Raw genomic sequence first — 66,107 nt, 5'->3', positions numbered from 1 at the left:
CCGTTAAGCCAAGGTTACAATTTTGGAAACTTGTTTAAAGAGAAAGATTTTCCAAATTATAAAGGATTGGTATGTGGTGTTGAATTGAGGTAGGTTTTAGATTTTTATAATTGAATCTAAAGATTACCTCTCTCATTCTAATTCAAATGTCCATTAAGCCAAGGTTCCAATTTTGGAAACTTGTTTAGAGAGAAACATTTTCCAACAAATAAAGGATTGGTGTCTAGTGTTGAATTAAGGTAGGTTTTAGATTTTTATAATTAAATCTAAAGATTATCTCTCTTATTCTAATTCAAATATCCGTTAAGCCAAGGTTACAATTTTGGAAACTTGTTTAAAGAGAAAGCTTTTCCAAATTATAAAGGATTGGTATGTGGTGTTGAATTGAGGTAGGTTTTAGATTTTTATAATCTAAAGATTATCTCTCTTATTCTGATTCAATATCATTAAGCCAATGTTGCAATTTTGAAAGCTTGTTTAGAGAGAAACATTTTCCAAATTATAAAGAACTGGTGTTTGGTGTTGAATTGAGGTAGGTTTTAGATTTTTATAATTAAATCTAAAGATTATCTCTCTCATTCTGATTCAAATGTCGTTAAGCCAATGTTCCAATTTTGGAAACTTGTTTAGAGAGAAACATTCTCCAAATTATAAAGGATTGGTGTCTGGTGTTGAATTGAGGTAGGTTTTAGATTTTTATAATTAAATTTAAAGATTATCTCTCTCATTCTGATTCAAATATCCATTAAGCCAAAGTTACAATTTTGGAAACTTGTTTAGAGAGAAACATTTTCCAACTAATAAAGGATTGGTGTCTGGTGTTGAATTAACATAGGTTTTAGTTTTTTATAATTAAATCTAAAGGTTATCTCTCTCATTCTGAGTCAAATATCGTTAAGCCAAGATTACAATTTTAGAAACTTGTTTAGAGAGAAACATTTTTCAAATTATAAAGGATTGCTGTCTGGTATTGAATTCAGGTAGGTTTAGATTTTTATAATTAAATCTAACAATTATCTCTCTCATTCAAATATCCTGAAGCCAATGTTACAATTTTGGAGCCAGGTCATAGTTCCTTATCACATTTTTTTTGTCAAGCATGTGGGTGGCTAAATTGGGTCGCAGGCTCAGATTTTCCTGGTCAGCAAAAGCAAACCATTCAAGCTCTCGAGGTTTCCCATAGGACCAGCTTTGTCTGGTTAAGTTCCATTCTTACTTACTGAAACACTATACTTGTCAAAAGTCATACGCATGCTCTTCAAGGTAAGTAGTTGAAGCTCTAATCCGTACAGGACTAATCGCTTATTTCCATTAAAAAGAGGTAAAACAATTGACTTCCGCTTTGAACTGATCGGGTCTAACTTGAGTTCACTGAAGAAATATTTTATGGAGAATGTTAACCAGCACCAGGACTAATCGCTTATTTCCATTAAAAAGAGGTAAAACAATTGACTTCCGCTTTGAACTGATCGGGTCTAACTTGAGTTCACTGAAGAAATATTTTATGGAGAATGTTAACCAGCACCGCCTGGTGCTGGTTAAGAGCAGAAAAGACACAAAAAAACTTGTCAGAAAAGTCAAAAAATTTCTGAATAGCACCGGTAAAACTGAAAAAATGACATGAATTGCAAAAAAAAAAGACAAAAATTGTATAAGAAAAAAGTAAAAAAATTTTGTGGTTAACGGGCACCGTGCACAACCCATATTTTATTTTAAATCTATCGTACATATATCTTACATTTTGGATGTCATTACCAAAAATCTTATAGTTTACTTCGCATCTCTAGGTGTTTTAACGTGTTTGATATGATGGAAAACAAAAGTCAATGGAAAACATTTTCAGTGGTTAGGGTCTGTTTAAATACTACTTATTTTATTGAAATTAAAAATTTATTACTAAAAGTATTATAGATAAAGATAAAAGTTAGCTAAAATAGTACAATGAAACTAATGAATAATACCAAAAAGTACAGTGGGGCCTATAAATAATAGCAAAAATAAGCTGAAAAATAAAATATTTTTCATTTTTCATTAGTATCCCAACTGAGGCTTAATGGAAAACAAGCCTAATAGAGGGGGAAAAAAAAAGTTTTCTCCTCCATTAAACTTGTTTTCTATTCATCACTAAGGACACGTTTAGTACATTGTAATGATTATTACATGGGAATAGGAATAAGTATTACAAGGAATACATTAAGTTGGAATGTAATAAGTATTATTATTCATTAGTTTGGTGACCATTTAGAAATAGAATTCTGAATATGCATCCACAATTTAAAAGAGTATAAAAAAAATGAGTAATTAAATCATTTTTAAGTCAAATTTCCTAAAATACACTTATTTTAAGGGTGTTCAAAATAGAGCTAATAATTAACAATAAAAAAAATTTATTTTCTTTCCTCTTTAAGATGTGGCAACTAATGACTTTTTATGAAATTTCTTTTAAAAGTTATTACATAAGGTGAAGGAATAGATATTCAGTACTTTTGATAAGGAATAGTTATTCCTCATTTTGAAAAATAGCTATTCATTAGGAATAATTATTTATTGTAATAAAAACATAACCAAACAACCGAATAGTTATGCCATAGGAATATCTATTACATTACAATGTTTATTACAGTCTACCAAACGTGCCCTAAACAAACTCCTAAAAAAAAAAAAAACCTCTCCTAACAATATTCCTCTCTCTTTGCCCTATCTCTCTCTCCAATGAATGATCTTTAACCAGCACTGACTAATCATTTACTTTTCTCTAAATGATACTTTATGCTCATGTTAGTTTTCTACTAGTTAATTTTTTACAAAGATTTCAAATTTGGGGTTTGTTTTCCCTTTTGAGGTCCTGAATGACCGCAAAATAGAAAATATTTTCTTGTTTCGGATATGTGTTCATGAATGAAAGTTTTGTTCATATGGTTATTTAGAATTATAAAATAAATTAATGTTCATAATTTTCAAGGCAAGTCAAACAACCAAAAATGTTTTCCCTTGATTTTTTAAATCTAACTAACATTATCAATAATTAACATTTTTTATTATTAATCTTTTTTGTAGTTTAACTAATAAAATTTAGGAATGGGGAATTCAGAAACTATTGATACATAAAAAAAATTATAAAAAAAAAATGTATACAATTCAGAAAACTATACACTTCTAAATTCTATTTTTCAAAACTTTTATAGATAATTTGATTGTTTATATTGAAAGAGAAATTGCTGAGTATTTCAAGTTAGATTTATATAAAAGAATGTAACCTAAAGCTTTTTATTTCTATGTTTGGGAGTTTATAAAAGAATTAATGGTAACTGTAAGGACTCAATTTGAATTGAGTGTTGGGTTTTCAGCCCAACAAGCCCAAACAATACATTTATAGAGAGTGGGCTGACAGGCTTAGGTGCTGGCCGTTGATCACCATGCCCAAACTTATCTTTAAAAATGGCTAAGTATTTTCTTACAAATGAGAAAATGCTCCTCGGCCTGTGGCCGAGGAGGCCTTTGTTCTCCCCCCCTCCTTTTTTTCTTTACTAGCCCTTCTTTTATAGTTTTAATCTTCATATCTTTTGCTTCCATCTGTTGATTGTCTATTTGCCCTTTTCTCTGGTCGTCCATCCCATCAGAAGCTTTATCGATACTCAAGTGGCTCACTCTGACCAACGTTATCCTGCCAAAGGGTTACCTCTCCATTAATGCGGCCAGGGGGGTTAGTTGAGTGCATTAAATGCGAGAGTGACAGCTTACCTTGGGGTTAGCCACTCCCCGAAATCAATCTTGTCAGGCCGAGGACAAGGTGTCCTCGGCATGGATTCAAGAGAATAGGCTTCCCCCCTTTTTCCTTAGAAATAGCTTGCTCTCCTCGGCATGGGCCTTGGGCCTGCTATATGAAGGACTGAGGTTATCAGGCCCACGGACCCCACAATAGCCCCTCAAAACTCTGCTGCACGTTCCCTCGAATGGGGAGGAGGGTTTTGATACATGCGGATCCACTGGACGAATGGCCTCACTTTAGTTTATACTGATGCTGGCGGCCTCTTGACTGCCCGATGCGCGTTTTTAGCGTTTCGAGAATTGATGGGTGCCCACATTAAATTTTTGACTGCACTACGTTCCCCACTTTAAACGGCATGATCTCCTGCCTTTATGAGAAAGCGGTTTTATTTGGGAAAATTAAGGGAGAGTATAAATACTTGTTTGACTTGCCTGGTTTCATCATTTTCGCGATTATTATTATTGACGCATATAGTTTGAACTTGGTTCGACTGGCACATTAGCTGAAGAGTATCGTCATACCTCTGTAAGTTTCCCTTTTCTAGTGACCCCAAACTTCCTTGATTTCACTCTTCTTTTTCTATTTTTTAGAGCTTTTAGTTATCTTTGGGGAATGGGTAAGTTTAAGGAGTTGGTTGAGTCCGAGGAAATGATGAACAAATTCATTGTTGACTATGGAATACCCAGTAACGTGAACTTGAAATACTGCGAGGAAGGAGAGTGGTACCTTAAGAGGAGAGAGGGTGAGGTCGTAATTCCTAATAATTTAAATATCGTGCACTCACAATTTTCCACATCAGCACAATATTTAAATAAAAGTTATAATTTTATTTAAATAAAATTATTTTTATTTAGTCCAAACTTATATATATATATATATATATAACCGAAGCCTCTAAACCTCTCACAATTTTTTAAACAAAATTATTTTTGTTTAATTCAAACTTAACAATGAGTAAAACTTCATATCTCTAACAAGTCAAACTTAAATTCAAACTCAAACATTGATAATTTATTTCCAAATTTGCGAGGTTAATCATGAATACCATAAAAGCAAAGCAAACCCCAATTTTTTTTTTTAAAGCCAAGTAGGGGTATGAGCTCTTCTTATGTTATTTTTTTCTCCTCTATTTTGTTAAAAAAAAAAATTATTTTATGGTTTTTCATGGATTTTTTAAAAAGTAATTTTCTTACATGAACCACCAAACTCTCTTTAGCCGTTTTTTACAAGATAAAAAAACTTGCAATAATTGAAATTATTCTTTTGAATGTAACCCATTTTTCTCTTATATTTCTCTATTGTTTAGTCATATATATTTTGTTTTATTTCAATGATTTCTAAGCAATGAATCATCTGATTCTTTGATACTTTTTTGTCTTTCAGAAGTTTTAATATTTGAATTTTTGAGTTATTTTTTTGTTGTATCTGAAACTATTTGACAATTTTTTTGTAACTCATTGCACGTTTAAGCAACGACTTCTTCATCAAATTATAACACAAATTGAAGTCATACAAGAGTAAATCATGCACTAATGGTGTAGTTTCTTAAATATTTTATAAAAATATTTTAGTTTACCTCACAAATAGGTAGGTTCCCGTGCATAGCACAGGTTAGCAACTAGTTAGGTATAAAATGTAAATTGTCCATTTTTTTTTTTAATTATTATTGTGAAGCACTTTTTTTTTTTTAACGATTCATTTATTCTAGACTCTTTGGTTTTTATACTTAATAACTCACTTGGATGAATATTTATGATGTAATCCCACATTTGATTCTAAAATTAAGAAATAAAATTCTTTAAGAATAAATAATTTAAAACATATGGCGCAAAATTAGAGCTCTAATTTAGAATTTTAATTTGATTTTCTCTTAGTTTCACCTATTATTATATATATAGATAAACCACTAATCTCAAAACAATATACGACATGGTTAGGTTAATACATTAAAACTATTGTTTTGGAGTAATTATTAAGTACTCTCAGAGTACGAAAAATGATACTCTCTCCTCTCACATTTACTGTGAGGTCCACCATAAATGTGAAAGAATGGAGCACAATTTCACTATATTTCGAGAGTACCTAATAATTTTTCATTATTTTGTCTGTGCCAGCAAAGAAAAAATATTTTTCCTTTTTTATTTTGTAATAATTTTTTCCTTCTTTTTTCTTTTTATCCACTTTCTTCTCTTTTTATATTTTTCTTTTGCAAGAAATTTCTCATTTTTCCCAAAAATCAAACAACATTTTATGTGGAAATAAACACCTACAAAAATTTAAATCAAACCTTTAGATCCAATACACTCGGTGGAAACCCATCAATGAAATTAAACATCTTGAAAATTCAATTATACAATATACAACCCATCACCATTCACCAAACCAAACCTTGTTTCCACGTGAACATCTCGCCATAATCATGGAAAACCAACCAAAAATGTATCCAAATGCAAGGCGCAATACTTTCAAGACGTTGCAAAAAGGAAATTTCAATGCTTTTACGATTTACCTCGTTAGTTTGGGAGGATAGGGTTTTGAACCGGTGGGGGGCTCCTTATACTCATTGTCCTAGTCGGCTGATTCATCATCATCAATGGGCCCATTTCATCGAAATAGTTTGGAGCTCAGCGATGAGGGCTAAACCTCACGCAATCGCTCTCGTCAAACTCCAGCTCCACTCATACCTAGTTATTCTATGATTAGTGTGGCACTTAGTACACTCAAGCACTAGACTCAAGCAAAAAGAATGGTGGAACACAAATTTTCTCTTGACAATTTGTTATATTTCTCGTAAGAGTGGTATTAAAATTTTTCTAAAATGACTCATTAACAAATACTTTAAGAGTATCTATTAACTAAACCCATTATATATAGACCTAGCTAAGGCTTCATCCCAGCTTAATTATCATAGGTTTACAAGCAAAATTTTATTAGGTTAGCATTTGTTTTCCTTGAATGAAAACAAATTAAACAAACTAAAATAATGGTGAGTTTTTGGAATACTTTACTTGGATGTGATGATAACAGTATATTACACTAGAAAATTGAGTTTGCTCTTCCCTAGTATGACTTTTTCCATTATATTAAAGAAGTCAAATTGTAATATTACAAATATTACAAATTTTACTATATAAATCTTTTTAAATAAAGTGTTATCATTCACAAAAAGGTAATTTAGACAATCATTTATTATTTTGTTAAATTAACATTAATTAATCTATAATCATTTTATATAGAAGTAAAATTACGAATAAACTTGTAGTTGTACTCTAATTATGTAATATATTATAAACCCGGTTTAAAACACTATTAATATTTTCGTGTATGTTCTAATAAATATTATTGTTTACTCNGAGGAGAGAGGGTGAGGTCGTAATTCCAATAGTTGCTTTTGTAGAAGGAGGGATGAGAATCCCTATGAGGCCGGTGACCCTCAATTACCTCAGGCATTTCCGCCTGTCCCCACTCAGTGCGCTGTGAATGTGTTTAGGATACTAGGGTGTGTAGATACCCTGAATGAGAAAATGGGGCTGAGACTGACTCACCATGATGTGAATTGGTGTTATAATCTTCACCACCTGAAAGGTAAGACGTATTACATGAAGACAAGGGACGATAGGGTTCGTCTTATCCAGTGTCTTCCTGACTCCAATAAGGGGTTGAACCAAGATTTCCTCATAGTGTCTGGAGAATGGCACGACGGCTTTCATTGCCCAACCGTAGAGGGGAAGCCAGGTAGGGTGTCCGAAGTACAAGATAATTTAGGTTTCGGCGCCTTTGCGTTTTATACCTATATACTCAACTTGGTTGACTAATCATAATAATTTCACTTTTCTTTTCACAAATCCACACGCCTTTGCACGTCACTTCCACCTGGTCAACAAAGCGGTTGGAGACCGTTCTCAGGTCGGAACTTTTCTTGAACGAATCTGATAACCAAGTCAGAGCTGCTCATAAAATCCTCGGGTGTGACCCAGCTCAAACGTCATTCCCTGTTCCGCAGCACGTAATTAGAGCTCGCGATCCTCGGCTTACACAGATTACCGTGGTGGAGAGCGGTTTCTCTTTTACTGGGGGGTCTTACATACCTGAAGGTATCCCGCTATCAGGTCCCTCTTCGTCCCAGCAAGTAACGGTGGCCGAGAAAGGACCGCCTAAGAAAGCAAGGGAGGTGGTCGAATTGAGCTCCTTCGAGGACGAGTATAGTGTATTTGACTTAGCTGATCAGCCCGAGGATCCTCCCGGTGACCTAGGGGATCCTCACCTATCCGAAGCCGACCTTCAGTCTCTTAAGAGTTGGTCCACAGAGCCGAAGTTTAAAGAGGCAGCCCCAGACCAATCTTCTTTGATCAGGTCATCGCCCTATAAAAAAAAAAAAAAAAAAAAAAAACCTCAATTTCCAAACAAGAAAAGCTTCTTATTCCATTCTTGACAGCAAGTCTTCTTTTTTTTTTTCTTTTTTTTTCTTTTTTTTTTATGGGAAAGCTCAACGATAATTCATTCATAATTGTTTAAAGAGGTTACTTCATGCCAACATGCACTTTCAAGGAGGCCTGGGCATTCCTCAAGCCAGACTACACAGTCCTCCACGTTAGTAGCATGTTGCGCCAATACATGGGCAGGGACATTTCCCTGCCTTTTAGTATGAGAAAATTCAAAAGTGCGGAAGCCTTGAACAAGTTTGAGAAAGCCTGTTACAATGTTCTGAGCCGAAGGTTCTATTGCTGCCAGACCGTGGACTGCGTTGCAGACCGCAAGGGAGTCACCCTCAAAAGTCACGTCCCGAATCCCAACCTCCATGGCAAAGGAGACGCCTATCTCCAAAGCCTTTGCCTCTGCCTTAAGCGCCCCCAACGGAGTGTCCAGCTTTTTACTGAGAGCTGCTGTCACCTGTCCTGCCTCATCCCTGATAACCACTCCCAGTCCAACCTGCTTCCTATTTGCAAACACGACACCGTCGACATTTACCTTATGGCACCCCGACAGAGGAGGGACCCATTTAACATCAACTTGGTTCCATATTCCAATGGGCATTGAATTTACATTTGCTGCCTGGAAATCCTCCAATAGCCGCAATGAGCTCTTCACCACTGCCAGACCACTTTGGCGTTTACCGTCATGTATTATCTCATTCCGCTTTTTCCAAATTCCCCAGCAAATCATGATAGCCCGCTCTAAAATTCCAGGCCGAGCCTCCTCCCATAAATGAAGATGCCATACGACATCCATGAAGTCCCACGTGGATTGAATTTCAAAGGGAAAAGAGAGCTTGCAAGAGGACCAAACATCCTTTGCGTGGCCACAGAACCAAAGCAAGTGGCATGTGGATTCCACATGCTCCCTACATACATCATAGTAGCTATCCTTTGTGATATTTCTCCTTCGTAGATTTTCCTTTGTGGCAAGAATATTTCTACAAGCTTTCCAAACAAAGTATTTGACTTTATTCGGCACATTCATTTGCCAAAGTCTTCTCCAAATCTTTTTCTGTGGCGTAGAATTTGAGCATTCGGCTAACCTGCACTCTCCTTGGTCCTCTAAAGCAAACGATATGCACTTTTGACAGAAAACTTTCCATTTTTGTTTTCGGCCCATATTACCCTGTCTCCTACCCCGTTGGTACTCAAAGGGATGCTGAGAATTGCCTTTGTGTCCTGTGATAGAAAATATTGTCTAACAAGGTCTCCTTTCCATTCCTTACTGTCCTCATCAATGAGGTCGCAAACCCACATTATTTGCGATGGAGGTCTCTCGGGTGTCACCACCTTGTATGTACAAGGACTAGGAATCCATTTATCCTTCCAGATGTTGATCTGCCTCCTATCACCCACCTGTCATCTCATTCCACATCTCTCTAGGGATTGGGCAGCCATGATACTCCTCCAAGCATAGGATGGTTGACACCCCATACTGGCGTCTACAAACTCACTGTTCGGGAAATATTTGGCCTTGTATACTCTGTAGAAAAGGGAGGATGGGTTTGTTTGGAGTCTCTATCCCTGTTTTGCCAGAAGGGCAAGGTTGAAAAGTCTCAGTCCCAGAATCCCAACCCACCCTTTTCCTTTGGCAGGCACATTTTCTCCCAGCTCAACCATGCCAATTTCTTTTCATCCTTTACTTGACCCCACCAGAACTGCCTAACCATTCCAGTCAACTCCTCGCACAAAGCATTTGGCAATTTAAAGCAGCTCATCGTGTAAGATGGCACTGCCTGGGCTACCGCCTTTATCAATACTTCCTTTCCGGCACTTGACAGTAGCTTCTCCTTCCACCCCACCAGCTTGTTTGCCACCCTTTGTTTTAACTGTGCGAAAGTGTTCCGTTTAGATTTTCCCACTAATGAGGGCAAACCCAAGTAGGACTCGTGTGGCTTGATGATCTGTGCCCCAAACATTGCTTTGATTGTCTCCTTTGTAACATGGTCTGTGTTATGGCTGAAGAATAAAGAGGTCTTGTTTCTGTTAAGTTGTTGGCCAAAGGACTTCTCTTATTCTTGAAGGACACGTTGTATTTCTGCACTTTCCCTGACAGTGGCCCTCCCAAAAATCAGACTATCATCCGCAAAAAATAGGTGTGAGAGTTTTGGTCATCCCCTGACTAAGGCAGCAATCCCTTTGAGATTCTTGTTTTGGACAGCTTTGTGTAACAACCCAGACAAGCCTTCTACACAAATAAGAAATAGGTAGGGGGACAATGGATCCCTTTGCCTAAGCCCTCTTGTCAGAACAATGTGGCCGCGAGGGTGACCATTTATTCTCATTGCATAAGTCACCGAAGATACACATCTCATGACTAGGTTAATCCACCTCTCATGACTAGGTTAATCCACCTCTCATGAAAGCCCAACTTAGACATAATTTGTTGTAGGCAACCCCACTTCACACGGTCATAAGCTTTGCTCATATCAAGTTTTAGGGCCATCTCACCAAGTTTTCCTTTCTTCTTTCTGTTGATATGGTTCATTAGTTCATGAGCCACCAAAACATTGTCGGTGATGAGTCTCTCCGAAACGAAAGCGCTTTGGTTTTCACAAATAATGTCTTGCAGGACCCCTTTAAACCGATTTACCACTGCCTTGGATGCCATCTTGTATGCCACATTACATAGACTTATTGGCCTGTAGTCCGCCACCCTCTCTGGGTTCTTTGTCTTAGGGATAAGTACAATATGGGTTTCATGGAATTTAGGGGGAGCTACACCATGGTTAAGAAAATCCAAAACAATTTTTATAACAGTAGCATTCACATTAGGCCAAAAATGCTGATAGAATAGAGGGGGCATACCGTCCGGACCGGGCGCCTTCAACGGATGCATCTGTTTCAATGCTTTTTCTACCTCTGGAGCTCTGAATTCCTGTAGGAGAACTGAATTCATTCTGTCTGTCACCTTACACTGGGTGGCCTCCAGCAGTTCTGCACTGGCCTCCGACTGAGAAGAGGTGAATAGTTGATCAAAATACTCCACAAAGATTCTACCCACTGTTTCCTTATCCTCCTGCCAAACATCAACCAAATCCCTGATCCTTGAAATAGTGTTACGTTGTTGTCTGTTAGAAGCCTTAGTATGAAAAAATGAGGTATTACGATCCCCTGCTTTCAACCAGCTATTCCTTGATCTCTGCTACCACATTTCCTCTTCCATCAATAACATTCGATTCAACTCCATCTTTGTTTCATAGATCACATCCATGAATTTGAAATTATCTTTTCTCCCCTCTAGCCCTTGAAGCTTTTCCTGAAGGCTTGCTATTTTCCTGCCCACATTTCCAAAGGTGTTCTTGTTCCAGGAGGTCAGGGACCTTCGGCATTCTTCCATGCACTGAGAGAACGGGTGCTGCGCCCCCATATTTTGTGCACGTTCCCAAGCTTCAATCACCACTTACTTGCAACCCTCATCCCTCAGCCACATGGACTCAAACCTGAAAAGTTTCGGTCGTCGAGTACCTCGCTGTCTAACTCGAGGGGCCTTCAGGACCAACATACATTGATCCGACATGGATGTCACCTCGTGGAGTAGCCTCACATTTGGGAACAGAGCTGACCAATTTGTGGATACCAAAGCTCTGTCGAGTCTCTCTCTAATCCATCCTGGCTAACCTAGTCTTCGACACCAGGTAAAATCAAACCCTATATACCCTATATCTCTCAGGTTACACTGGTTGACCGCCTCACAAAAGTTCTTCATCTGCCACTCTGGTCATAGATTACCACCTTCCTTTTCTCTTGCATACATTATCTCATTGAAGTCACCCATACAAATCCATGGTAACTCGCTTCTCTTACTTAGCTCTTCCAATAATCTCCACAACTCCTCGCGTTTGTTGGTTTCCGGATGACTATAGAAATCGGTGAACCTCCATTGTCTGTTACTTTGTACTTCAGTAACAATCGCATCAATATGTCGGGGGGAGAAGGTTTGAACATCCACTTTCATAGAGCTTTTCCATAAAAGAGCTAACCCCCCCCCCCTCCCCATGACGAACGCTTGGAACCACCAAACCCTGTTGTTGATCTAGCTTGCGCTTAATACGTGCCATTTTAGACACTACAAACTTGGTTTCCATTAGAAAAACCAAGGTGGGATCTTCCTCCAAAACCACCTTCTGAAGGGCATTCACTGTACAGGGGTTCCCAAGCCCCCGACAGTTCCAGCATATTGCACTCATAGCTCCCAGAGTGGCTATCCCGCAGCCAACGCCAATCTAAGATGTTGTGCCATGATTTTCCCCAGAACCATGACTTCTCCCTCCATTTTCTACTTCTTTCCAACCTTCTCATCGATTGAAATCTCTTCCAACGGTATTCGTTCTTTCCGTTTTCCTCCTATAGCCTTTGCTTCCACGTCCATCGAAGTATCACCCTCTGCTATCTCACCATGCACTTTACCTCGTGCTCTTCCTGTGTTATTTTCCTTTCCCACGTAGTCACGTCTCACTTTGTTCACTTTTTGAGTAGGACCCGTCTCCTTACTAATGTTTTTATTCCCTTGGACCTTGGAGGCCTGCGGACCTAGTACAAATGATTCATCCATTGTACCGTGGTCTTGGTCTGGATTAATGTTTTGAGAATTAGAAGTGTCTTGGCAAATCGGAAGTAAGGCCCAAGCCCACTTTAATCCCAAGCCCATTCCCCAAGGTGTTTTCCTTCCCATCCCTTTCCTCGTTGACCTGTGACCTCTGCTCCCTCGACTGCAACACATCCGAGAAAACTGGCACACCGTTCTCTGCCATGGAGTCTTCCAAGACTGACATTTCTCCCATGATAGCTTTGTCAATCTCACTCAGCTGCTTTTCAAAGTTCGCAGGTTACAGATTTTCCGGGATTTGACATGTACTTTGCTCCACTAGTGTGACAGAGTTTGCAACGTCAGCACTCACGTGATCCCCACGAGTTGTCACTTTCGTTGAGCCCCGAGCACCCTTTGCCACTGCAGTCGACGTGTAAGTCCGACCCCCATCCTCGCCATAAGGCCTCTCATGTTCCTGTGATGTTCTTCCGCCTCCGTCACCGTTCTTTGCAACTACCAGTTGTGGTCTCTGAAGGTGTTCCTGAGTTGCGTGCAACCAAGGCCCATATTGTTTCTCTTCTACCCTGAGTGTCTCGCTACTGCGCATCCACAACATGCAGTCTCTCTCGTCGTGGTCCACCAATCTGCACTAGTAACAAAATATTGGAAGTCATTCGTATTTGAACGCCACCCATGTCGATGACGGGCCACTGAGACAAACCATCCTTCCTTGGCATAAAGGAGATGAAATGTCCAACGACACTCTAATCCGCAGAAAGCCACCCAGGCAAAAGCCTTTCTCATCCACACCCACCTTTTCCACTGTCCCTAACGTCCCACCAATCCTTATACCTGCATCCTTCATTTGGCTCATAGTGGGATGACCGTGAATCAGCACCCAAAAGGATGCTTTGTTAAACTTAACTTTTTTCACCGCTTCACCGACTTCGAGTTTATGGAGGATCAACAGATATTTGTCAAAAGACCACAGGCACAGCAAGAGCACCCTCTCTAAGTCTTCCTTCGTCCCAAAATGGAAGAGGACCTTGTTGTCTCCCATGTCGAAGACCTCAAAATTTTGTTCTGTTTTCCAAGCTATCTTCGGTACTCTCGCCACCGATTCCAGATTTACCCGTCTTTTTGTACAAAATTTCCTTGCCAGAACTAGACGTTGATCACATGCTAGTGGGGCCAGGTTCACTTCAAGTCCCTCGCTTTCTGATAACTTTAGCCCTGCCCATTGGTTCGTAATCTCCTCCATGTAGTCTTTGTTCTGAAGGAATAGTAGTTCTAGTTGAGTTCTACCGTCGAAGCGGAGAGAAGTGTTTGCCTGAAGGCAAGACCTGTTTTCACCTCAAGGTTTTCGGAGAGAACCTAGAGAGAAAAAAATTTTGACAGCAAGTCTTAATATGCTACAAAACATGCTAATTTAAGTTGTTAGATAAATTACAAGTCAGCTACGTACCATGCATATTCCTTTTATCTTCCTTTCTGACTCATAAGCTCCGAGAAAACAGTTTCACGTATCAATTTGCTGCTATCTGATGTCTCATTAGCAGAACTTCTATTCCTTTTGCTTATATTCCTTTTATATTCCTTTTGCTTGCAATGTTCACCCTGCAGCTAGTGCTTTCTCCATTTGGCCCACGTCCACCGCTACTGGTAAAGACCTTCTCACAATCTTCAATTGCGGATCTTTGAAGGAGCACTTTCTCAATATGGCCTTCAATCTCAAATATTTGTGCTCCACTATCCTTTTTGCTCTCCTGTAGTTGTAATGCAAATTCAAGACCCCAAACCACACCGTTCATTGACGGCCGTTTGATTCCATCATCAAGCAAACAGTTCACTGTAATTTCACCAAATTTTTTCAAACACTCCGGCACAATCTTACCTGATAGAAATGGATCAACAATCTGATCAAGCTTTCCATTATGATAGCATTGCTGAGCCCACTCAGCTAAGCTCACTCGCTCCATGTTAACATTACGTGTCAACGGTGGTCTTGCACATAACACTTCACACAACACCACACCAAATGAGTACACATCAGATTTTTCAGTCAACTGTTGACGCTGGTAATACTCGAACTCCCTTTCACCACTGTGCTTACATGGGTCATGGACACACTAGTAGGACCCATTTTTGACAACCCAAAATCAGACACCTTTGCCACCCATTTCTCGTCTAACAATATATTTGTGCTTTTCACATCACGATGAATGATCATGTGCTTTGCACCCATGTGAAGGTATTGCAAACCCCGAGCAGCACCAATACAGATTTGGAGCCGTTGTTCCCACAAAAGAGGTGGATTATCGGTGTTGTAGAGATGATCACGGAGGGTCCCATGGGCCATGTAATCATACACAAGGATCATCTCATTGCCATGGTTGCAATAGCCAATCAGAGGGACAAGATGGAGGTGGCGGAGTTGGGAGAGCATCTCAATCTCGGTCTTGAACTCGTGAGCCCCTTGTTGAGAACCCGGTTTCAACCGTTTAATGGCAACACAGGTCTCCCCACCATCAATGTATCCTTTGTACACATCACCAAACCCTCCGACACCTATGATGAAGAGCTTGTCGAAGTTGTTTGTAGCTGCTTTGATTTCAGACAGCGAAAAGCATCGACACAAATCAGACGGCAGAATTGTGTTGCTGCTCTTGGCATCCTTATTAACCCTCCTACCTCGTTGGAAAATGAAGAAACCGAGAATAGACAAAACAACTGTGCCAGAGAATAAACCAACAACCATGGCAATTATTGTGGTGTGGTTACTCTTTAACTTCCTTGGTTGGATTGGCAAGGGAATCGCTACAACCTTTGGTGTTGGAAGTGGGTCGGGGTTTAGCCCAGCGAGATTGTTAATGGAGTCACTAATTTTGAAGATTTCGAGCCCGTTCAAGATTGCATCTGAATATTTAGTCATCCTGTCATCTGGGTTTGCTTGCAGAGCGACAGAGAGGTTTAGTTTTTTCTTGTTGCCTTCACCAAACTTCAGTACAGTTTAGTCTTTATATACTGGGATTCCATTTCCCCCGCTCCAAGACAAAACGTCTGCTCGTTCCTCAGCAATTTGATCAGCTATAAAGATGTAAAAATCTCGGTCTCCTTCTTTCGTGACCTCAACTTGAAACTCGCAAAAGTGTAGCCTTACTAGGTAATTAAAACCAGCGTCTACAGAGAATTCCCAGGTGAGATTGTTGCTCTTGTTTATGGTTTTGTTGGGTCCCATTGTTAGAGCAGTGATATAGACCTCTTCTGGTGCAGTGTAGTTAGAAATTTTACTGAAGCGGAGGCGAATAGTTGTGTTTCTGTCCACAAAGCCTTTTTCAGAACTTGTCAAGTAAGCAGCATCGTCACCAGACCAGCTCCGGTACATGCCAGTATCTTCTGTGGGTGAAATCATTCCCCCACCAATGTTTAATCTATATACCGTCTCAAGAGCCTGGCTCTTTTCGATGGTATATGGCGTACTCTGGCCAATAAGCTTAATTTCTGTACTAATGTCTTCAGAGTAATAAAGATTAGAAGGCATTGAAACGAGTTCAATCCCGTTTACAAAAGCATATGCATCTAGATTACCGGGGCTTGGAGTGAAGGTTATGTTTAAGAATCGAGCATTTTCAACAATATTTACGCAGAATTCTCTTGAGAAGCCTTCTAAGCTACGAGCATCGGCATCAACAGTGAGGGCAGCGCTAAAGTTGCTTAAAAGGGTATAAGAGCCGGCTTTGACGGAGAAGAAGGCCTTAGAGCGGTCAAAGTTTTGATATGAAGCTGGGAAAAAGTAGAGGCGAATGAAGAGTTGGCCTGGGGTGACAGAGAACATGTATGTGAATTCGGAGTTGGAGAGACGTGCAGTGTAGTAGGGAATTGGGTCGACTTGAGTTGGTTGCTTAGCTGCTGTGGAGATTACTGATGAGTTGTTTCGAAGTTCAAAAGGCCCGAAATCAGAACTGATGTCTCCGAACCAGATCCGATTATCTCTTGCAGAAGTGTTGCTGATGGAGCCACAGTTGAGTGTTATATTAATGGCCGGAGAATAAGGAGGCTGCAAGCCGCCGGCAAGTTGGAGGAGGAAGAAGAAAAACAAAAGGTGGGGAGGGTTCCTCATTTCACACTGAGAAAGAGAGAGAGAGAGAGAGAAGCTATGGAAGAGAATGATTAAGAAGAGAAGCTATATATTGATAGTATGTAAGAAGGATATTTCCTAAATGAACTGCAAGTCAAAATAAATGCGTCATTGTTAGTAGTAGTGTCCTAGGAGAGTTATATTATTCATTGCTGTCCACATACGACATGGAGTAATATTATAAACAAATTATTTTATATTAATATTTTTATAAATCATAGATGTAGTAATTTTTATTAATTTTTATATAAATTTACCACTAATATTACATTTTTACTTATTAGTAATAATTCACTACATTACTAATTTATAAAATAGTTTTGGTTTTAGCATTTTCCTGAGATCGAAAATATAATAAGTCATTTTAGAAGGAATAATACTACTACCACAAACTATTTTATTATATTTTTACAAACTGTTATTAAGACTAATTCTTACTTGTTTTCATTTGGATCTACAACTAACATCATTTTTTCAACTTACCAATAACCACTCACAAGTCACAATATTTGTAAATTAGTTTATATAACATTTTCCTTAAAAGAGTTACTATATGTGCAATGGAAGAATATCAAACCGCGACCCTCTTTGTATTCTCTATGGATCACCACAACCTTCATTAGTTCCAAGGGCTAACCGGTGCATATGAACACCCATTGATGCATGTCCACATATTGAATCTCAAGGCTTTTACAATGATGGAATCCTATGATGAATGGAGAACATAAAATAGAGGTTCACCATATATATTTTTAATATAAAATTATGTACTTATGCCCATGTCTAAAACCCTAATTAGGGCTAGGGTTTTTTCTTTTATAAGTGGAGTAAATGGCTGTCCTTTGAACCCCAACTAGCCTTGAACACTTGACCCAATATAAACTGTGAACATAAAATCTCAAATTTATTCTAGATTTTGAAATCCAATCAGCAAAGTATATTGTATGTTGTTTAAAGTACATTTTTATAGACATGAAAGTGCCCAAGCTCTACATTTTAGTCTCCAAGTTTATGCAGTCCGAAAGCTATTCGATTGATCAAACAGGGAAGTTTTGAATTGATCAAGCTTAAATTGGATCAACTGAAATGCGGCAAAACAGTAATGTGAATTCAACCCATCAAGTACGCATGCCTAGGATTTCTTGCACTTAAGCCTAAGCTATATAAGAAAACCCTAGAGGACATAAAAGAGACATTTGGGGAGCTTCGCATTGTGCATCTTGGGGCTCTGTATGCTCTCAAAAGCAACCATATATCGGTTTTCAAGACAAAAGCTACATCAAGAACCAATATTGATGTTGCTCACTTTAACCAAGGGTTGTTCATAATTTATTTAATTAAAAAAATTGCCTTAAAATTGGTTAGCTAGTATTTTTAGGTCTAAAAAACTATCATCAAACAATTGAAATTGATTAAAAAACATGAGTGTATTTAATTGTTTTACAAGAAAATGATACTTTGATTCAATCTCTTTGAAAAGATCTTTGCTCCAAAAATCGTGCAAACAAAGCCTTGATTCAAAAATGAAATCTTCTCTACTTGATTTGGAAAATAGATCAAACAATCTTTTTAACAGAAATACAATAAATCCTTGGCTATGAGCTTGTTAAAGATGCCTTGTTCTTCACGTTCATGTACATTCTTTGAATGTTTTTATTTATTTATTTTTTTTGTTTGTATTTGAAGGCTTTTAGGTGGAAGTTCTTTGGGACTTTATAGACTTGAATTAATTAGTAGAGCTTCAATGATTTGGGTTTTTGTGTGTGTGTGTGTAGAATTTATAGAGGCTTGGAGCTTGATTTTAGTAGAACTTTAAAACTTGGAATAATGATTTAAATGAATACTCTTCGAATGTCTTTCAAATTATTTTGAGGCATAAATGTTTTAGAGTTTTGACACTTAGTGGTTTCTCATGATGAATTTCACTCTAAATTAATATTTTTGAAGATTAATGGTCCATGTTGATTGGCCCAAAATCGCAAAAGTTCAACAAGAACTACTGTCTATCGATAATTTTCTATATTTTATTTCTTTTACTAATGGTATTTATCACTACAAATATCACAATTTCTTTTTTTGCAACCACAAATATCAAAATTTAATTGGATGACTTATCTAAGTGACCAATGAAGATTTTTTTATTTTCCACTATAATGTGAACTAGCTAGAATGACACATGCCACTATTTGATGTATTCTTTAGAATTTCATTTAATTAATTTAGTGACAAGTGTAAATTTAGGATTGGTTATTGATGTGGAAAACTATATTTGGCTTAACAACAACAACAACCCAAAAAAAAAAAAAAATCAGGTACAAGATGTTCTGGCGCAGCTCTCTTCGGTCTCAACTGCAACAAGAGGCGCCATTAAAGTTAGAAGTATGTCAGAATCTCAAAAACTGTCCTTTGTATATATACCGTCAGTGACTCAGTGTGTGTGGGTGCATTATGTGGCCACACAAATGTGCATGTTGCGTGTTTAATTAAATTTGCATCATAAAGCACACATTACATCCTTCTCTTCAGCACGCTGATAGATATGCCTTAAGAGAATGTTTTTTGCGTCAGTAGTTATCACTGCAAAAAGAGTTTAAACAGGTCAGTTCCACAATAATTAATACAAAGAATTAGCTAAACACCAGAGAGAACTTGTCGTAACAAAAGTAAATCGTTAATTACAAGAAACAAGTAAACTTCACTACCTTGATCAGGTGGTGGAAGGGTGCGGCTGTGAGTAGGATGATAAGTTGCAGGTGTCATTCTCTATATAAAGGGAGAAATGTTATTATAAATGAAAAGAGAGATGCGGCGCTTTTATTTTACATGTCATAAATATAACAAAGAATGGGAAGTGACAAATTTTTCACTCTCAAGATTACAAGCAAAATAAGAATATACATCAAAGAAGTCAATCCAATTTTCCTGAACATACATCTGCACAAATGCTAAAGAGACACACCAGAAGATATAATCTATAAATATTATTATACCAGCAACTTATTTACTTGAATCTAGCTTGGTTAGAAGAACTGTATCCAATAGTATCACAGCCTGCACTCTACAGCTCTATGGTACAATTTTCCATACTATAACAAAAATACAAATTGCAAAGACCTCAACTGGAAAACAGTATGGTTATTAATAATGCTATACCCACAAGATTGCAAACCATATGATAATTTTTGTTATAAACATGGAGAGATTGTTTAGATACCATTGATTTCAACTAAGAAAATCGTTAAACTTAAATGGATTGAAAACATATTCTTAAGCATTTGGAAAGTTAACTAATGTAACTGTGAACTTCATTACCCAGTGCTGGTCCCATTAAATTCTGAACTAGTTAAAATTTAATTTGTCCTCAGGTTATGTCATTATATCTTTTTGGTCGCTACTTGTCACTATTTTTTTAAGGGATATGGTCAAACATCATACAAGTAAACTCAATCAGTTTGAGCCAAATCTCACTTTCTTCACTAAGAGAAACCAACCATATAGGTAGTTTATATTTTTTTTTTTTATATGAAAGAGTAATTTTATTGCTAAACAAATGAGAATACAATGAAAAAATGCAAAAAGTTGCAAAAATTCCATTTACTAGAAAATTTTCCATTTCTAAGGCTATCAACTCTAGAAAAACCAGCATTGTTGCCTCTAATCTCCCATTCAATCTTCAGTATGAAGAGTAATGTTTCCATCTAGTGCTTCTATGCACTGGATGGGATACAGGACCAAAACATGGCCATATTAGGACATGTGCTGTGTCTGTGTCACGTCCAGTGCTCCTGTGCACTGAACGCGAGCCAAATCCGTGCTAAGAGAAAGTTTTCTGATATTAGCTGTGGCAGACTTGCCCCTCATCTGCTTTATTCTCCAATTTAGTCCCCCTTTTGTAGACCACCTCAACATATGACTAGATATGCTCCTGGTGAATTACAACTAAAAAGCAAGTGTTCCACACTCTCCTCAGGATTACCACAAAGCACGTCTTATTTCTTTCAATCTCCCAATATTCACAAGTATTTCCAGTCTGATAAGCCTTTTGTCAACAGTCAACAGTCATCCACTAAACAAAGGCTGGTTCACTTTTACCAGATATAAGGAATGGTTGTGAACCAAAAGTTGGAACACCATATGTCTCTAAGGGACTTGCCAAATAATAACCATGTCAAAACCATGCAACATATATTTGGCAGAGCTTTGCCAAAAAAAAAAAACCCCAAATTCTGTGGAGTGACATAAGTGAGTTCCTATTTAAATTTTAAACACCAGATTTTCTACCTCAAATTGGAAACCTAGCAATTGAGTAGTAACGCATATGAAAATATAGTAGTCACAACTACCAAACATTTAAATGCCAACGCATACTTCTGCCATATAGCTAAATTCTGAATTACAGCATAATTATATATGGCAATGCCTTTTTTACCTATGTATGTATAAGGAATTTGTATTCTTTTGCTCTGTTCAATTTTAGAAATTCAATGTATAATACCTGAATATGGAAATATATGTTACCCAAGAGGATCTAGTATAGACCTAGATGGAGATATTATTATTATTATGTATAAGGAATTTGTATTCTTTTGCTCTGTTCAATTTTAGAAATTCAATGTATAATACCTGAATATGGAAATATATGTTACCCAAGAGGATCTAGTATAGACCTAGATGGAGATATTATTATTATTACAGACTAAGGAAATACAAAGCAACTTCATAACAAAACATGAAAATTTTCAAGTAAAAATTTTGTGGTGTTAAAAGGATAAATATGCATAGTTTATCTCAAATTACTGCAAATAAGATGCTCACAATATACATGACAATTATGTCAAGTACATGGGGGCAAAAAGGTTGTGCTGAAGAGCATAACCAAAACAAAATACCATCATTTATCAAAGTACTAGAGAATAATACATATTAAATGAATTGCCAATGAGGTACAGATAAAATGGCACCTTCTCCACTTGTAAGAACAAGGGGGAGTGTGAGGTCGTGGATTCAAGATATGCCAGGCATATATGTATTACCAATGGGAAGAATGGAATTGTATTAGTGCGTATCTATTAACCTACAGTAATGTATATGCTTATGATTTAAATATTATAAAAGTTATTCAACAGGAATCACTAATGCTTTGACAGCAATATTCATGCAGTTCTGCCAGCATAATCATTACCTAGTAGAAACCTTAAAAACCGCATATTAAAAGGTTTAGTTGGAGTGTAAATGCAAACAACCGCATAAAAAGACAAGAAAGAGAAGAATATAATGTAGAATTTCTCTCTAATCAGTCTCTTCGTTGAATCTTTCCTATTAAGGTTCTGAAGATAGTCTCTTAAACTATCAGATTACTAGGAATTTAATTATAAGAAATCTCCATTGCCATTAACAATATTATCATAGTTAATTACATCACTGGAAGGGCAAATTACTCATAGAAGGCTCAGCTTATATATCTACCATTGATATCAGTCAAGAATTAAATATCCAAAGAAAGATCTTCTTTTGACACCTCTCTAGAATCAATCCGAATATCCACCTTCTCAACAAGATTTAAGACCATAACAAGTAAAGTGAATTAAATTATCTCATTCATGACATGGATCAAAAAATTTTAATATATTGGTTTCATTACGAATGCATGAAAGGATAATGCTCGTATAAGAAACATCAAGCCACCCCATGACCAGGAAAAAATGCGACTTTACTTTGTTTCAGGTATGGCACATGGGAATAAGAGAACTGAGAACTAAAACATCACATTGACTTCCACACTAAAAAGAAAGCAAAGTTTGGATATGAAAAGTTTGTGATTATGGCTTATATTCTAGATATTGAGGAGCCACTAAGAACCTAACACACATCAAGCTAATGTTCTATGAGCAACAGAGGTTTGCTTGGTAGAAAGCATAAAAATATTCTAAATGCATTTCAACTCAGAGACTCACTTACATTCCTCCCTCAATTTTATCCACGTCAAGCCCAAGTTAATGGTTGAATAATCATTCCCAACAAAACTCAGCAAATTTAAGAAGAAAAAAAAAATTCTTTCTAATATTAAACTAACCATTCAAGAAATTCTCAATTTTCAGATCAATCAAAATAAATCCCAGTATCTGTTACTATGAAAAGTTTTATCTTAGGCTCAGTGCTGCAAAGAGCATCAGTGTCTCATACCAAATGCCCCATTATGTTAATAAAGAGTACCCAACCAAGTTAAAGTACCTACCATTCAGATTTCCATGAAGCAAAAATCTTCAGAAATATCAAATTGATCAATTTCAGAGACTAAAATTTGCCTACACAAATCAATGTGTTTCTAACCTGTCACCCTTAGCACTAAAAACCTTTACAAATTTCCATTAAGTTCAGTACCCCAAAAAAAAAAAAAACACACACACACACACGCACACACACAAGTGGGTATATCAAAAAGCTACAAAAATCATACAAAGTTGAAAGCTTTCCATGACTATGAAACTTAATATCAAACTGGGTTTGGTTTAGAAGTAAAAAACGAAATACTTACAGAAGGACTAGAAGGATCGGAGGGTCGGAGTTGGCTGAAGTTGTGAGGGTCAAATGACGGCCAGTCACCAAAGAGAGAACCCATAAAATGCTGGTTTCTTTCGGCACAAAAATCTAGGGAGAGAGAGAAAGGGAGCACAATGCGGCGATTCTAAAAGCAGACTCGAGTGTTGAGATTTGAGAATGGCAAATTGATAATCCTATATATACAACAATTTGTTTTGGGTTTCCACCCACAGAAAAAAATAAATTAAAATAAAATAACTTATTTTGGGCCCATTCTTTATCTTCCGCTACTCCCCCAATTCTTTTTTTTTTTTTTTGGTTGGAGAATGTACTCCCCCAATTCCTAATTACCAAAACTAATCCTTAGTCTCATCCAATCCAATTCTTTTTTTTTTTTGGTTGGGGAATGTACTCCCCCAATTCCTAATTACCAAAACTAATCCTTAGTCTCATCCAAAAAAAAAAAAAACTAATCCTTAGTATTATCCATATCTCCCCCCCTCCCCTCCTTTTTTTGGTTAGGTGAATATAATTTTCGGTTTCACGTAGACCCCAGATTATTACATGGAGGAATCTCTTAGAATAGCCCCAGGGCAAAAATCCTTTAAACTCAAAGCCAAAAAATCCTTTAAACTCAAAGCCTTATGAATATCATTCTTAAGAACTACTATACCAACTCTTTAAAGTTCATATATGCCATTATCAGAAAATTGATAATTTTATATATACTCTTTTGTTTAGTTGAGGGGAAAAATCAATTTTCTAACATTATACTATCATAAGTAATATATTGTCTTTATTATTAAAACAAAAAAGGTTCAATTTCTAAATTATTATCCTTAATTTATACTTAAATAAAGTAAATAAATGGACTCTGTTGGTTTATTGTGGTTGAATTACTTCAACAAATGTTTATAGTCTTCTTACTTTTTAACCTCTATGAATGGATTTCTCCTGAATGGAATTTTAAAGTTATTATTTCACTTTATCATCTCCTTGCCCTTTTAATTTAATATAAAAGAGGTGATTCAAAATATTAAAAAGAAAATGTATTGATTTTTCATAACATACAATATGTTTGGGGAAAAATGTTTATTGACTTTACTTATCCAATTATTTCCCTTCTGCTTTTCTTTTTTTCTTGTGGGGTCCTATTTGCCAAGTGTTCAGAATAAATACTAGTTTAAAGTTCAAAAGGTACATTTTCTTTTCAAAGTGTATTTTGTTTTTAGTTTTATAAATAATCTTTTGTTAAATATGATTTTAGGGCCTCAAGACAAATATGGTTTGTCAAACACAAGAAGACCTAATTTAAGGAATAGCAAAGAAATATTTCTAAGAGCTTTTTATGACATTGAGGCCACAATTTATTGAGCCAATCCTTGAGAAATTCAGTAAGCTTGTGACGAATGACATGAATCAAATACAATTACAATATTTTTAGAGAAGAGGTTGTGTTCTATGCAATCATGCAAATGCACCAAATAAAAAGATTCCCAATCTCAGGGTTTATCCGCTATCTTTTATCAAAGATATTGGCATATAGTAGATGTTGATATTTGCAAAGCTGTATTAGCCATTTTAAATTCAGGTTATCTACTATAAGTTATAAACTTGTTTCTTTTTTTTCTTTCTTTTTTTTTTGAGGGTCCAACCATGGAATTTATTTTATTGAAATAAGCCTACAGAGTTGGCTTGAAGTACATATTGAAACTATGATGGAATTTCCTCAATCCATACTAAAAAATCTGGTATGCTTACAGCATATCTAGCCAGATTATGAGCTAACGCATTACATTCCCTCTTTGTATGAGAGTAACATAATTCATCAAAATTGTGTGACAATCTTTTTGCATCCTCAATTAATAAACCCAATGGTATCAGCGTTCTTTCCTCCTCCATCAGACCTTTAATCACACTCAAAGAATCTCCTTCCTAGATGGCTCGTTTAACACCAACATCCAGCGTAAAAGAGAGAGCACAACTAGTTGCCAACGCCTCAACCTCGTTGCTGCAAAGTTGTTGATGAACCAGCTTTGAACTAGATGTGATGACCTGGCCTCTGTGATCTCTAATCACGACCCCAACCCCTATTTTCTTCTCACGTGGAAATACCGTACCGTCAAAATTAATTTTGTAAAATTCTGATGGTGGCGGTCTCCACCGATTCTCTGAGCGACGGACCTGTAGCACCTGTGTGTCCGGACTGAACAACCTGCCACGGTAATCATCCAACCAGACCTTGGAGAGGTGGGCAAGCTGGTGAAGTGCATCCACTGGCTGGTTAACCCAAACCTGGTTCCGCTGATTCCATATTGTCCAGACTGTGACAGCGAAAAGCTCAAGCTGGTTTTTGTTTTTTATTTGGTTTTTGTTTTTGTTTCTTAGTTACCAAGATTAATCATCATTATTACCCTGTCTTTTCAGCATTAGAAAAATTGATAATTTTTGTAAGGGCGGACTTTGGTTCTTTAGTTCAAAAGATGAATGATTAAGGCCTAAAGAGCTCAATACAATAAATTTGTAGAGTGGGCTAAAAAGCTAGGCTTCAATGAAGTGGACGACACCTTTAATTGGCTAAGGATGGTAAGAGAACAAGAAAAAGCAATAAATAGACAAATGTGATACACAAAAATTCTTTCTCGACAATATCCGAGAAGAGTCATTTTTGAATATATTTCTCTTAAATTTTATTGCAGTTACTTTTCTTAACACTACAGTGTTTTCTCTACAAATTTTTCTACCCCCCACCCTTTGGAGGGTCTCTTACATTATATAGCTCTCTTCAAGCGATCTTAACCCTCCATTTGTTGATTGTCCAATCCACCATTTGAGTGCTTGTTCCATCAAACACCTTCTCAAACCCCTTGTGAGTTGTGGCAGCCAAGGCAGCACTGTTCAGGAGTCTTCTCCACATAAATGCAACCAAGAGGTTTGGTGGGATGCATTGAATGTGGGGGCAGCTACCATCCCTCCAGTCATGTCAGGGCTAACTCCCTCTCCGAAGCTTTTTCTCAACAGCAAGACCTCCTCTAGCAATGTGCCACTGACGTGGTCTCACTGTTTGAGTGTATGGGCTCCTTGGCACGATAATGGGCTCCTCGGTCATGGATACAACACATGGCACAGGTATCTTATCTGAATTCTTGTGCCCCGCAATTTTATATATTATCTTTGATTTAGTTTTTTTTTTTTTTAAATTCCAAAATTTCAAAATAATTTCATTGAATATATTGTCTTCGAAATGATATTGTTATTATTATTGGCTTGTACTCAAATAAAACACATGAACAAAATAGTATTACCTTTTCAAATAAGTAAATGGATTCCATTAGTTTGTTATGGCTTAATTACTTGAAGGAGCCTCCGCAGTAATTAACTCCTATACATGGAATCCTCTATGGATAGTGTGGGGCCCGTGGGCCTGACAGCCACAACCCATCGCGTAGTAGGCCCAAGGCCAGCGCCGAGGAAGACTGACCAGCCAAGGCTAAGTTAGGGAAAGCCTCTTTTTTTGACCCACGCCGAGGACCTCTCCGTCCTCGGCATACTAAGGATAATTTTTGAGAGGGGACAAGTCCAGAGCAAGCTGTCACGTTCACACTTAATGCATTCACCTAACCCCTCTGGCCGCATTAATGGGGATATAACCCCTTAGCAGGGCAACGTTGATCAGAGTGAACCACTTGAGTGTCACGTTCACACTTAATGCATTCACCTAACCCCTCTGGCCGCATTAATGGGGATATAACCCCTTAGCAGGGCAACGTTGATCAGAGTGAACCACTTGAGTACCGATAAGGCCTCTGATGGGACGGATGGCCAGAAGGGAGGCGAATGGATGATCAACAGATGGAAGAAGGAGATAGGAAGATGAAGACTATATAAGAAAAGCAAGTAAAGTAAAGAAAGGGAGGGGGGAAAGAGAGAGAAGAAAAGAGGCTCCTCGGCCACGGGCTGAGGAGCATCCCCCCAGTTGTAAGTAAACTCTAAGTATTTTCTTTTATAAAAAAGAGTTGATGCTTGATGAACGACGGCCAGTGCCTAAACCTTTAACCCACTCTCTATAAATTTATTGTTTGGGCTTGTTGGGCTGAAAACCCATCCATATTCAGGGTCAAATCCAAACTGAGTCCCTACAGATAGAATTGAAAAGTTATTATGGATAAGACTAAGTATGAGTTCACCTTTTAAAAAACATAAAATGTATTGATTTTTCATAATATATTTTTTTTAATTTCTCAAAAAAAAAAAAAAAAAACTCAAAGTGGATTTTTTTTTTAAGACTATTCCTTTATTGAATTAACAAAAACTTTTGTCATACATTACAAGATTGGTAACGTTACAATGAATGTCTTTTAACCAAATTTGAAGATTGGAGAAAGATCTTGCTAGTTTATCTAATTTATCAGCCAGACAGCCACTACATTGCCCTTGCATTTTACATGGGTCACCTCATATTGATTACTTTCACTCATATTCAATTGCTGCCATTCTCCTTTTTCTTTGTAGGGTTTTATTTGCCAAGTGATCATAAATGTACATTTTGAAGTTTTCCCTGCAATCATGCAAATGCAGCCAACTAAGGTACCCAGTCCAATGGTTTGTTCGCTATCTTTTTACCAAGATATTGGCATAAAATAGGCTATGATGTGTTGCAAAGTTGTATTAGCCATTTTAAATTCGGGTAATATTATTTTGGCCATAAATTAGTTTCTTAACTACCAAGATTAAACCTCATTGTTATCCTTATCTTCCTAGCATTTGAAAATTGACAATTTTATATATTCTTCTTGTTTTGTTTAGAGGGGGATTTTTTATTTATTTATTTTATTTTTATATTCACCTTTTGGCCATTTGATTTCTTCTATTAAGTTTTGTTTAGTTTCTTGCAACTGTATTTCCTTCCCACGTACCCGCAGGTTGGGTAACTCAGTTGCTCATTTTTTAGTAAAATATGTGAGAATTATTGATGATTTTTCTGTGTGGACAGAGGATGTTTCACCACAAATCACTGATGTACTTTCAACCAATTTTGGATGATTTCAATTTTATAATGGAAAAAAATATATAGTATTTCCTTTTCAAATAAAACAAAACAACTAAATTGGTTTATTGTGGTTGAACTACTTGAACGAAGGTATGTTTACTTTTAATGTTTTACCCTTGTGCATGGATTCCTCCATGGTTAGAATTTAAAAATTATAGTGGTTACCGGTTATGTTAGGAGTTCACTTGACCCCCTTTACCCTTTTAATTTAAAAAAGAAAAGAAAAAAGAAACAACAAATGTTGTGATTTTTCATAATATACTTTGAACAAAAAATGAAAAGAAAAGAACATCACAAAATGGAATACTTGATGAATGGTATGTCCACCAACCAAGTTCAAAAGTCATAGGGCTGCAAGAGTGTCACCAATTTTGGAGCTTGGTTAAGCCACAAATAAATGACCAAAATATGCAATTCCAGGAAGAATTATCCATAGCTACCAATACCATTGACTATAGAGTGATTGCATGCTATTTTTGACCCCCAAAATTTTTATTTTATTTTTATATTAAAACTTGGTCCCTCCAAATATGATTCCTAGCCCTGCGTTTAGAGTTGTAAACGAGCTAAACTTTATCGAGTAGTGCATGTTCAAGCTTGGTTCGTCAGGAAAAATAAAAAGCTCGAGCTTGGTTTGTGCTTGTGATAAGCCTAAAAATAGTGTTTGAGCTTGAGCTCATGGAAAAGTCAAAAAGTTTGAGTTTGGCTTGGCTTGACTTGATTAATTAGTCAAGCCAAAATCAAGCTTAATATCAAGCCCAAACTCGAGCTCAGTTCAAGTTTTTGAACTTGAGGTTTAAAAAAAATTATATTATTAAATGCTTAAATCTCTAAAATTAAGAAAAAAGAAAAAGAAAATAGTATACTCATTTTATCATGCATCTAGATCTAGTCTTACTTATGATTAGCTATTATTCAAATTAATAATTTACATAATTAAATTCATTAATTCATCATTCCTTATCTACAGTTTCAGCAATTGTTCAATATACAATTTTTACATTCACGTTAGATAGTGAAGGACTAGAAAAATATCTGTTTGTAACTATTATGAATGAGAAAGTACTAACATGTTTTATAGCTTTACTTTAGATGATTGATAGGGAAGGATCATATGTGACCTACTTAATTAATTATTTATGATGAGTTCAGAAAAATCATTAGGTCGTCTATTAATATGGACGACCTTGCATCATTACTAGGCCATCAAAGATAACCGCTCAACACCTTCAATAACGACTATCAAAGGTCTTAAACTCTTATCAAGACAAAGAACGTTACAATCAAGGTAATAATCACCCTAATTTATGTACAACAACTACCTAAGTCACCTATAAAAGGGACAATCTATCTCACTAGCAAAGGTACGTCAAAAACTATTACAAAACACTATCTAAATATGAAAAATATGGGTTGATACTAACTTAAGCATCAGAGGCTCCCTCACCGAGCGCAACCCGGTGGTCTATTCGATCTATCTCTTCTTTATCTTGCAAGTCATACGAGATTGTCTAATACTTTGGATTGGGCGAGTGACCCAAACTGACGATTTTGGCATCATCAGTTTGGCGCCATCTGTGGGAAGGCGATTAGTCATCTAGCTCTTCCTGTAACAAAGGGTTCACTCGGTTCAATCTAGAGTACCTCATGGGATGAGACTCAATGATCATCTCTTTACTCTACCCATATCCAGTCATCTAAAATTGGGTTGAGATAGGAAAGAAAAAGAGATATTACCAAGGCACCATCGTCTTTAAAACACGAATTGTCAGCCGAATGAATAGACGATGATGAAAGAGCCTAGATCCAAGGTCTCAAATCTGTTGGCCTCTTGCTTGAGGGTTTGGTGGAAAGACACCTTCAATGATGCTGTTACCAATGAAAGTGTGACTTCCAGCCCCAAGACATGATTGGGTTGGTTGACGGTGACGTAAGAACTTCACAACCTGTGACCTTTTAAGCATGACACAGTACACACGACAACCACAAAAACTGAGCGACTTTGGTAGACCTCGCAGGAATGGCCCAGCTCCTAGGCCTTAAGGTAAGATGTGTCGTTTCTCATCTTGTTATATGATCTTACATCATCTTGTTAAAGATCTAGAATACTAGAAGTCTAAAAATGAAATGATAACCTCGTCTAAAACTTTAGAAATATAACAAAGGATTTTATTCTATTATATATCCTTTTGTTAAAAAAAAAAAAAAAAAAAAGTAATTGTATGTGGTCATATAATTTTAGCCACCCAAGTCAATTATGATGAAATTACTATAGGAGAACTTTCCTTTCTTAGTTTCACCGGCTCCCCATTGTTTTTAGTTTGCATGAAAGGCGGAACCAAACTTCTAGAACATAATTACCTTACCAAAATTGTGATCTTAAATATAGGCATTGAAAAAAGAAAGAAAGAAAGGTAATGAATACCTTGACTGTTATAAACTGCATCAGTCAAACTGGTCTCTTTGAGGTCCTTGCCATTAAAGCCAAATATAATTATATATTGTTAAGGATACAGCTGTAGTCATCAAGGATATCAGCTAAGTCATTCGCAGCTAGTGTTACTGATGTATCACAGCTGTAGTGTTCAAAATACAAATCTTGGATTGTGTTGAGATAGAATTAGGATAAGATGGAATTGTCTTTAATTTTGTATCTACGTGATAAGGGAGAAACATATGTAATTTGTATAGAAGAGTCAAGGCCGAAATGCATGGAGAAGCATATCTGATTGTGTATAGATGTGGTAAGGCCGAATTGTATTTTAAATTTTGAATATGTTACAAACTATGCTATATATGAAAATGCCTTGAACCGTGAATGGTAAGGCTAGGAAACAATTTCAATTAGTTTTTTTACATATATTATGGCGTAATTGATATCCTAATAATGGCTCCTGCTATAACTAAAACAAAAATAGAATGTTTGTGTCCCTTTATGGTATTAGATTAATGGTACACTAAAGAAAAAAAAATAAATGGTACCTTGATAATATGTTAGTTGATATTCATGGGTAATAAAGCCACAAAATAAGGCCATTCCCCAAACTTATATGTGTATTTATTGGTGGCGAAAGTATAGTAGAAAATGCATAACATGGTTAGAATGCTCTACAGTCGGTTATGCATGAGTTATTAGTCCGTTAGTTGGTTAATGAAACCGTTTTTCAAGGAACAATTCCGAAAAGATTTAAAAAGAAACCTTTAGGAATAAAATGCATGAATGACATATTTAGCCTTGCACATAGAATAATTTTCAAAGTGAATTATAAAATTTAGTCCTTACAAAATTACTGCAATAGTTAAGCATAAATCATTTTCAAAATATTATGAAATTTTGTATCTTAAAATGTTCCACAATAGAATGAACAAAATTTACTATTCAAATTTTTCCATGTATAAATATATGTTGCTTTGACTTTGAGAATGGAGAATTTAAATGGTTCCATCTATACCTAATCATGCTTCGAGCATTCAAAGGGAAAAATGTGGGACTCTCACGGTGTCACAATCCACATGTATGATTCAATAAAAGCGGCTATACAGGTACAATGTTTTTTATTTTATGCTTGCACTAATGACATCACTAGAGTAAGTACTTACTCACATATATTATATACGAGTAGAGCTTCCTATCTCTAAATACTAAATAGTATCAAATTATTTCCATGTGATTCTATTAAACAGAATGACATGTACTCTATATTAAGCTCATCATTTGAGAACAATCGAAATTACTAATTTGTTAGTATTTTTTGGAGCAAAATGAGCCTAGCAAAGCTTGACAAAATGGATTAACCAAAGGCTCGACATAACAAAAATCATCTGGCAGAAAAAGGTCATGGCGTAGGCACAACTGTTGAGAATGTCGTAGAGGTTTTCTTACCAGCAAATGTACCTTTCATGTTTGAATGGAGGCAAACTCTCTTGATATATCTACATCTCCAAATAGCTGGAACAAAATACAGCAACGATGGTGCCCAGTTCTTGGGCCTTAAGGTCAGATTTAAAATTTTCTTTTCCTTTTAGCTCTCTAAGTATTTGCAACAACGTTTGAAGTCAAGTTTTAGGTATAACGACAAATATCATTATTGCCAAGCTATAAATTTAAAATAAGATCATAACTGTTTACTATGATAAATATGATGACTGTTTATCATAATGGCAAATGTCATTAAACACACCGAATTCCAACACTCTTTAAAAAGTTTAAACACTTTGCCAAGTGTTATTTAGTTGCAAGAGAATAGGGTAATAGCTATGAAAACGATTGTTGGAAAGACAAATTGCTAAATTACAAGATTAGTACAAACATGTACAATTGACACAAAAGGCTAGATACTTTCTTGCTAAAGTTAAAAGGCTTGACTAGTAATATCTGCTCTAGCTAGTGTGACTTATTTTAGACTTTTGATCTCTAGCCGATCAAATGATCTTAAGTCCATCCATTTCTTTTATTATTCTACTATCACCAAAACCAAGAAAAAAGTGGAAATGGCTAAATTGCCTATAGAGCATGTGCTTCATACATAAAATAAGACAATTCTATTCAATTGCATGGCATTAAGTGTGGATTTAATTCTCACTAAGTTTCTATACTCTTACATGAAATGATATTGTTTGGACGTAAGCTATATCAATTCACCCAAAATTTTGTATAATATGTAAACTTATAAGAGGTTTGCTAGATTACTAGCTTCAGATATGCAAAAAATAGATGTTCCAATTTTCTAAGGGGATGTCATAATTTGACGAAGAGAAACCCTTAAAAAGAAAATAGAGATATAACTAAAAGTTGTGAAAATTCCATCTACATCACAAATGCCGAGTTTAACTCCTGTAAATTATGGGTTGTCCAAATCCAACAAAGAAGAGCTCTATAAGTAAGAGTTCAATGACGAAGAGTTCGTTAAGAAGACTACAACAATAAAAAGACCGAGGTATGTTCAAAATAGTATTGAAATTTAAGGTCTTCTATTGAGGTAACTCATTTCTGTCTTTCTTTTTTATCCATGAGATCATTTTATTGAAACTAAATAAATATCTAGCTTGCATGATTATTACAAATGTTTATGTAGAACATGTTGAAAATATTGCTATAAAATTGTTACAATTATCACAATCAATATGACTATATTTTTAGTAGCATATGTTTCATTGTCATGAATCTGAGAAGTTCAATTAAGTTTCCTACACTTAAAATGCTAGATGATCGTGTTCACAATCTGCTTATGAATTTAAGTCTCAATAAATTTCCGCTATCTCCATCAACTCATCAAAATCTTCTTAAATTGCTTTAAAAATCATATACGGTGCAAGCACCTAACAAATACCAATTTAAAGAAGCATATAGTGAAATAGTTTCAATTCTTATACTTTTATATGATTCATATAGAATGCACTTTGTCTTGTATAGCATGCAATTGCACATTTGTACATTGTCATGCAGCTAGCACTATTGAAGTGACTTAAGTGTACAATTAAAGAAGAAGGAAGATGAAATTGCTATTACAAATGGTAATTACCATAGTCATCAAAGCATACCAAAAAAAAAAAGAGAGGTTCCAATAGTGGAAGACCATTCCCCTAGTCGTCAACAAACGAGAATTGTACTTTTCAGGTTTAAGCGGGGGCAAAAACGTGGCCTAGTTTTTACGCCTACAAAAAATTGAAGCAAAAGAGATCTAGGCCTTAGACATGAAGTATCATGTTGAGCTAAAAAAAAAAAAAAAATCTTGAAAAGGGAAGAGCTCGTCATCTTAAAAAGGGAAGAGCTTGTCAAGAAGATCCCAGCAATAAAAAGATCAAGGTATGTGACAAAATAATATCGTCATTTAAGGTAACACATTTATTTCTGTCTCTTTTATGTTCGTCTATAAAAACTTACACCTAGTAAGGTTTCATGCAAAAATGTACGCATTACTAGACAGATCACAAAAGAGGTAAAACTCTAGGATTACAAGGAAATAAGAGAAAGGTCCACCTAGGCTATTGGCAACTCATTATTTATGAATTGTTCTAAAATTTTTGTTTAACAAAGTCTTGGCAAGTGCATGTGCTACTTAATGCAGATATCAACATGACCTCAAGAAGGTCTAAAACGACATAGCGTCAAGGAATCTTTCTAGCAACAAGTGACAAGATTCCTTAAATGGATGTAAGTCACCAAAAAAATGGCTAAGTGATAAGATTCTGCCAAGACGGATGTAAATCACTGACGAAGCCTAAGTGACAAGATTCCTTAAATGGATGTAAGTCACCAAAAAAAAAATGGCTAAGTGATAAGATTCCGCCAAGGCGAATGTAAATCATTGACGAAGCCTAAGTGACAAGATTCCTTAAATGGATGTAAGTCACCAAAAAATGGCTAAGTGATGAGATTCCGGCAAGACGGATATAAATCACTGATGAAGCCTAAGTGACAAGATTCCTTAAATGGATGTAAGTCACCAGAAAATAGCTAAGTGATAAGATTCCGCCAAGACGGATGTAAATCACTGATGAAACCTAAGTGACAAGATTAAGTGATAAGATTCCGCCAAGATGGATGTAAATCATTGACGAAGCTTAAGTGACAAGATTCCTTAAATGGATGTAAGTCACCGCAAAAAAAAAAAAAGGACAAGATTCCGCTAGACCGATGTAAATTACTGACGAAGTCTAAATGACGAAGCTTCGTAACTGGATCTAAGTCACCTAAAAGTGGCTAAGTGACTAAATACCCTTAGACGAGTGTAAGCAGACAAGGATTCTCACATAAATGCAAGTCACACGCAAATCAGGAATATCAAACGTGACAACAAAAAAATGAATGAAAGAAGAAGCATCGAAGTGATAAAAAATAGTCGTCCAAAGAAATCACCTAGCTCTTTAGCAATGATAAAAAAAGGTTGTCCAAAGAAATTACCTTACTCTTTAGCAGTGATAAAAATGTTCGTCCAAAGAAATCAGCTCACTTTCAAGCTATGATCCCTCAAATGTCCAAAAAGACCTTCAAAAGGCAGATGTTAGGACATATATGTTTTAACTTGATTAAGAACATATGTCACTTATTTATGTAAATTGGCTAATCCTTTGACAAAACGCACTCTACTTGTAATTGGGTAGTTCTAGGTGTTTTTAATACTTCAAGAAACAATGTTTCAAGGTCAAGTGTTGAAGTCATCAGGTCTGTCAAAGAAAAAGCAAGCTGAAGTGCAAAGTTTTTAAAGCTCGACACCTGCTCGATAGCTACCTCGACACCTGGCTATTTGTCGAGATCTTCAGCTGATTCTTATCGCAATCTCGATAGCTTCTCGATAGCTGGTCGATCGATCGAGAAAGTTTCTGTCCCCTCGACACCTTTTCGACACCTTCTCGATAGCTGTATCTGTTGAGATTCATTAAACCTCGACACCTCCTCAACACCTCTCGATCGATCGAGGTTACGGGAAATCAGAATTTTCAGCTTTTTGATTTTTGGGCCAGACTTATGTATTTGAGTAGGGTTTCTTTTCTCACAACCCTAGACTTATATAAGGCTTATTTTAAAGGCCGTCACATAAGAGAATACAAGGAGAACATATGCAAAAGGTAATTAATGCCTTATTCTCTCTGAAAGAAGCTACTGCGTCTTTGCGCCTTAGGGTTTTATACCCAAGTGCTTCTTGATCTTCATTGTTGATGAAGTGAAGAACTTTGCAGCCAACATTCTTCTTCCTTAAGTTGGTGAGTGAGTCACGTACTAGGATTCGTGCAAAGGAGTTAGTCACGTACTAGGATCCATGCAACAAAAAGGGTGGCGTTCATATATTGAAGAGTTCAGAGGTTCTGAAGCGGTAGAAGGTTTCTGCTGTGAGTTCATCTACGGGGATTGTAGAGTCTAGGGACAAAAGTTTTGTACTAGATCTGAAACTTCTCTTTACTATAGTGAATTGCTTTTGGGGAAGGTTTCCCCCCAAGTTTTTTACTGTGAACCTGGTTGGTTTCATTGGTTTTCCTAGGTCATCATATCTTGTCTTATTTACTTTTCCGCTGCATTCATTATTGACATGATATTGATGTTTATTTGTTTTAATAAGGTTTGTTCATAATAAATCTAATTAACAACTTGGGTTTAAAACTTGTTAATTCTATCAACCGGGGTCTATATTTCCCAACAGCAGATACTAAGAGGTCATCATAGAAATACTAACATTCTTGAAGAAAAAAGTAGTTGATGATAAAGAAGCCTGAATCTGAACAAGTCAAGAACATTCTCTAAGCCTGATTAACATAAAGCAAAATAAGACTTGGGAATGGGGGGCAACTGATGAGTCCAGAAAAATCATTAGGTCGTCTATTAATATGGACGACCTTGCATCATTACTAGGCCATCAAAGATAACCGCTCAACACCTTCAATAACGACTATCAAAGGTCTTAAACTCTTATCAAGACAAAGAACGTTACAATCAAGGTAATAATCACCCTAATTTATGTACAACAACTACCTAAGTCACCTATAAAAGGGACAATCTATCTCACTAGCAAAGGTACGTCAAAAACTATTACAAAACACTATCTAAATATGAAAAATATGGGTTGATACTAACTTAAGCATCAGAGGCTCCCTTTAAACTCTTATCAAGACAAAGAACGTTACAATCAAGGTAATAATCACCCTAATTTATGTACAACAACTACCTAAGTCACCTATAAAAGGGACAATCTATCTCACTAGCAAAGGTACGTCAAAAACTATTACAAAACACTATCTAAATATGAAAAATATGGGTTGATACTAACTTAAGCATCAGAGGCTCCCCCACCGGGCGCAACCCGGTGGTCTATTCGATCTATCTCTTCTTTATCTTGCAGGTCATACGAGATTGTCTAATACTTTGGATTGTGCGAGTGACCCAAACTGACGATTTTGGCATCATCAGTTTATTTATTTTTAAATGTAACCATAGTCTAAAGTGGTTATTGATCAATTTAAAAGGAAGGAAACAAATTAAGGTAATATAGGTAGTGATCTCATGTTGGTTATGTCATTATTAAGATATGTGTAATGAGTATATTTAGCTAACATATATAAACATATAAACGAATCTATATTTGAATTGTTATGTATCAAGCGTAATGGCTTACGAGCTTATTCGTGAACAATTTTTTTTTGTTTGGGCTCGACTTGTTTATTAAACAAGCCTAAAACTAAGGCTCAAGTTTGGCTTATTTATAAACAAACAAATATAAAAAAGTTTTTTATCTAGCCAAGCCCGAGTTGTTCATAATCGACTTGGTTCATTTACAGCCCTACTTGCCTTTGATGGAGACATTTTCTCCATACTGTGGCAAAACTTTTTCCTGATGATATAATAAAAAATTATCAACTTTCTTTTTGGAGGGGGACTTTAATCGGTTTTTAGTATATGTGAGAATTAACCTTTAGATCTTTTATTCAACCATCAGAGACTTTATCAATTGAGTTAACTGGAATATACTAAAAAATTATCTTTAATAACATTAATTATTATTGTTATTTATTATTTTAAAAAAAAACGACATTGTTTTTATATCACCGCGGCAGTTGAAATCCTGAAAATGCAAACACGCTACGCATACATAATAGGGTGGCAAAATTAACTCAAACCCATTTGCCCACCCAAACCCACCAACTTAAAATAGACCCAAACCCACCCAATTATTAGTTGGGTTAAATGGGTATTAACCCAATTAAACCCAATTAACACTAATGTTTATTGGGTTTTAATTGGGTACCCAATTACCCAACCCCAAAACTACTAAAATTACCAAAATAACACCTAAACCCAAAAAATGACCAAAATACCCTTGAAACTCAAAAAATGACCAAAATACCCCTAAAACCCAAAAAATGACCAAAATACTCCTGAAACCTTAAAATGAACAAAATACCCCCGAAACCCAAAAAAGACCAAACCCCGAAACCCAAAAATGACCAAAATACCCCTAAAACCTAAAAAATGACCAAAATACGCCCGAAACCTAAAAATAACCAAAATACCCCAGAAACCTAAAAATTACCAAAATACCTCCGAAACCTAAAAAATGGCCAAATAACCCCAAAGCCTAAAAAATAACCAAAACAATCCTAAAACCTAAAAAATGACCAAAATACCCTCGAAACCTTAAAAATGATTAAAATACTCTCGAAACCTAAAAAATAGCCAAAATAACCCCGAAGCATAAAAATTGATCAAAATAACCTGGAAACCTTAAAATGACCAAAATAACCCTAGAACCTAAAAATGACCAAAATAACCCCAAAGTCTAAAAATTGACAAAAATAACCCCGAAACCTAAAAATGACCAAAATACCCCCTAAACCTAAAAAGTGACCAAAATACCCCTTAAACCTAAAAAATGACCAAAATACCCTCAAACCTCTAAAGTGACGAAAATACCCATAAACCTTTGAAATGACCCAAATAAACCCAAAACCGCTAAAATGACCACAAACAACGTGAAACCTCTAAAATTTCCAAAATACCCTGAAACGTCTAAAATGACCAAAATACCTTTAAACTTATAAAACGACCAAAATACCTCTCAAAATATCTAAAATGACCAACATACAACTAATCCTATAAGATGAACAAAATACACTCGAAGCCTCTAAAATTACCAAAATAGGGGTTTGGGGTACCTTAGTCATTTTTTAGGTTTATGGGTATTTTGGTCATTTTTTATGTTTAGGGAGTATTTTGGTCATTTTTTAGTTTTACGAGGGATTTTGATAATTTTTTAGGTTTAGGGTGTATTTTTATCGACTTACAGATTTAAGGGGCTTTTTTGTCATTTTATAGATTTCGGGGAATTTTGGTCATTTTTTAGGTTTCGAAGATATTTTGGTCATTTTAAGGTTTAGGGGTTATTTTGGTCGTATTTAGGTTTTAGGGGTATTTTGGTCATTTTAAGGTTTAGGGGTTATTTTGGTCGTATTTAGGTTTCAGGGGTATTTTGGTCATTTTTTAGGTTTCAGGGAGCATTTCAATTAATTTTTAGGTTTCGAAGGTATATTGATTATTTTTTAGGTTTATGGGGTATTTTGGTCATTTTTAGGTTTAGGGGTTATTTTGGTCATTTTTAGGTTTCTAGGTTATTTTTGTCAATTTTTAGACTTCGTGGTTATTTTGGCCATTTTTGAAGTTTCAGGAGTATTTTGGTCATTTTTAGTTTTCAGGGTTATTTTGGTTAATTTTTAGGTTTCGAGGTTATTTTGGCCATTTTTTAGGTTTCAGAGGTATTTTAGTAATTTTTTAGGTTTTGAAGGTATTTTTTGGGTTTAGGGGGGTATTTTTGTCATTTTTAGGTTTAGGGGCTATTTTGGTCATTTTTAGGTTATTTTGGTCAATTTTTTACACTTCGTGGTTATTTTGGCCATTTTTTAGGTTTTTGGAGTATTTTGGTCATTTTTAGTTTTCAGGGTTATTTTGGTCAATTTTTAGGTTTCGAGGTTATTTTGGCCATTTTTTAGGTTTCAGAGGTATTTTAGTAATTTTTTAGGTTTTGGAGGTGATGGGATAGCAAAAATTACATCTATGGTTCGTCCAGAGGGGTCGTCCATGGTTATTAGTTAGCCAAATGGCCAGACCTCTATGGTTCGTCCAGAGGCGTCGTCCATGATTATCAGATTGCCAAACGGTGACCTCTATGGTTCGTCCAGAGGGATCTTCCTTGAGTATTGATCAATTCAATAAATCTCAGAATCAGGTCAGAAGAGTCGTCCATGTGCAAAGCCCATAGACGACCACACAACATCAATATGTATACAGACTCGTCTGTGGGCAGAGCACATGGACGACCCTGTGACACTTGGTAAAATTCTGGAAGTCTGAAGCGGTTAATCAAGCCGAGTTCTTCGCCAGCAATTTCTCCTAAGTATGTAACTTCCATCGGCAGTTACTACTTCTGTAGCCGTTAGGGAAGTTATTTCCGTAACTTTGGATTTCCACGAATCTTGGGGAAGTTATTAAACCAAATAACTGCCCCGAGGTTTCCTATATAAGGGCCGGTCTGAATCAGGCACAGGTACGCAAAACTATTCTGACATTACGATAAGACAGTGAGAATTTATTTGGTGAGGAAGATACTAACTTAGCCATCGGAGGGTCTTAGGCCGGTCCACCCCGGTCTCCTTTAACAGCGTGTTTGCTTTTCAGGCCTTCGCTACCGCTCTTGATCCATTAAAGCCGAGTTGTTCAGCCTATTGATTCTGTTCATCATCAGTTGGCGCTGTCTGTGGGGAGAAAATTATCTGAGAAAACTTTAAGTTTAATAGCCTATTCTTCTCCGACAAAAGGCTGTATGGTTCGGACTAGATCAAGGGCCACTAGCCTAGGCCACCAAGAAAGTAGGGATGTTTCCAGCCATCCCAACCGAGATCACCAATCAGCGCCTGACATGCAACCTCCTTCCATCCAACACATATAGTCCATGGCAGCCGCCATGGCAGAGTTAACTCGTCAAAATCAAGAGTTGACTAGGGAGATAGAGAGGCAGCGTCGTGAAGGACATGTAGAAGAACAAGCCCAAAGTCAAGAAGATAGAAGGGGAAATGCTGAGTTCGAGAACCAGCCAAGGAGCACCACTTCGCGAAGGGTGCCACACTTGGAAAAAGAGATGGATCAAATGAGGAAGGTTATGGACGAGATGAAGGAGAACATGAGAAGGACGAATCCCGTAGAGGATTTGGTTCACCGAACGGATTCCCCTTTTACGGCTTCCATCAATGGCCATCCCTTGCCTCCAAAGTTCAAAATGCCTTCCTTGGATTCGTATGATGGAGCGCGTGATCCTTTCGATCATATCGCTACTTTCAAAACTACAATGCATCTCTAGGGGGTTCCGGACGAGATTATGTGCAGAGCCTTCCCTACCACACTTAAGGGGCCAGCGCGTGTGTGGTTCAGCAAAATACCCCCCAGTTCTGTAAGTTCTTTCGAGGAGTTAAGTAAATTATTTGTTAATAATTTCATTGGGGGGCAGAGACATAAACGTTCCTCGTCCAGTTTGCTGACCATAGAGCAAGGAGAGAATGAAAGCCTGCGTTCCTTCATCACGCGCTTCAACAGGGAAGCCCTGACAGTAGATGAGGTGGACGACAAGCCACTATTGACAGCCTTTCACAATGGGGTTAACTTAGACTTATTCATTCACAAGTTGTATGAAAAAGAGCCCCAATCCATGGCTGAACTCGTCCATTCAGCCCAAAACTTTATGAACGCCGAAGATACAATCATAGCTAAGAAAAGGAAGAGAGCTGAGAGAATGGAAGCCAACCCCACACATCACCCTGATCAAGGGCCTCGTCCAAAGAAGGGGCGGACGGAAGATAAAAAGGATCGAGATAGAGATGCTAGGAAGGCAGGCCCATCAGCAAGGAATCAGAATTACACACCCTTGAATGCCCTACTCGATCAGGTGCTCATGCAAATCAAGGATGATCCTTCCTTGAAGTGGCCAGAGAGGATGAAAGGAGATCCTAACAAGCGCAACAAGAATAAATATTGTCGCTTTCATAGAGATTACGGGCATGATACGGACGAGTGTTATGACTTGAAGCAACAGATTGAGAATCTCATTAGACAAGGAAAGTTGAGGCATTTCGTTGGAAGGGATTATAAGGATGAAAAATTGAAAGCGAAGATGGAAGAATCATCACGACCCCCACTCGGAGAAATAAGGGTTATCATTGGTGGGATGTCAACAGGACAATCTTCCAAGGTAAAGAAGACGTATCTCAAAGCGGTGCAGAATGTCCAACTCTCTGGACGACCTCCAAGGACGAAAGAAGTAGACGAGCCAACAATTTCTTTCACAGATGAAAAAGCTGAAAGAATTCATCATCCACATGACGATGCAATTGTCATTACCCTACTCATAGCAGATTACAGAACCAGGAGGGTGTTGGTGGATAACGGAAGTTCAGCGGATATATTGTATTATCCTGCCTTCTAGCAGATGAGGCTTGGACAAGATCAGCTTCATCCAGCATGCTTGCCACTGATAGGATTTGGAGGAATGAAAGTGCAGCCCGTAGGTACCATTACCTTGCCTGTAGTGGTAGGGTCATACCCGCAGCAGATAACTAAGGAAGTAAATTTCCGTGTAGTGGATTGTTCATCCTCATACAATGCCATCATTGGAAGACCAACCTTGAACAGTTGGAAGGCGGTAACATCTACCTCCCATCTATCAGTCAAATTCCCTACGGAGTGCGGAATTGGACATGCACAAGGAGATCAGTTGGCAGCCAGAGAGTGTTATCTAGCCATGTTGGCTATGGACGAACAGATGCAGACTATGAGTATAGAAGGAAGAAAAATTGTTGCAGAATCGATTGAAGTATTGGAAGATGTTTTATTACAAGAAAATGATCCTGAGAAATTCACTAGAATTGGAACAAGTATGAAGGAGAAGGCGAAAGAAGACCTCATCCAGTTTCTAAAGAAGAATGCCGATGTTTTTGCATGGAGTCATGCTGACATGCCTGGCATTGATCCAAGTGTAATCACTCATCGACTGAATGTGTCACCTTCTTCTAAGCCTATTCGTCAAAAGAAGAGGGTGTTCGCCCTTGAACGAGAGAAGGCTATCAAGAAAAAGGTTCAAAAACTAACCACAGCACAGTTCGTCCGGGAAGTCTATTACTCGGATTGGTTGGCAAATGTAGTGATGGAGAAGAAAGCAAATGGCAAGTGGAGGATGTGCGTTGACTTCACTGACTTGAACAAGGCTTGCCCTAAGGATAGTTATCCTTTGCCCCGTATTGATCAACTGGTTGATTCTACAGCTGGCCATCAACTGTTGAGATTCATGGACGCCTTCTCAGGATATAATCAGATAAAGATGGACGAGGCAGACCAGGAAAAGACATCTTTTATTACCAGTCAAGGTTTGTTTTGTTACAAGGTGATACCCTTCGGTCTGAAGAATGCGGGGGCAACTTATCAAAGGTTGGTGAATCACATGTTTCGTCCACAGATAGGACGGAATGTAGAGGTGTACGTGGATGACATGCTTGTGAAGAGCTTAGACGAAGGAAGCCACTTGGACGATCTTCAAGAAACCTTTGAAACACTTAGGCGATACAAGATGAAGCTGAACTCGAGTAAATGTGCATTCGGAGTATCGTCAGGAAAGTTTCTAGGATTCATGGTTTCAGAGAGAGGAATTGAGGCAAATCCAGACAAAATCTAAGCCATATTGAACATGGAACCACCAAAGAACATCAAGGAAGTCCAATCCCTAACTGGACGAGTTGCAGCTCTGAACAGGTTTGTCTCAAAAGCCACTGATAAGTGTTTACCTTTTTTTAAGATTCTCAGGAAGGCATTTGAATGGACGGACGAGTGTCAAAGGGCCTTCGCACTATCTTACCACGGCTCCATTGCTAAGTCCGTCCGTGCTAGGAGAAGAATTATATCTGTACTTAGCAGTGTCCCCACATGCCGTAAGTTCAGCGTTGATCAGGGAGGAAGAAAAGGTATAAAAGCCTGTGTATTATACTAACCGGGCACTGAGAGGAGCAGAAGGGAGGTACCCATTGATAGAGAAGTTAGCCTTCGCACTAATAATAACTTCTAGGAAGTTAAGACACTACTTCCAAGGTCATGTCATCAATGTCATGACTGATCATCCATTCAAGAAGGCAATGAACAAATTTGAAGCTGCAGGACGACTAATTCAATGTGCAGTTGAGCTCAGTGAGTTTGACATTCAGTACCAGCCGAGGAATGCAATAAAAGCTCAAGCCTTGACAGATTTCATTGCAGAATTCACTCCGAGTTATGACGACTTGGATGAGAAAGAAGACAGTAAAAAATGGGTCGTCCATGTAGACGGATCATCTACACTGTATACAGGAGGTATAGGAGTCGTTTTGTAGTCACCAGAGGGAGATAAATTGAAGTATAAGGTTCGCTTGCAATACCAAACAACTAACAATGAAGTGGAGTATGAAGCCCTTCTTAAAGGGTTGGAGTTGGCAAAATCTGTGGGAGCAAGCTCAGTGCTCATCCTGGGAGACTCACAGTTGATCATAGGCCAAGTAAATGGAACATGCGAAGCCAAGGAAGATAGAATGAAAAGATATTTGAAGAAGGTGTTACGCCTTGTGAAGAAATTCAGAGAAGCTAATTTCGTTCAAATCCCGAGGGAAGAGAACATGGAAGCGGACGCTTTAGCAAAGGAAGCCTCCGCTAATGAAGCAATCGACAAGTTAGATGAAATACGATACATGCCAAGCATAGACCTCCCAGAAATGTTGCAGATAGAAGGTGAGGAGAATTGGATGATCCCGATAGTCTTATACCTGAAGGACGGAAGGCTTCCAGAAGGGAAGGACGAAGCCAGGAAGCTCAGAGTTAAATCAGCTAGATACATCCTTATGGACGAAGTGTTATACAAAAGAGGTTTTTCACAACCATACCTAAGGTGCTTAGCTCCAGACGAAGCGAATTACGTATTAAGGGAAGTTCATGAAGGAGCATGTGGTAATCACTCAGGAGCCAGATCACTCGTCCACAAGGTCATCCGTGCAAGATACTATTGGCCAAACATCCAAACTGACGCTAAGGCGTATGTTAAAGTATGTGATCAATGTCAACGTTTCAGTAACATACCTAGACAGCTGTCAGAATATCTTACCCCAATTATGGCCCCTTGGCCTTTTGCACAATGGGGTTTAGATATTTTAGGCCCATTTCCAACTGGAATCAGACAGATGAAGTTTTTGGTGGTGGGGATAGATTATTTCACTAAGTGGGTGGAAGCTGAACCCTTGGCGAAAATTACACAACAAAATGTTAAAAACTTCGTCTGGAAGAGCATTGTATGCAGATTTGGAGTACCAAGAGTACTAGTATCTGACAATGGACGACAGTTTGACAACACACCCTTCAGAGAATTTTGTGAACAGTTTGGAATCAAGAATCATTATTCTTCACCCTCCCATCCACAGGCTAACGGACAAGCAAAAGTAGCAAACCGATCCTTGTTAAAAATTATCAAGACTCGGCTGGAGGGGGCAAAGGGAATATGGCCGGATGAGTTACCAGGTGTTTTGTGGGCTTACAGAACAACAGTGAGAACTCCCACAGGAGAGACTCCTTTTAAATTGGCTTATGGGAGCGAAGCAGTCATACCTGCAGAAGTGCATATGGCCAGTCATAGGGTGATAAAGTATCAGGATGAAGAAAACAATGAACATATTCGTCTTAACCTCGACCTTATAGACGAGATAAGGATGGACGCGGAGCAAAGAGCAGCAAGGTACAAAAACCTCATAGCTAGGCAGCACGACGCCATGGTGAAACCTAGGCGCTTCAACATTGGGGATCTCGTCCTGAGGAAGGTTTCATTGGCCACCAAAAATCCGGCCCACAGAAAATTGGGACCAAATTGGGAAGGACCTTACAGGGTAATCAACTGCAAGAGACAAGGATCCTACTACTTGGAAGCCCTGGATGGAAGGAAGCTGGAACACGCTTGGAATGTTGAACACCTGAGAAGGTACTATCAATAAAGGGTGATCATGAACGAGTGTTACTTCAGGACGAGTGCCATGGACGATTTGGAACATAGTATTATTTACCAGTATTTGCTTATTACTATTGTGTTTTAAGTGTATAAATATTTTATGTTGCTTATGGACGAGGTTATGTTTGTATTTTTAATTTCCTAGAAGCACTAGCTGTCCAGCATGTGCTAATATTGTGGACGAATGATTACGTAGTATGGGTTTCCAAATATATATATATATATATATATGATGTATTTTTAAATACATGTATGATTGTATGGGAATCCCTAATTTTCTATGATTCAAGATGATCCACGGAAGGCAAAAGGCCAAAGACGAGTAAAATCCTTGGACGCAAGGATGTATCGTCTATATATTTTCCTTCAAATAAGGATAAAGTAAGAAAAATAAAACCTAAGGTATGTCCATCCAAACTCAGGACAGGATAAAACCCATGGTATCTCCGTCTAAGCTCAAGACGAGATAAAATTCCAAATATATTCGTCCAAGTTCAAGACGAAAAGTAATTCGAATATCATCGTCCAGGCCCTAGATGAATGTCAAGTGTGAAGAAACACAATCCATGGACGAGCCCAAAGGGCTAAACAAATCCGTCGCATGGACGAGAATTTGTTGAGAATATTATTGTCAAAGACGAATAAATAGTTGCCTCTAGTTTGAATAAATGATGGAACTAGATAAAAGACGATATTCATAGACGAATTGAAGATGTATTTAAGGGTTCATTTTCACTCTAGCTTTGTGATGAAGGAACTTCGTCCATAAACCCAAGTCGAAGTGAAATGTTTTACTAACATCATGGACGATACTAATAAGGTATGTTCATAAATCCTTAAAACATGGTCAAAAATTATAGAAACAATAGAAATGAAAATCATTCATTCATTCACTCAAGAAATCTAAGGGTAGACCCCCATAGTCCAAAAACCCTTGAAAGTAACAAGTAATTGTTAATAAGAGCTCATCCATAAACTTGGACGAGAAGATTGTACTTAACTAAATTTTTTTTTAAAAAAAAAAGAGAGAAAAAGAAGAAAATAAAAGCCCAAAACAACGGGCATCTCCAGAAAAGATTAAACATAAATTTTCTAAGGTAAACAAAATCACTTGGGTTCGTCTTGAGTAACTTCAGTGTTAGCATCGTCCATAACATTTACATCCTCGGAACTCGTCTGTAGCAAAGAACTCTCTGTGTCAAGGGGAAGCTTGAAGGAATCAAAGTTTAAATCAGGGTAAGCTTCTTTGGCATCAGCACGGAAGTCCTCATAACCAGCAGCATAGTGGCTGTCTAGACAATTCTTGTACTCGTCAGACTTCTTGAAGGCTGAAATGGCTTCCTCACGTGCTTTCTCCAAGGACGAAGCGAACTCTGAAACTTGTCCCTTCAAGTAAGCGATGCGAGTATCTTTTTCAATAGCATCTGCTTTTAGTTCCTCAACCTCGTCCTTCAGTTTCGTCTCTGCTCCTTGCAAACGGTTGAGATCCTCAGACAACCTAATCACTTCCCCCTTCTTCAAAAGAACATCGTTATTCAGCTCCTTGGCTTTCTCCTTTGCCGTCTTGGCCTCCTCAGCAAGTTCCTTCGCCTGACACGTCGCTGTATAAAACTTTGACATAGCCTGTATTTGGACGAAGGAAAGTTAAAAATTCTATTCAAAAAGAAAAGAAGAAAAACTTATTAAAGGCACACAAGGACGAATAAAGAGCCTACCTTGAAGAGGTCATGGATGCCAGAACGTTCAAATTCTTTCATTGACATATTGTAACATTCATTAACTTCGTTGTTAGTGACGATTCCTTTGAATGTCCTCCATGCATAGCCCTCGTCCAGCACCAGGTTGGAAGGACGATCTGAAGGCTCAGATGGATGAGGCTTGCGAGGAGTCATAGCTGGAGGAGGGGGAGGATTAGATGAAATAGGATGAATTATCTGGACGGGCTCCACATTTGTAAGAGGGTCGTCCAGATTCACTGTTGGAGGAGTGAATTTAGGGACCTTGGGAAGGGAAGAAGTTGTAGTTTTCTGTTTTTTGGAGCCTCGACGAGTAGGAAGGTCGTCCAGGTCCACAGTGCTTGAAATCTTCTTAGATTTCCTTTTCCCACCCTGGACGGCAACCTTCTGGACGACTGGAGGCACAGGAGCATCCTCGTCCCCACTCATTACTGTTTTTTCCTTGTTTTCTCTCATTGTAATTATTCCTATAATAAAGGAAATTATAAAAAAAAAAAAAAAAAAAAAAGAGAGATGGAAGGAAATGAAGCTAAGATGGACGATACTTACTTCGACGGGTAGTTTCTTCATGACCTAGATTTTCAGCAGTTGGTTCTGGACCAAGCCCCCACGTAGCCAAGCTGCTGAAAGTTACTAAGTCGTGAAAAGTCCTTCTAGGGAAGACACGAACTTGGTCAATTCGGTCCAAGTATAACCTATCCAAACGTGGACGAATGACAGCTGCACCAGCAAAAAGCAAGGTGGTTAGACGATTGAGAGTTAGAAAAATGTAAGTATATAAAGGAAATAATGAAGAAAGGAAACATACCCACAGGACGAAGGCGACCTATGGGGCTGGTAAAAGGAGGGAAGGGGGCATGACCAACATCAATTGGGTCCCCAGCCCAATTTCTAGAAATAATAAAAAATTCTTTTTTCCAGAGCCTGTCAGATGAGCTACGGCCCTTTATCAAGCTATAATGAGAGCCTCTGGACGAGAACTGGTAAAAACCAGCTAACCTCTTTATTTCTGAGGGCTTATAACAGTAGAGGAACTCGTCCACTGTTACAGGACATTCCCCTTCCAGTGCCTCACGCCATAACACTTGCATGGCAACTATCGTCCTCCAACCATTGGGGTTAAGCTGGTTGGGACCAATGCCTAACCTATGAAGGAGCCCTCTACAAAATGAATTTAAGGGAAACCTAAGGCCAGCTAAGAGGTAAGAAGTGTATACTCCTAAACCAGAGGAAGGAGAACAACACCACTCTCCTTCCTTGGGTAGACGAGGTTCAAACTCTATAGGGATTTGGTATCTATCTACTAAAACTTTTAACTTAGGGGCGTCTAAGGTGGACGCTACCTCGGGTGCACAACTGTATATTATAGTCTCTTCCTCCTCGTCCTAAGAAGAGCTAGGTGACACTCTGGACGAGCTAGCCCCAGCTCCAGAGGCCGTCCTACGTTGCATTTCCTGGAATTCTTCTAAGGAAATGCCAGGGACCCCGGACGAATAATGCTCGTCCGAGGAACTACTACTATAACTAGTGCTACCCTCACCACTCTTAAAACTCTCAGACGAGACGTCCTGATACTCATCTATTTCCCTCTCTGTACTACTAGGCGAAGACATAACTAAAATAAAGATCAAGACAAAAACCTAAAAGGAAGAAGAAATACCTGAACTAGGACGAAGGCTAGACGAGAATCTTGGACGAGATAGCAGAAGGGAGTCTATGAGAAAGGTGAAGGGGAAGAAAGAGAATGTGCCTATTTATAGGGCCCAGGAGTAGGGTCAGCGAAGCGACACCATCCAATGAGAAGGTGACATGTGGCAGTTGCATGGAAAAATGTAATCGACTTAACTGCTCAATGAATTAAATCACGACACGTGGCTACATAAAGGGAATTAAATCCCTATAATGTCCTTGGACGACACCCTGGACAAGGGGGCAACTGATAGGATAGCAAAAATTACATCTATGGTTTGTCCAGAGGGGTCGTCCATGGTTATCAGTTAGCCAAATGGCCAGACCTCTATGGTTCGTCCAGAGGGGTCGTCCATGATTATCAGATTGCCAAACGACGACCTCTATGGTTCGTCCAGAGGGATCTTCCTTGAGTATTGATCAATTGAATAAACCTCAGAATCAGGTCAGAAGAGTCGTCCATGTGCAAAGCCCATAGACGACCACACAACATCAATATGTATACAGACTTGTCTGTGGGCAGAGCACATGGACGACCCTGTGACACTTGGTAAAATTCTGGAAGTCTGAAGTGGTTAATCAAGCCGAGTTCTTCGCCAGCAATTTCTCCTAAGTATGTAACTTCCATCGGCAGTTACTACTTCTGTAGCCATTGGGGAAGTTATTTCCGTAACTTCGGATTTCCACGAATCTTGGGGAAGTTATTAAACCAAATAACTGCCCTGAGGTTCCCTATATAAAGGCCGGTCTGAATCAGACGCAGGTACGCAAAACTATTCTGACATTACGATAAGACAGTGAGAATTTCGTTGGTGAGGAAGATACTAACTTAGCCATTGGAGGGTCTTAGGCCGTTCCACCCCGATCTCCTCTGATAGCGTGTTTGCTTTTCAGGCCTTCGCTACCGCTCTTGATCCATTGAAGCCGAGTTGTTCAGCCTACTGATTTTGTTCATCATCAGGAGGTATTTTGGTTATTTTTTGGGTTTCAGGGGTATTTTGGTAATTTTTTATGTTTCGGGGGTATTTTGGTCTTTTTTGGGTTCTAGGGGTATTTTGGTCATTTTTAGGTTTTGGGAGTATTTTGGTCATTTTTTGAGTTTTAGGGTTATTTTGGTCATTTTTATGTTTTGGGTGTATTTTGGTCATTTTTTGGGTTTTGGGGGTATTTTGGTAATCTTTAGGTTTCAAGAATATTTTGGTCATTTTTTGGGTTCCAGTGGTATTTTGGTCATTTTGTAGGTTTCGAGATTATTTTGGTAATTTTTAGGTTTCAGGGGTATTTTGGTCATTTTTTATGTTTCGGAGGTATTTTGGTCTTTTTTTTGGGTTTGAGGGGTATTTTGGTCATTTTTGAATTTTAGGAGTATTTTGGTCATTTTTTGGGTTTTGGAGGGTATTTTGGTAATTTTAAGGTGTTGGGAGGTATTTTGACTATTTTTTGGGTTTTAGGGGTATTTTGGTAATTTTTAAGTTTTGGGGTATTTTGGTCATTTATTTGGGTTTCAGGAGTATTTTGGTCATTTTGTAGGTTTCATGGTTATTTTGGTAATTTTGAGGTTTTGGGGTATTTTGGTCATTTTTGAATATTTTAGAGTACTTTGGTCATTTACACTTTAGGGACATTTTGGTAATTTTGATAATTGGGTAATTGGGTGGGTTGGGGTTTACCCATAATAATTGGGTTGGGTTGGGTTTGGGTTAGAAGCAATTTAGTTAAATGGATTTTAATGGGTAAATAAGTTTTATATACCCAACCTAATTATGCCCATCCCAAACTCACCCAAACCCACCTATTTGACACCCCTAAATTACATATAGTCTAAAGGGACCGCGAGATTTGTGGGACCCCACATTTTTTTTTTTTTGATTTTTTTTGATAAGTAGGGACCCCACATTTGATAAGCACACAAGATGAAATCAGAACCGCCCAATAATAAAACTCACACCAAACACGAGAGAAACGGACCGTACCTTAGTTCAGTTTCCTTTCTAGGTTTTGAGCTCGTTGTTCCTTCCTTTCTCAAACGTTTCTCTTTTCCTGCTCCACCGCCACAAAGAGAAACAGAGAGAGAGAGAGAGAGAGAGAGAGAGACGGCTCTCTGGATCGTCGGCCGAACAACGAAAAACGACGTCGCTAAAAGACATGGCCGCTCCCGAAGCCCCTCTCTGCTATGTCGGCGTCGCCAAACAATCCGCTGCTTTCCGCCTCATGAAACAAATGGTACTCCCTCTCTCTCTCTCTTGAGAATTTGAATTCAACGGTTTTTGATTTAACTATTTGTTTTATTTATTTATTTATATAGGGCTGGGAAGAAGGAGAAGGGCTAGGTAAAGACAAGCAAGGCATCAAAGGACACGTTCGAGTCAAAAACAAACAGGACACTTCTGGTTCGTTCCTTCTTCTTCTTTTTGATTTTGTGTTAAAATTTAATCTAGTTTAGTAAGTGCTGATTTGTCAGAATTTTGAATTCTTAATCTCCAATTATTAAGGACTCGGCGTAACTTTGTTGTTGTTGTTGTTGTTGTTTTTGGTGGAATTTATGATAGGTATTGGTTTGGAGAAGCCAAATGAGTGGGCATTTGACACTACTCAATTTGATAATATACTCAAACGATTGAAAGTGGTATGTTTCGCATCAAATCTCCCAATAAGCTCTACTTTGTTGTACATTTTAATTTCGCTGCGAATCCATAATGTGTGTTTTTTTGTTATGTTTTTATTTTACAGCAAGGGGTGCAAGCCAACAATGAAGGTATAAGAATTGTACAAGATTATTAGATTGACTTAGTATTGTTAGCTTTATGATACAATGTAACCTATGGTGTTGTGTGTGTTTTTTTATGATAGGTGTTGAGGACGACTCGGCTGAAGTAGGTACTGATACTGATGCATCTAATGATGTTAAGGTTCCGGTTGTCAAGGCTACTCGGCCGCAGGGAAGGTCAGTGCAGTTTTGTTTAAATTGTGTGTTGGGTGATTGAAATGTTCGTTATGGTTTTGCTTGTATTAAATATTTTGTTTGTTTTTCCCTTCCCTGAAAATCAGATATAAGAAAAGAGAGAGAGGGAAGCTTGTCCATGCCTATTCTTCGAGTGATGTTCAAGGAATTCTAGTAAGTTGGAAGAACACATTTCTTGTGAAACCAATGTCTCCATATTTTTGTGTTTTATAATTTATGTTACTGATTATGTGCTTTGGTAATGTGGACCCTAGGCCAAAAAGGTTGAGGAGTCACCAGGAACAAATCCTGATGTAGATGGTGAATTGGAATCAGCAAAGCTGTTTGAAAGTGAATTTATCTATGTTGAAGGTAATATTTGGAGTGAAGTAGCTAGAGAGCAGTTAACTATCCATTGGTTTTGAATAATGCGGTTAAAATTTTGTTATGAAATGGTCATATCCTTATGTATGCTAGTCCTTTAACATTCTGGTTAAACTTTCTTTACTATTCTTAAAGTAAAATGCAAGTGTTCTATATAATGTTTTAGTCTTGTTGCTAGCGCTCTCTCTCTCATGCTTTCATACATGCGTGTGTAAATAATTGTTCACTACATCCACCATGTTGCTCGAGAAGTTTATCCTTGTAGCCTTGCCCCTTAAGCTGGATACTGGCTATGATGCTTTTGATAAGCTATAATCCAACGGACATTTTGACAAATACGTTTTGTTGGAGATATCCCAAAGAGAAATTTTCATTGGAAAGAAGTTAAGATTTGAAGCATTGAAGCGTTGGCGTGATCATTGGTGGGGTGATGGCTCTTCAAGGATCGTTATCTGTACCTTATTCTAATTGCTAGAGACAAAGAGGCAAAGGTGGCTGATTATTTTGCTTTGTGAACATGTGGGGATTCATCTTGGGCCAGCTATTTGTAGAGCTAAATCGACACTTAAAATATATATATATATATATATATGGGTGATAGTGAATCGCAGGCTTTTAACGATAGAGAATTTAAGGAGGCGGGGCATTGTTATCCCTGATTGGTGTTGCATGTGTGTCTGATAGGGGAGGCAATTGGCCACATATTTCTACATTTTTGGGTAGCCAGAGAGCTATGGGGTTTCCTCTGGTGTCTTCTTAGTGTGAATTGGATGCTATCTAGATAGCTGTCGGATTTGCTGCTGAGTTGGGCTGCTCTTCATGTTAAAAAGGAAAGGACAGCTTGGCAATCTGAAGTTCGATTCCATCTTGTTTGGAGAGGAAGAATTCGCGCGTTTTTTGAGATAAAGAATGTTTGGTTGATCAGCCTTCTTTCATTCCCCCTATTGTGGTTGGTTTTTTTTTTTTTTTTTTCTCCGGTTGTTGTCTTTCCTAGTTAGCATGTATCTTTGTTGACATTTTTTCCTCTGTTTGAGTGTTCCATAATATACTCCCTTTGTACTTGGGCTTTGTCCTTTTCTTTTTAATGAAATACTTTATTGATGGGGAACATGTGGGGATTCATCTTGGGCCAGCTATTTGGAGAGCTAAACCGACACTTAAAAAAGAAAAAAAAAAAATTATATATATATATGGGTGATAGTGAATCACAGGCTTTTAACAACAAAGAATTTAAGGAGGCGGGGCATTGTTATCCCTGATTGGTGTAGCATGTGTGTGTCTGATAGGGAAGGTAATTGACCACTTATTTCTACATTTTTTTTTTTGATAAGTAAGAAGAGAATATTATTAATATAGGAATAGCAAGAAAAACACAAAGAGTTCACGGTAGTGAACAAAGGAAAAAAAGGAACGAAAAGACAGAAGCAGCCCCTAGTTTATTCTAATAGATGAAAGAAAATCCATGAGGGTAGAACAATCCGAGAAACCCCAACATTGAGACCAATCAAAGAGGGTCTGTTGGCAAAACTCTAATAACTAAACCACAGTTTTCCCCTCATCCTCAAAAGACCGTCGATTCTGTTTAGTCCAAATAGTCCACATTAAATAGCCTGGAACCAAATTCCAAATATTTGAACTATGCTTCCCAAGCCAATGATACCAACAAAATAATACCTCCACAACTGAACCTGGCATGACCCAATCGATCCCAAACAACCGAAGCATATACATCCACAAAGAATGAGCTATCGGACAAAAAAGTAATGGGTGATTCACAGATTCCACATTACAACAACACATACAACAATGATTCGCCAAAGGGCGACCATGAAGCATAAGGTCATCCAAGGTTAGAATTTGACCATAAGCTGCTGTCCACATGAAAAAAGCCACCCTTTTAGGAACCTTAACTTTCCAAATGCCCTTCCAAGGGAAAGTGGAAGGAGCTGCATTTCGAATCTTATGATAAAAAGACTGAGTATCAAACTTCCCACTTCCATTAAGATCCCAACAAAGCCTGTCCCACCCTCCACCCCTAGGAATTTGGGTTTGGATGAAATGAAGAAGGGAGTTGGAAGCTGCTAACTCCCAATCATTGAATTCCCTATAAAATCTTAAACTCTACACTCTGTCATTATCACCCACTAGAGGGCTTAACACATCTTGTGAACACAAAAATAACTGAGGATAAAGAATTTTAAGAGGAACATCCTAGTTCACTTATCATGCTAAAAAAGAATACGAGAACCATCCCCCACCATAAAAGAGAAATGCTTTGCGAAAGTTTCCCACCCTTCACTAATACTCCGCCATTACCCACAACCATGAGCCCTACTACAAGCTCCAGTGCACCAACCCCCTTTTCCCTCCCCATATTTCATGGCAATGACCCTTTGCCGTAGATGAGTGGTTTCATGGCCATACCTTGAAAGCCATTTCCCTTATAGGGCTAGATTAAAAGATGCCAAATTCCGAATTCCCAAACCGCCCAACTCACGCGGTAAGCAAACCTTTTCCCAAGCCACCAAAGTATATTTGAAACACTCAACTAATGAACCTCACAAGAAGTTCCTCTAAATGCGTTCCAATCTAGTCGCCACAGCCTTAGGGATAGTAAAAAGGGAAAGTTAATCAGTCAGAAGGCTTGAAAGGGTACTTTTCAGCAAGGTGAGTCTACCGCCCTTTGACAAATAAAGCCGCTTCCAGCCTGAAAGCTTCTTTTCTATCCTCTCAAAGATTGGATTCCAAATAGAGGCTGTTTTATACAAAGTTCCCAATGGCATACCCAAGTAAATCATAGGCAAACTACCCACCTTGCATTGAAGAATATTAGCCAAAGATTGAATGTTACGCGCCTCCCCAATAAGGACAATTTCACTTTTCCCCATATTCACCTTCAAACCAATAAAAGCTTGAAAACAAGTCAAAACCAGCCTAATAGAAAGAATCTGCTCTCTAGAGGCATCACAAAAAAGAATGGTATCATCAGCAAATAATAGGTGAGAAACATGGATACCAGTAGAATTAATAGGACCCGCTTGAAAACCCTGAATGAAACCAGCTTCCTCAGTTTTCTTCAGGATACGATTTAAAAACCTCCATGATCAAATGAAAGAGAAGGGGAGACAAAGGATCACCTTGTCTAAAACCTCTAGAGCTACCAAAGAAACCAACAGGAAATCCATTAACTAGAACTGAGAAGTAAACGGTAGAGTGACTTTAGCCATCTCCTCCATCTATCCCCAAAGCCCATCCTCTCCAACAGATAAAACAAAGTGTCCCAAGGTGATCCAGAGAGCTGTGCGGTTTCCTCTGGTGTCTTCTTAGTGTGAATTGGATGCTACCTAGATAGCTGTTGGATTTGCTGCTGAGTTGGGCTGCTCATCATATTAAAAAGGAAAGGACAGGTTGGCAATCTGAAGTTCGATTCCATCTTGTTTGGAGAGAGAGAATTCGTGCATTTTTGGAGATAAAGAATGTTTGGTTGCTCAGCCTTCTCTCATTCCCCAGAGTGTGGTTGTTTTTTTTTTTATTTCCGGTTGTTGTCTTTTCTTGATAGCATGTATCTTTGTTGACATTTTTTCCTCTGTTTGAGTGTTCCGTAATATACTCCCTTCATACTTGGGCCTTGTCCGTTTCTTTTTAATGAAATACTTTACTGATGGGGAACATGTGGGGGTTCATCTTGGGCCAGCTATTTGGAGAGCTAAACCGACACTTAAATATATATATATATATATATTTGGCTGAAATTTTAAGTATTGGAGTTGGCTGAAATTTTTAAGCAGAGAGAGGAGAGTTGCTTTTTAAATATATTTTTGTCTACTTTACATGCCTTTTGTAGCATGTATCCAGGGAAAACTCTTTGCAAGAAACAGTATTAGTGTTTATCCTGGTCTAATGGTAAGCTTCTTTTGCCATTTAGGTTGTTTAATACTTGTGATGAATAGTTATTGCTGGTATTGCCTTACTAAGTGGCACCTTCTGACTGCCAAGAAGTGAGTGACTGATTTTACTGAGTGGTATTGCCTCGCTGTAGCTTTTGTTTCATTTTTTAACCCTGATGCTGCCATTGAAGCTCTGGATGTATCAGGGTATCTGCCTTGCATCCTTCTCAATATGCATTGCCGACTGTCTTCTAAGTTCTAACATGTAGGTGGTATTTGAATTTTGGTTCTCTTCAGAACCGTTTTTGTTTGAAATTACCTATCTGCATGTGTGTGCTAAGTATGCTGCTTACTGTAAAGCCTTATAATCTTCCCAATTTGCTACTATTCATATACTTCATCTTAGCTGCTGGCTGGACAAAATGGGATGAGTCCATCGTTTTTTGAAATAGCCTTACGACATTCTGACAGGAGACAAAGTTGAAGATATTCCTCCAGATTGGTGGGGCTATAAATATGGTTTTGTCTCAGGAGGTTTTCTTGGGGCAGAATCTAGAAGAAGGAAGTCACAGACTACCGAGAATGCTCAAACAAATAATGAGAGAACTGTATTCTGTGAAGATGATCAGGAGAATCTATATCATCTTGTTCAAGTACGTCTCTTTTTCATTTGAATTCTTTCTTTGTAAACATGTGACATATACCTTGTTCCCATAAAGGCTAAGCTAATCTCTGACAAATAGGTGCTAGAAGATCCAATGATAGTTAGTTGAGTAAAAGGAAGGATAAGTGTACGAGAGATTAAGTTTAGACTTTTGATGCAAGTTTGTTTTCTTTTCAGGATAATGCCACGACTGGAAAGCAAGGGCTAGGTATTAGAAGCCAGCCAAAAAAGGTAGCTGGTTGCCGCTTTCAGGGGAAAAAGACATCATTTAGTGATAGTGATGATGAAGATACCAGCGATCTTGGTCATTCAGCCAAACGAAAACGTGATGACTTGTCAGAAGGAGACAGGGCTGACGAACATAAAGTGAAGTTGAAGAAGCTGTGCAAAAAGCTTCTTCATCAGGTTAGTTCTCCAAACTGCAAATTTTTATAGTGTTCAAAATTCTTTTGTCACTGATGGAGGGCTTATCTCAGGTACCTGGAGAGTCATTAAAGCTAAAACAGCTAAAACTTCTTATTGATGAACATTCATCTTCTATTTTTTCAAACTTTTCCTCAAAGAGAGATGCTGTAGCCTACTTGAAACAAAAGGTACGTTGTTTAGCTACTGTGGAACATTTTTCCTGCTCTATACCAAATAATTTTTGTCCTTGGAAGACAATAGGATTTAGGTCCTCGCCCATTTCCCTATTAACATTAAAATGTTAACCTAAAAGTAGAAAAAAGTACCTTGCTGAGAGTATGGACTTCAAGATTTGCTTTCTTGCCAATTTCCATAATTCCTTAAGCAGTTTTGAGCTACTGGGCACGTTAATAAACTCCTGAGTGTTTGGATGAGCTTATTTTTATTGGCATTTATTTTGTGTAAATGTGCATCCCTATCTATTAAAAGTAGGGCTTTAAAAATTCGTATGTAATTGGCCATAAAAATAAGTTAGCGAGACTTTTAGTGTCTGTTTGAAAACAACTTATCTAGTTTTTTTGCTAAAATTATTGTAAATAAATGGTAAAAACTAAATAAAATTAGTACTCATGTGGGCCCGAAAATAGTAGGGAAAAAGTAGCAATAAGCTGATTTATAATTAAGATCCAAGCACACTTATTATTTAGAGTGGGTCCCTCAGGTCATCAGTAAATAGTAAATACTGTTCAATTGTGAATATGCTACTCATATTTGGGTGTTGGTGTCTTTATGTATATATATAATTTTTAAATTCTGCAATTCATGAAATTTTCTGTAACTGCAGCTGGAAGGTAGTCAGAAGTTTTCTGTGGAAGGAAAAAGAGTGAGTCTCAAATCAAAGAGAGGCTAGAGATTTTTGTTACAAATTTTTGGGTTCCATATTCTTTTCCTGGGATTCTGAGAAGCTTGTACCGATACTGTATATTGCAGCTGAGACTAGATTATAATCTAATTGCATCAAAGCCTTTAATAGATCTGTTGCAGTAATTAGAAGTATTTTGTGATAGTATATACTTTAATTATTTTGCTGGAATATAATTTCAGCAAGTGTCGTTGCTTGGGTGAGAATTGTAAACATTTAAACTGCTGCTTTTCTGTGTCATTAAACTGGATATAATAAGATGAACCTGCAAAGTCCAGGTTAACCTGATCGATCTTAAGCAGTCTTCTACAATAACCTGGCTATTCTTAAGCAATTGTCTATGGGCATGTAGACGGGACATTTTAGTGAGCCTTTTTTTTAGCATTGCTCCAGTTGTGGCAAGGGGACATTTTAGGAAATCACTTGGTATCTCTTTAGTTGGGGGTGTGCTAGATGGAAAACCTACATACTGTTGGAAGAACTGCATGACAGCATGAAGTTTTAAAGAACAGTTTTTACAGATCATTTTTTGATTGGGGGCCGTAGACCATTTAAAATGCTATCATCATTCATAAAGATAGAAAAAAAAGGGGATGGTCATCCCTGCAATACTCTATTTCGCATCTAAATTACCTTAAGATTGCTATGATATTCATAATAGAAATTATCAAATTATTTGTGGAATTACGGCTGCGTATCTGAATTAGTTGTCAAACAATAGTGTCCTAGGCATTGCAACTTGAAATTGTCAGACTTGCTTGTGGTGTTAGGCTCCCTATGATTTGATCGGAATGTGGCTGGCGTATCATGTACATTGGTACTTCCAACCTATTGCTGATTACAAGTACATAATAGCTATGCTCTTGTATATTTCCATCTTATTAGCAATTTGCTCGTCTCCACTCCTTGAACAATCTTCTTTCCATACCTATAGGGACTATTTTATTAGATGTAATTGGCTTGTACAATTTTCTTTGCTATATACTTACCCAAATAACCATATCCATGGAAGTACAGAGCCTCGATTTCTACTCTCTGACCAAGCTGAACCATTACTGCTAGTTCTTTGCTTGTGGTGTTAGGCTCCCTATGATTTGATCGGAATGTGGCTGGCGTATCATGTACATTGGTACTTCCAACCTATTGCTGATTACAAGTACATAATAGCTATGCTCTTGTATATTTCCATCTTATTAGCAATTTGCTCGTCTCCACTCCTTGAACAATCTTCTTTCCATACCTATAGGGACTATTTTATTAGATGTAATTGGCTTGTACAATTTTCTTTGCTATATACTTACCCAAATAACCATATCCATGGAAGTACAGAGCCTCGATTTCTACTCTCTGACCAAGCTGAACCATTACTGCTAGTTCTTCTCTGTAGTTCTCCTGCCATGCCAAAACACCAGTTTGCAATTAATACAGATCTTGTTTTACGCTAAATGAAAAACTTTCTAGTAGATAGAATGAACCTACTTGACCTTACATGGGACTAATGAAAAGGGCCCAAGTTCTGCGGTGGAGGGTAGTTTACCTGCAAGAATTCTGAGGACATCAAGCTTGTGGCAATTTGCAAGTCCCGCTGTTTCAGTGGAACCATAGATTGTTCAGGTATGAGTTGTAGATCATTTCCTCGAAGTCCCAACCATTTCACATTGCAAGCTTTAATCATGCAAAAATGCGTTAGGCATTGACTTGTTACTTTCTACTGAAGGAGAAAGCAGGTGCAATTTAGCATGATGTGACAAGAAACTTACCATATCTGTATGCCTCCAGTCCCATCCCTATACTTCCAAACTTGAAGGTGCAGAGTATAGCTAATCCAGCTGGATTCCTTGATATTTAATTTCTGGGAGTTACAAGTGAGTGCTAACAAACAACTCATGCAGTGGCAGAGAGGAAAGGTCCCACATACCAGTCAACCAGTGCTAAAATAGGCAAGTCTGGAAAAGCCCGGCTTAATCGGTGAAGAAGAAACCTGCATTGAATGTCTTAGTTTAGGTCGAGACCAATCCACAATGAAGCAAAAATAGATCCAGCACAAGTAAAACTGCAGTGTGTTGAAAGTTTTGACTAAGGCAAATGTTGGAAGATTTTAGGAAAGTAAAAAACAGTTGCTGGAGCTTAAAGCCTCAAACTCTGGTGGAGTGAGTTGTTCAAGCTATACCTTGTGGCAATATCTGGGTACCCTTTTGCGGTGATTAGAATGCTTGGAATTTGGTTGAATATGCGATCCTCTGCTAGCCGCTGGAATATTGCATGCTAAACATATTCAAGTACCCAAAATATTGTTACATGGAAATCGGGAAGCCATAAAAAGGGTGTAGATTGAGAACTTGAGCAAAGGAAATACCTTTTCCACTACAATAATGTACCGTGCATCTGTCTTTAAAATCAACTTCTCTAACAAATTCAGATCACCAGAAATAGCATGCCCAGATGATCCACAAGCAGAACAATCCACAACCTCTTCGTTTGGCTCCTATACATGTTTCAAAGACACGTAAGGGTGCTAATGTGATCTACTAAACTTTTCTTCGCAGAAACATAACTTTAGATTTGAAAATTTGGTTTGTGAACTTCCTAAATTCATTTTCCAAGACAGAAGTAAATTATAAACTGAAGTTCATTTCGTCTGGTGTCACGACTCATGAGTCTAGACCATTTACAGATTACAGTGAATGACCTATCTGCAAGAGTTTAGTTGCATTGTGGACATAACATACTTTAAATGAGTTGGAAAAAGCAAAAAGGTAAGTACTGCTCGTCCACACTATCAATGTATTTGTTAAAGTGGCAATGCATGAACTGTTGTTTACTTGTTAATATATGCAAGGATTAATATGTTAAAATATTTATGTTGCGAAGCGTTATTACAATTAAAAAGTTTGCAAAGTGAATTTTTAATTCAAGTACAATGGTTTAACAAAAGAATCAAAAAAATTCTTTGTTAAGGAAATTTATATTTGATACTTTATAATTATAGTTACACACTACTTCACCTTTCTCTTTTCCTCTAGTAAGTCTAGAAACACAACTTTTATTGCAACTGTTGATATGACATGACCTATTGTGATTGGTGCATCATAAAATTGAAGTAGTTATGGGCATAATTAAATTAATATTTCTCCCATCAAAACAGATTATGTCAACAATTACAAAAATCGTTGTGTTACGCATTACTGTTTTTCCTCACACACCGTGTGGGGTAGTCTGTCTCCCTTTAGAAAAGATCATATTTGTTTTTTTAAATCAATAAAGACCAGAAGTCTTTTATCCTATGCTACCCTATAAGGATGCATACATCATGATCACATGAAAAGCAACTTTTTCTTAAGTCAGAGACCCACGTGAGGAAAAGCTCCTATTGTAGCACAAAGTCAAGAAGAACAACTCATTCAACTTGCCTACCAACTCATCTCAACACAAAAATTCCTCTTTTAGTATCAATCACACCATGAATAACACCAGCAGCTCCAGCCAGAGGCTTAAAGCTGGCACGTGAATTCCCATATCACTAGTAATCAACGTGGTTGTTGGATCGATTTAAAAAAAATGCGCCATTGCCCAAATTACTATTGATTAAACTAAAAGCAATTAGATAACATGCCTGCAGTAACAGGCGCCCTGCAACAAGTCCTCTGCTAGATGCCATGATTCCAAGACTGAATCGGCTACATCGAAGCAATGCTACTACATCTGTTAGACATTGACTGAATAACTTAGAAACAACAGCTAAATTAAGATGTAACTAAAAGAAGAAGAATCAGAAAAATAAACCTTGGATTGTCCTGTTAACCTGCAACTGAGAAGTAAAATAGGCTGGAGAATCACAAAGCAACTTGTAGAAGAGCTCCCTCTGCGTGACCCGCTTTTCTTGCACCAGAATCTGAAAGCACATCTCCATCACCTTCCACACTATCAGGTAGAAAAAATATTTAAAAACAAAACACACAAAAATAGAACTGTTATCAAGGTACAATTGTACATACACTCAAACAAGAAAATAAAAATTTGGGCAAATTGCACTTTCCCCTTTAACTAGGGAGCGGCTGCAATGTCCTTAAACTACAAATCTATGCAATGTGGTCCCTTAACTACTGGATATAAGCATTTTGCCCCTAATTGTTAGAAATTCTGTCAAATCTAACGGAAAGTTCAAATTTCTATTTAATTTTTTTTAATTTTTTTTATTTAATTTTTTCATTGAAGTTGACTGAAAGTTTATCGACAGAGATATTTGCTTATTACCAATAGTAATGAGAAACATTGCTTAGTTTTGAAGGGGAATTATAACTATAACATAGTTAAGGGGTGAGGTAAAGTTTACCCTAAAATTTTGAATTGAATTAATACCTCGAATGAAGGCTTTAGCAGCGTTGGCTCGCATCAAAGACCTTGTGCAAAAGGAGTGAGAGAGAAATATCCATGAAACTTCAGTTAACAGTCCTTGACTCACTCGCCTATTGCTTGACTTCCTATTGATCTGTTCGTTGCATCGATTCAAAGTTACTCAAATCATTTACATGCCAGTAATTTGAACTTAATTTCAGTTTGATTTCTGAGGAAATGCACAAAGAAATGAATGCTTGAATTTTATAGTCAAATTTTTTTCTCTTTTTTCTCAGCAGCCAAACAAAGATTATGGTAATTAATGAGCACAATGAAATCAAAGGCTGAACAATTTGTATTACTTGGCTATTGCTTGAACTCCTATTGATCTGTTCGTTGCACCAATTCCGAGATGCTCAAATAATTTACATGCCTTTAATTTGAACTTAATTTCAGTTTAAATTCTGAGGAAACGCACAAAGAAATGAAAACTAGAAAATTTTAAGTCAGTTTTCTTCTCTCTTTTTCTCAGCAGCCAAACAAAATATCTGCTAATTAATGAGCAAAATAAATCAAAGGCTGAAGAATTTGTATTACTCGGCTGGTGCTCGACCTCCTACTGATCTGTTCGTTGCACCGATTCCAAAGATGCACTAATCATTTACACACCGTTATAGCCAAACAAAGATCACGCTAATTAATGAGCAAAATGAAATCAAAGTCGGACTAATTCATATTACTCGGCTATTAGTTGAGCTTCTATTGATCTGTTCGACATAGCGTTAGTTTTGAACTTAATGTCCGTTTAATTTCTAAGGAAACGCACAAAGAAATGAAAACGAGTAAGTTTGAAGACAATTTTCTCATGTTTTCTCAGCAGCCAAACAAATGCTTATGGGAAGGAGGGATGATATCGGCGAAGCAGAGGTGTTGATCGGAGAAGAACCTCATCGAGGAATTACATAGGTCTTCCATTTTTGTTGAGAGCGAGACTGTGTGTTTGATCGCTGAGAAATTGGATTTTTGAAACTTTTGCACTGTTTGTGATTGGCGCGCAAGCCTTGTGATTAATTTTGAATAGAAGGCAGTAAATCTGTGTTAGCTAATAACCGATAATTGAAAAGGCGCTTTCAGGTTGATGAAATGATGAGTGCTTACTTGAACGTGGAAAAAGCTAAAGGATAGCACGACTTCATTATTGTGGCGGTGTCAAGACAAATATGGCCCACATGTCTCGTCCGTTTGAGTCCATTTGCTAGTATGATTTGAGACTTGTGACAGCTATCAATAAAATCTATTGAACCAAAGTTTTTCACTTTTCTATTCTTTCATAATTATTGTTGTGATTTATTGTAATTAATGTAAAATATTAAAAACAATTTCAGAGGTAAATTTATATTAAAATGATATTTTTATTCTAATCACAACTTACCATACACACTTGGTAAATTGCAAAAAAAAAAAAAAAAAAAAATTGTGTCCTCAGCATTGTTTAAAATATTTTAACAAATACTCCTGGTAAAGATTGATTATAAGATATGCTATTAAAGAGATTGTCAATATGTAGGATTGAAGATCAACCACTTGGATTGATCAATTCATTCTATTTTATTTTAGTAATATTTGAATTTAAATTTAATTGGATTAAAAGCGAGGGATACACAAATTTATCATATTGTCAACTTTTAAATACAAAATAAAAAAGTATTTTTATTATACTGTTGATGTAATATCATTTACATTCGTATAATTATTTAAAGTAAAATTAGTATTACCTTCAATGTTTTTCTTTTAATTAAGTTGGATTCATGGCCTGCGTGCTCTACAAGTCTGCAGGATTTGGAAATCCCTCCTTATTCTAAAACTTTCCAACGTCCACCTCATTGTATCTAAGTTGAGAGAGATAATATTAACAAGTATGATTGCCCCTATTGAGATATACTATTAAACCTAAATTGGGATTATTTACTAAGAATTAAGGTAAAGTAGTTTAAGGCAGCTGCATAGGCAATACCGGTGTACACTATGAGTGTCTTTAAACTACTAAACACTTTATGTGATAAGATGACAAATATGGTCCGAAAATTTTGGTGGGGGCAAACTAATGAAAAAACTAAGATGACATGGCTTAGTTGGGACAATGTTTGTATTCCAAAGGAGAAGGGTGGCTTAAGCTTTCGAGATCTTTAAGCTTTTAATCTTGCACTTTTAGTCAAATAAGGGTGGACACTTCAAACAAATACCTTATCTCTAGTCTATAGAGTTTTTAAGGCGAGGTATTTTCGAATAGTGACTTTTTTGGGATTAAACTAGGCTCTCGACCATCTTTTGCATGGAGAAGCATTATTGCGGCACAAAATATTGTTAGAAAAGGGTGTAAATGGCAGGTGAGTGATGGGAAATCAATTGGAATTGGGACTGATAAATGGCTTAATGATCCATCTTATTTACAAGTGTTGTCCCAGCCAAGCACCATCCTCACTTAATCTACGGCTAGTGTGCGCTTATACTCCAAAAGGACAGTTTATAGTTCGAAGTGCTTACAAGCTTGCAGTGACTGAATTTCTGGCGAGAGTACGGCGAGATCCTCCAATGCTAATACACACAAAACATTTTGGAGAAGACTATGGGGCTTGAATCTGTCAAATAAAATTAAGTCTTTTGCCTAAAGAGTTTGTTGTAATATTCTTCCTACAAAAATGAATCTGCATCATTGACAAGTCTTTGATGAAGCACGGTGTGAAGCATGCGGTCTAGGGGAAGAATCTAGTGTCCATGCATTTTGGGAGTGTGGGAAAGCACAATAAGTGTGGAGTTTATCCGGTATTGTGTTTGAGACACAATGAATTTATTATCAAGAATTTGTGGACTTGGTATGGTATTTGATTTTCGTCCAACACGCTGGAGATGACACTTCGGAGATGATTTTTATGGTAGCTTGGTGCATGTGATTTAATAGGAATGCGGTTCGACATGGGAGTGTTCGTCAATCGGCAATAGTGGTGGTGTAGAAAGCTTGAACTTTGCTTGCTGAATTTCAGGGAGCAGACCATGTTATTGCTTAACTGAGGATGAAGATGAATGATTCATGGATATTACAA

The 66,107-nt window shown here is 37.4% G+C and overlaps 4 protein-coding genes and 1 pseudogene across 4 annotated transcripts; 2 read left to right on the top strand and 3 right to left on the bottom strand.

Annotated features, from left to right (window-relative positions):
* Positions 1-14,352: 14,352 nt before the first annotated feature.
* LOC112023829 (receptor-like protein kinase FERONIA) lies at positions 14,353-16,911 on the bottom strand (annotated as a pseudogene).
* Positions 16,912-19,187: 2,276 nt separating this feature from the next.
* On the bottom strand, positions 19,188-23,747 carry LOC111982989 (DET1- and DDB1-associated protein 1). Its single transcript, XM_024014620.2, has 4 exons — positions 23,449-23,747; positions 19,616-19,676; positions 19,426-19,490; positions 19,188-19,262 (listed from the first exon to the last, which is right to left on the bottom strand). The coding sequence occupies exons 1-4, from the start codon at positions 23,530-23,532 to the stop codon at positions 19,188-19,190; spliced, it is 285 nt and encodes a 94-aa protein (XP_023870388.2). The 5' UTR covers positions 23,533-23,747.
* A 17,190-nt stretch (positions 23,748-40,937) lies between these two features.
* Positions 40,938-42,461, top strand: LOC136071272 (uncharacterized). The gene is made up of 2 exons (XM_065782330.1): positions 40,938-41,195; positions 41,490-42,461. The coding sequence occupies exons 1-2, from the start codon at positions 40,938-40,940 to the stop codon at positions 42,459-42,461; spliced, it is 1,230 nt and encodes a 409-aa protein (XP_065638402.1).
* Positions 42,462-51,441: 8,980 nt separating this feature from the next.
* On the top strand, positions 51,442-58,961 carry LOC111982990 (G-patch domain-containing protein 1). The gene is made up of 11 exons (XM_024014621.2): positions 51,442-51,691; positions 51,774-51,858; positions 52,018-52,094; positions 52,199-52,223; positions 52,319-52,412; positions 52,517-52,583; positions 52,685-52,781; positions 57,152-57,333; positions 57,522-57,749; positions 57,821-57,937; positions 58,594-58,961. Exons 1-11 carry the CDS (start codon positions 51,614-51,616, stop codon positions 58,657-58,659), a joined length of 1,116 nt encoding a protein of 371 aa, XP_023870389.2. The 5' UTR covers positions 51,442-51,613; the 3' UTR covers positions 58,660-58,961.
* Positions 58,962-59,751: 790 nt separating this feature from the next.
* On the bottom strand, positions 59,752-64,068 carry LOC111982993 (meiotic recombination protein SPO11-2). Its single transcript, XM_065782329.1, has 11 exons — positions 63,893-64,068; positions 63,205-63,235; positions 63,031-63,160; positions 62,455-62,592; positions 62,285-62,373; positions 61,028-61,156; positions 60,842-60,936; positions 60,590-60,652; positions 60,432-60,508; positions 60,209-60,336; positions 59,752-60,063 (listed from the first exon to the last, which is right to left on the bottom strand). Exons 1-11 carry the CDS (start codon positions 63,979-63,981, stop codon positions 59,929-59,931), a joined length of 1,104 nt encoding a protein of 367 aa, XP_065638401.1. The 5' UTR covers positions 63,982-64,068; the 3' UTR covers positions 59,752-59,928.
* Between the last annotated feature and the right edge of the window lie 2,039 nt (positions 64,069-66,107).

This window comes from Quercus suber, unplaced genomic scaffold, assembly GCF_002906115.3.
Source record: "Quercus suber isolate HL8 unplaced genomic scaffold, Cork oak 2.0 scaffold_298, whole genome shotgun sequence".
Taxonomy (NCBI): domain Eukaryota; kingdom Viridiplantae; phylum Streptophyta; class Magnoliopsida; order Fagales; family Fagaceae; genus Quercus; species Quercus suber.
The sequence above is the reverse complement of the archived record's forward strand: the minus strand, read 5'-3'. Positions and strand labels throughout refer to the sequence as shown.

Bases quoted from the DNA above. Each gene is read 5' to 3' on its own strand.
- LOC111982990 (XM_024014621.2), top strand. From the start codon at position 51,614: ATGGCCGCTCCCGAAGCCCCTCTCTGCTATGTCGGCGTCGCCAAACAA. The intron at 51,692-51,773 runs GTACTCCCTCTC...TTATTTATATAG, and splicing joins TCCGCCTCATGAAACAAATG to GGCTGGGAAGAAGGAGAAGG. The intron at 51,859-52,017 runs GTTCGTTCCTTC...AATTTATGATAG, and splicing joins AAACAAACAGGACACTTCTG to GTATTGGTTTGGAGAAGCCA.
- LOC111982989 (XM_024014620.2), bottom strand. From the start codon at position 23,532: ATGGGTTCTCTCTTTGGTGACTGGCCGTCATTTGACCCTCACAACTTC. The intron at 19,491-19,615 runs GTAGTGAAGTTT...CTCTTTTTGCAG, and splicing joins CCTTCCACCACCTGATCAAG to TGATAACTACTGACGCAAAA. The intron at 19,263-19,425 runs GTAATGTGTGCT...CTCTTGTTGCAG, and splicing joins AGCGTGCTGAAGAGAAGGAT to TTGAGACCGAAGAGAGCTGC.
- LOC136071272 (XM_065782330.1), top strand. From the start codon at position 40,938: ATGGCAGCCGCCATGGCAGAGTTAACTCGTCAAAATCAAGAGTTGACT. The intron at 41,196-41,489 runs GTTCACCGAACG...ATTGGGGGGCAG, and splicing joins CGAATCCCGTAGAGGATTTG to AGACATAAACGTTCCTCGTC.
- LOC111982993 (XM_065782329.1), bottom strand. From the start codon at position 63,981: ATGGAAGACCTATGTAATTCCTCGATGAGGTTCTTCTCCGATCAACAC. The intron at 62,374-62,454 runs GTTTATTTTTCT...AATGTCTAACAG, and splicing joins GGTTAACAGGACAATCCAAG to ATGTAGTAGCATTGCTTCGA. The intron at 60,937-61,027 runs GTATTTCCTTTG...GAATATGTTTAG, and splicing joins ACATTATTGTAGTGGAAAAG to CATGCAATATTCCAGCGGCT.